Genomic DNA, 72089 nt, shown 5'->3' on the forward strand with positions numbered 1-72089 from the left:
GCAACAAACATCACGGTTACTCTTTTGTTCTTTTTTCAGAGGAGAATCTTGCACTCCAAGGAAAAGCCACACAATCCTCACTGTATGCATTTGGCAACGCATTTAATGCCATAGATGGAAATCGTAACAGCAAATGGGAAGATGCCTCCTGCACTCTCACACAGAAATCAATGAGCCCCTGGTGGCGACTTGATCTGCTCAAAACACGTAAAGTGTTTTCTATTAATATAGTAAATCAAGATTCTCTTCCAGAACGACTCAATGGAGCCGAGATCCGCATTGGCGATTCCCTTCGCAACAACGGGAACAACAACTCCAGGTAGCCCGTTTTAGCTATGCCCGTGCTGCATTTCAACACATTTTACAGCTACTGCAGTCTTATTGCTGACAAAAGTAATTCATGCACTTATTTTCTTAACCTCTAGATGCATAAGTGGGTCAAAAATGACCCGCATTCATTTCCTAATAAATTGCATGGGGACGTTTGATTTTTATAAACTATGACTGTCAGGAATATACATTTTTTGGACCACAAACAGTGCCACTCCTTATGAAGATTACTTTGCACAGACAGCATTAATTCAGCATTCAGACAGCGATTCACCTCCCTGTGATGCGTCACTGACAAGCAGCTTGTGCCATGTGTGCATGGCATACATTGGGGTAGAGATGTGATGTGATTTGTTAGTCTTCAAAGGACATCCGTGGAGTTCAGTGAGCCAGAACACCACAGACAAATAATTTGTCCTGACTGGGATTAACAAATTAAATTTCTGTTTCCTCTGATAGGTGTGCTGTGATCACAAGCATCGCTGGAGATGTTGTTGCTAAGTTCACATGCAATGGAACGGAAGGCCGCTATGTTAATATTGTCATTCCCGACAGAGAAGAGTTCCTGAGTCTGTGTGAGGTCGAAGTGTACGGCTCTAGGCTGGATTAAGAAAACAGAAAAACAAACACGAAGCTTGCACACTGCAGACGTTTAATTAGGTATTTATTGCATCTTGCGTAGATCAAAACAGTAGATTAATAAATAGAACATTGATTAGTCACTTATGGATCATACATTATAAAAGTATTTGGAAACTTAGAAGAAAAATGTATGCTAGATTAGAACTGTTACAGTAAAATAATTACTTTGATTCTATGTAAAACATGTTTGTTGTTTGTGTCTACTGACTGTTGATTCAAGTAAAACAATGTGATATTCTAGTACGTGACATTAGTGTGTAATTACAGTAGATTTGATTTTTCGACATCTCAATTCTCACTGCTGTTGCTTTTTGTTGGATGTTTTGTTTGTTTCATCATAAGCATTTCATATGCTGTAACAATCTCTGCTCCAAGAAAAGTCTGAATTTAATCACTGCAAAAATTACATTATTTTAAAATTCTTGTTGTACTGTCTAATTTTATCAGCTTTAGTCTTGAGCATGACCCCTTTTTTTATGCTGAAATTTCAATGCGGATCATCAAGAATGAGATTACCATACTGGGCTCAGGTTAACAACCACCACATCCGGTGCTGTTGGCCAACAGAGTTGCAGTGGAAACTTGGTAGTGTTGACCAAAGACAAAAGACAAAAGTAAGAAGAACGATGGAAGATGTTTTTGCAGAAAGTGAGTGAGAAGGAAAGGTAGCAGTGTGGGTGTGACAATAGAGACTTTATACAGGAAGATGGAAAGAGCTGGCTGATATGATGGATAGATGACATAACTGTAGAGGTATGGAGGTATGGAGATGGACAGTGGACTTTTTAAACAACTTTAACACAATCTGGAAACGTGAGAGGACGCCTGAGGAACAGGAAAGAAGTGTGCTGGTGCTGATTGTCAAGAGCACAGCGCTGTACATCACCGTCTTCGCTAGGGATAAGTTTCATGAGCCATGCCATGAAGATATGGGAAAGAGCTGTTGAAGCTCAGTTAAGACGAGAGGTGATGATCAGCAAGCAGTAGTATAGTTTTCTTCCAAGAAAGAGCACTATAGATGGGCTGTTTGTTTTGAGAGAGCTGATGGAGAAGTGAAGATCAGAAGAAGCTTTACTGTGTTTTTGTGGACGTAGGGTAAGAATATGATGATGTACTGCACGAGGAAGAGGAAGGATAGCGGGGCAATGGGCAATGGATGTTCAACCTGCCAGGCAGGAGGAAAAGAGGAAGACGTCAGAGGTGGTTCATAAATTTAGTGAAGTAGAAAACCTGTCACATGTGGCAGGGGAGTGTGGTGGAGAAGAAAATGACTGAAACAATAACATCATACAGTTGCTGCAGATTTGTTGGCTTATGTGTTTCAGTTGGGAAAATGGAGAAGTCACAGTATATGTCATGTTGAAACACCCGGGAAAGTGAAAATGTGCAGCTAGGCATTTTTACTTTTCACTAGAAGTTTGTGGCCTTTCTGGTACTTCTGCATATTTGTGCTTAAGCTGCATTATCAGCTGCTTAACATATTTAACTACTTTTATCTGATTTAAGTTCAGTCTGAACTTTGATCATTGACGGCTCTCTTCTATAATTTCTAATTCCCACTCTAGAACCACATCCACACATTTTCATTAAAAACACTGTTGCTGTTGCCAAAGCCTAGCACATGTACAACTCCAAATATACTGGGCCCAATACTGGAATCAATGATGTCAGTACACATGAGAGGGGCAACAAAATCTACCAGTAACTGGCACATGAAGTCCATAAATCCTGTAGATTTTCCTCATTGAAATTGCAAAACATGCTCTGGATCCTGTCATGGAAAATATGTGTGTTTAGATTTTTTTTTGTAAAATAACCTCAGGCACAGACCCCTCTATTGAGTGAACATTTTTGAGCATTATTTCATTGTTTCATTAGAAAATGGTTTCATTATGTTATTGGTGCCCTGGAACCTTTATCTATTTTCTGAAAGCTCGAGGCGATCCCAAACTTTTGAACAACAGTGTGTGACGCAAGTACAAGAACAAGGATGTTGCAAAATAATCAGTAACAAAAAAAAAAAAAAATCTGCATTACTGTGTTAGAAAGTTAGGTCATGACTGGAAGTGGAACACAGATGCCTGGGAACAAACCACTGGGTCGTGAATAGACAGAGTTGAAGAGGAATATGAGATAAATTTTAATGTTTGGTTTGGTGTGATTCAGCTGAGAGATGAGATGCATTGATAAAAACAAATAGAAATATAATTAATAGCAGCTTTTGTTTCAGGAAAAAGGCAACTGCTTTGTCCGGATCCTCAGGTAACACTTTTCTTTCTTTTATTTATGAAAAGCACAGTTAGAAATGACCATCTGTTACAGACAAAAAGAGGAACTCAATTGTAAGATCACTTTTCAGTATAAATCCCCACCTGATCTAACAAATAAATGGTGTCTGCTAGAGACTTTACTTCTAGTATTTCTTCAGAGTCTACAAATTGTGCATATTGCTTCTCACCATTTAAGGAAGAAACCTGGAAAAATATTGTTTTAAAGCCTTTGACTCTCACTGACCAGATTCCACAGGGAAAAAAGAGATAGACTTAGCTTATTTCTGAAGAAAGAGTCCTAATGGAATATACTTACAGTAATAACTAATAACTAGGAACTAGAAAGGACTAAATATTGTTTGTTCTCAACAGATATCATCTTTCTTAACCAGAATAATGAAAACAAGTGTTTTCCTTCTGCTGCTCCTCTTAAGAACGAGTTCGACTTCCACTTATCGTAAGTGTGACATGAGAGTAATGTCTTAAATGTTAAAAATGGCGTATCAACATCATACAAAGATGTCCTTTAGCAACAGTCCTTGCCTCAGTAGCTATGAAAATGCCTGCTGCCAAGAGATAATACTCCTGATTTAAAAATCCACAAATGCTTAAGTGGGGGGTTATCACACAAGTCAAAGATTTACATAATGCTAATTAACATGAGGCCATAATGACAAACAAAAAATCACCTATGAGATTGGAAAGTTGTGCAGATGATCTACTAATGTGTGAAAAATGCTGGTGCAGACAGTTTATTTCTATAATATAGCAAAGTACAAAGTACAGGTATTTTCTGTATGTTTTTAATCGCCAGTAAAAAAGACAGGCAATGGGAAAGGAATTTATGCATTCTGATACAGGAGTGAAAAATGAAATCAGAAATCCATGGAAACTATGAGAAATCAGACTACATGCAGATTTAATCCACAGAAGGGTTACGCTATTGCAAACGACTCAACTGAAAACTTTGCAAATCAACAAACTAACTGCATGCGTAGAGGAAAACAGAATATTATTCACTGACACATTCAGAGTGGTCTGCTTGTAGGAGTCTTGTAAAATAGTTATACTGACATGCTTGTTCAAAATACATTATAATATCAAATAATGTATCTTTATCATTTGACTGTCTGGACTGCTTAAAGTATTGGTGTTATTTTCTCCAAGACGACTAGTTTTGGACTTTCACAACTCTGGCAGCAAGTGCCTATAAGTAATTCATATACAGTATATTTTGGTTTTTAGAATTGTGTTCTGCATAAAAGTTTGCGGTTTATATTGTCCTGCTGTAAAAGCTAGACTGACCTTTCTGAAGGTCATACTACAAAACAAACCTGTCTTGCATAAGCTAACTCAGAAAGGAAATAATTATAATACTTTATTAATTCCAGTAGAAATTAGGTCACATAAATAAATACCTCATAACTCATGTGCAACAACTTAGATTAGATACTTGGGCAGTTTTGCTGTCTGTTTGAATGTCTTTCCTATTATTTTATCTTATTTCTGTGACTCCCTAATTCACAGAAAATGTGGCCTTGCGTGGTACAGCAGCCCAGTCGATCTCTGAGAACCACGTCCTCTCAGCTGCCCACAATGCAATTGATGGAAACCGTAACTCTGACTTCAGGGCGGGATCGTGCACGCTCACTAGTGCACAGAACCGTCCCTGGTGGAGAGTGGACCTGCTTCAGTCCTACATCATCACTTCTGTCACCATCACCAACAGAGGAGACTGCTGTCATGAAAGGCTCAACGGGCTAAAGATCCACATAGGCAACTCTTTGAACAACGAAGGTTTAGGAAACCCAAAGTTAGTACAAATAAAGAAAAAAATACCATCAATTTATACAGAGAGATTTTTTATCTTTTATTTAGCCTTTTTCTGTTTCTCTTGGTGTTAGCGATCTTGGCTTACCTCTGTCTTTCAAACTGGATCAGTGATAGCAGTAGAGGTTGTTCCTTTGTTTGTCAGTTTTGAGAAAAGGGTTTATATCTCTGGACATGTGGTTATAGTTAAATCAAATATTGATAGTCTGAAAGCTGACAGTCAACGGTTTTGAAGGCTCAACATCTGTTACTTCATTTGCCATCATTTTTGCTCTATAACTTCCGGCTGCTTGCTACAGATATACCACTACTTAAAAATACATCTGAGCAGTATAAAGTCTGATTTGCTCTAAAGTTTGGCCCACAATTTGTTGGATTGACACAATTTTTGTGTCAGTCAAACCAATTTTGGAATTGATTTAAAACAGCTAATTGATATGTCAATGAAGTTAAAGCTTCCAGATTTAATTCAAGGGAATAAGTGTATGTGAATTATAACGATTTTTAAACACACATTTTCAAAGTCTCATAAGTTAAAGCTTGGCATGCAGTTTTATGGCCAGGTTAGGCCTGTTCCCCGAGACTCCCTGAGGCTTTTTGTAGTAATTTTAAATATAAGACCGAAAACCATATTATCTGAAAATATACTGGAGGCAATCTGATGGTATAGGCAGTGTATGACTGAGAGTGTTTGAAGATGTTACTGCCATTTGAAGCAGCTGGATGAATCTTGAGGCATACAGGGTACAGAACTGCAGAACTCGTCAGATTCAGCTAAATACTGTAAAACTTACTGGACACTGTCCAAATGGACAGTGAAAAACTGAAGGCAGATAGACCCAGAAACAAGCAGCAACTGAAGGTAGCTGCAGTAAAGGCCTAGCAGAACATCTCAGGCAACTAAACAGCACTTGTTGATGTCCATGGGTTGTAGACGTCAAGCAGTTGTTCATTGTAAGGGGTTAAAAACAATCCTTACTTTTAAAATTATGTTAGTTTTAATTTATTTTTAATTTTTAGCCTGTGATAATATATGTATTAAGACAGATGTAATTCCTAAACAACGATGTAATTTTAATCTTAAATCCCTTGAACCAAAGCTGAAAGCTGCATATCATTTGATTTAAAAACCTACAAAATGTCCAACAACTTATGGAACCAACTGTATTACTGACAATCACATGTTCTAATATGTTACCCTGGTAAGCTACACACAAGGACACTAAAGCTATATATCCTATATTTCTCTCTCACACACTTTTTGTTAGGGTTGGTGAAATTTCTGAAGTTGGTGCTGGCATATCCTTCAGTGTGACTTTCACTGATCGAGCAGAGGGGCGCTATGTTATATTGACTCTGCCTGGTTCAAGAAAGATTCTCACACTCTGTGAAGTGGAAGTCTATGGATACCGTTCTCCAACTGGTAAGAATATGAGCTATTACATAAATGTGGACAGTATGCAGCCTTACAGCCAAATTCGTAGGAATCCCAGTGATGCTAGTCTTATTAGTTTAAGAAAGAAAAAATTGTCTTAGGTAATATTGTTGGAATAGATAACATACATTTTCACTGCTATGCAGATGACACCCAATTATATTTATCTAGAACCCAGATAACAAAATGAATTTGTTAAGTTATATCCAATAGACATACTGTGCTGAATGATCTGTAATATTGTTCTCGGCCGGAAGTTTATAAACATGTTGCCTAACCAGGTGCTTACTGTGGACTGTATTACTTTTGTCTCCAGTAACACTGAGGTATATTTAAGTCATTTTTGACCAGGATATGTTCATAAATGTGCATATTAAACAAATATGTAAGACTACGTTCTGTCATCTGCACAGTATTGGTAAAATTAGAAACATTTAGTCTCAGAAAGATGTTGAAAACCAGTCCATACTTTTTAGTATTCCAATTACTTATTATCAAATTGTTCTAAAAGATCCCTGAAGAGTCTTCAGTTGATCCAAAACACTAGTACTCAAGAAGGGACTCAAAAGAGAGATGATATTTTTCTATATTAACTTCTCATCATTGGTTTCCTGTTAAATTCAAGATTGAATTAAGAATCTTCTCACGAACGAAGTCTGGAATGATCAGACCCCATCACATCTTAGAGCACTTTCATCTCCAAGTGTGGGCTTATTTCAGTTTTGGAGTATTTGTAAGTTGGGTTACATTCTCCGAGAGGTTTATTTGGGGTTTTCTTGTACTTTTCAGTTTTCCCAGTTTAGTTTTCCACAGCCAGTTTTTCTTTTCTATTTTTGTTATCTGCTTCAGTACCTGTTCTTATCATCTTCCTTAATAAACCGTTATAGTTATAGTTATAAATTGTTATAGTTTTGTCTCTCTGTGGTCTGCGTTTGGGTCCTCACGAAATCACATCTTCCTTGACATTACAAAGGTAAAATAGAAAGAGCCCTGGGGTATGAAACCCAAATATCAAGCTGGTCTACACTCAGGCTGCTGGGGATTTGGGCTAGGAGATATGAGGAAATTAAAACATCACTATATGCTTAAATAACCTCAAAAACAAATCTTATTTTCAAAAATGTGATCACCTCAAATTACAGAAACAAAAGTCTAGATAGTGACTATAAAACGACTGACCAAGAACAGCCACAGGTATCACAGCTGGTTTATGTTTTCTTGGGTGTGGGGAGACGTTGACATGCGGAGTTTAAAACAGCCTTTTTGTAGTGGATGACTTTTCAGCTGGTGGAATAAATTCATGGTACTACAGCCTTTTGCGGCAAAAGTTTTTACAGCATGTTTTGCAAATTACTGCATTTTGCTCGACCTCTTTGTGAAACCCAAACGACAGGGAGTCTCATTCCCTCGCTTGTCTGAAACTCCCACTGCTGGCATATTTTTCCCTATCAGGTAGTATGAAAACATGCATGCTCAGCGTGTGACTTTGATATTATCTCTAACACAGTTAGTGCTTTGTCCTCTTTCTTAATCATAGTCTCTATATGCTGTTCTTTTTTGTGTTTTGGTGCTCACCACACCAAGAAGAGCAAATCACTGCACCTGCACTGCAGTCTAGTTCTGCTGGAGGTCCTGTTAAACAGAAGTTCTTCCTTTCACCATTACCAAGTGCTATTATAGGGGATCACCTGATCATTGGGAATTGATCTCAAATACTTAACCTTGGAACAGAAAAGAAATAATACATTGAAAAAGTCAATCAAATGGCATGCATTTCTTCAAGACTAACTGTAACTGTTAACAGCAAACACATGCAGATGTTGACAGTTATTTTTATCAGTTTATTCCTTTTGCAGGAGACAATCTTGCACTTGAAGGAAAAGCCACACAGTCATCGTTGTATGGATTTGGATTTGCATACAATGCCATCGATGGAAATCGTAACAGCAAGTGGGAAGAGGGCTCCTGCACTCACACAAACAACAACATCAGCCCCTGGTGGCGTCTTAATTTGCGCAAAACCCATAAAGTGTTTTCTGTTAAAATTGTCAACATTGACTCCAACCCCGAACGGCTCAACGGAGCTGAGATTCGCATTGGAGATTCCCTTGACAACCATGGCAACAACAACCCCAGGTAGTTTAAATACTGTTGACTTTTGAAGTCTGTTAAAATCTGTAAAAACACCTGGCAAGTTGCTCCCAGTACCGATGCCAGTTTCACAGACTTTGTGGAAACAACAGAAAAGCCGTTCAGTCTCACAAATGGCAGAAACTCCTTTTATAATATAATTTTAATTGCCATGATGAGAATGGTGGTGTAGACTTGTTTTACTATTTTAGCTCTACCCAAATGTAGAAACTACCCAAAACAAAACACAAAAACATGCATGTGTAGTCCTCCAACAAACCTGAACTGAAAAGTGTATATAGCTCTCAAAATCCCTGTGTGTTTTTTAATTTGAGACATTTTTTAAAATACAAAACTTGCTAACCTTTTTGTTTCATCTGCCAGGTGTGCAGTGATCACAAACATCGCAGGAGGTGCTGTTGCTAATTTCACATGCAATGGAATGGACGGCCGCTATGTGAACATTGTCATCCCGGCCCGAGAAGAGTTCCTTAGTCTGTGTGAAGTTGAAGTGTATGGATCTAAACTTGATTAGGTTCATAACATTCAACTTTTACACATGATCATATGAACCAAAACTCATCTGTCACTTGCTAATCACTCATCTATCTATCTATCTATCTATCTATAACTGAATTCCCACACATCTCATTTTAAGTTTTTCTGTGACTGCATGATGAGACTTTAGGATAGAGGACTGAAAATACTTTGTAAGATAAATACAGACAATATAAGAGCAAAATCAGATAAACATGTATACAACATGCACATTGTGATAGATGTCTGGAAATGTTTTCACTCCAGCTCCTAATTTTTTTTCCTACCATAAGCAATTGATGGATTGTCATTGTACCTGCTGAAGAAAGAAAAAGCTGTATGTAATGATTATTGAAATACAATAAAACCATTTAAAACCTTTCTTTTCATTTTATTATTTATTTGTCATTTAGACAATTTTCTACATTTTAAAAATAATAACTGCTGTTTTTATTTTCTAAGTATTACTAATGTGTGCTGTATTTAAAAGGTGTGGGGAGAAATTTAACATAATTTCATTTAGACGTTTAATACTAGAATGTCAAAGTGCTTCCATGTTTCTATGCTAGCTGACAAGTGCAATGGCGTGTCCAGCGGGGTGGCCTGGGGGGGCACAGGCCACCCCCCCCCCCAACCAGACTGGCCACCCCAGGTGCCACCCCAAAGGTAAAACAATAAAATTCAATCAAATATCAAATGTACGATTATGTTTTCACGGTGAAGCTCAGATATCCGAGTGTAAGTGAATGCAGCATCGGCTTCTGCGCTATGTGCATCACGTTAGCAAAGGTAGGAGAGCCAAGCGCGAAAGACGGCACTACAGTATGAGTTATACAACATTTTAATGTTTAATTTAAAAAAAAAGGGACTGGTGGTTTTATGCTATATTTATTTTTATTATTATTATATTTTAGAATTTTTATTTTTAAAGTTATAGTTATTGAGAGCATCGTTACAGTCCATTCATGTGGTGACACTGAACTGTGTAATACTTACCCAAGCACAGAGTGAGGTAACGACATGCAAATATTTTGATAGGCCTTCATGTTGACTCAACTGTTAAGTACAAAGTTCAGTAATCAACAAAATGCTGACTTTTTGAATTATACGGAAAACCAAAAAAACATAACCTGTAGAAAAAGGTGTAACTGTACAACATCACAATGACAACCGGAAATATTGTTACAGTGTACAACACAACTAATATCGGTCTTTTGATGATGTGTTTAAATTGTGGAAGACAAAAGAGATGTAAAAAGATAAAAGACTTAACGCAGTAATTTCCAGTCAAATAGCACTGTGAGACCTGAATGTGCATTAATGCTCTGTAACATGTTTGCAAGACTATCATTTGATATGACTGGAGGGTGTTGATGACTAATGTGACTTAAAATGACCGACTCCTCCTCCAGAGATTTGACTGCGAGTCGACTCCTTGATCTCAATGAAGAAGTTGTTTGTTCCACAGATGACCATTTTCTACAGTCATTGGTTCTGACCAAGAATAAATCATTTTCTGTTACTTCTGCCAGGATGCTTGTTTTCCTTTTTTTCCCAGCAGGTAATCTAGCAGATTTTTAGTGTCTTTCCTCACGGTCCCTCTTCTTTTTTTCAACTTCTCTTGTCTACATCTTTCACTTTCCTATCCCTCGGTCATGTCTCTTCCAATTGTAATAACTTAAAAGTAAAAAATAAATTAGTAATAAAGTTCAATCAAGTGGAGCAGTATGGCAAAACCGTAATGATCCACTCGGGAAAACGAAGTCAAATAGTAATATTAAACACGAAAGTGCATTATATAAACATTGTCAAAACATTTCAAGGTGTCCAAAGGTGATAAGTGGTGGGAGTAAACTCTGTAATGTAATGCGATTGGATAGTGTCCATGCTGAATATGGCATTTAAAGTAAATAGTAATGATAAGCTTTGCCTTGCCTGAGAGTTGACTCTGTTTTTGATTACGTGAACAAATTCAGGGTAAGAATTAACATTTTTATTTCAGTCATCTTACATTTTTCAACAATTCACTGTATTAAGGAACTCTTTGACAGATTTGCACTTGACTGTGCATGTATTCAGTTTTTGTACTCCAGTACCTGCACATTTGGAAAAACCTAAATTACCTAACCTAAATCTTTTTTTTATCTTCTTTGTATCAACCAGAATTATGAGCTTCAGTAGAGCATCTCTTTTGCTCCTCTTTGTGCAGATGTCCTCAGTCTTCACTTACCGTAAGTACGATGTACAAATACCAGCACATTAGGATCAATTATAAAAGATCACTAGATGCAGCAGTATTATTTTTAACTGTAAAACAAATGTGAATGTACATAAAAATGGCATGCTGATCCAATCATAGTAGAATTAAAAAAAAATAAAAGTGGACATCCTAACTGTATAAAAAAAGATCACCAAAGTTAATGACATGTATTGATTGTGCAAATTTCATGGCGTTCCATCCAATACGTGTTAAGTCAAATCTGTAAAAAACAAAAAAAACAAAAAAAAAACAAAAACAACAAAATATTAACCTTCTGAAGATGATGCACAAAAGCTAAGCAATAATCAAAATGAACTGATCGAGAAAGTCATGTGTGTTGTTACTACTTGGAACCCTAAAGGCTCAACTTTCATGTCAAGCTAATGATCGTAGGTTGAACACACAGGTTTTTGGATGATATCAATTCCTCCAAAGGAAAAACAAAGCTGATGAAAATATGTTTATATCTTTTACAGAAAATGTGGCTTTACGTGGAAAAGCCACGCAGTCACGTCTAATCGACCCGGGAGAGTGGGATGGATTTGCAGCAGCGAGTAATGCTATCGATGGAAACCGTAAATCTCGCTTTAATTATGGATCATGCAGTCACACTGCAACAGAGGCAAACCCCTGGTGGAGAGTAGACTTGCTGGAGTCCTATATAATCACCTCCATGATCATCACCAATCGAGAAGACTGTTGCGAAGAAAGGATCAATGGAGCAGAGATTCATATTGGCAACAATTTACAAGACAATGGTGCTGCAAACCCACAGTGAGTCACTGATAATTTCCAGTGTATTCAGTATTTATCTGAAACTTTTCTGTATAACAGAAAGACTTGAGACTACAGGCTTCTTCCTCTCTTTTAGGGTTGCTATAATTTCTTCAATTCCTGCAGGGAGCTCACACACCATAACTTTCAGTAATCGTGTGGAGGGACGTTATGTCACTGTGCTTTTACCAGGTTCAGACAGAATTCTTACACTCTGTGAAGTGGAGGTTTATGGGTATCATGCCCCAACTGGTAAGAAATTAAACAACACCCTTTTCTTTCTCACCATACTTTTTTGTAATTTTGACTTTACCACTAATCTATCTCAAATAAGATGTGACTGAAGTACAGACTTTCATCTTAAGAGTTTTATCAAAAGTATTACATTAAATGTTTATGAATTACAACCTTTTTTATAAAGAGTCCTCCATTTTTTCAGGAGTCATTAGCCCAGTCAGAAATCCAGCATCAGTCTGCACTCCACGAGTTCTCTGTGAAGTGGCATAAACAAATGTGAATAGTTTGAGAGAAGAGAGAAAAAAAAAATATGAGACTTAAGTCTTTCACAAATGTAATTTTTCTTCACCACCCAAAAAACATCTGTGTTACACACTCCATGAGTCCCCCAAAGTGCCAGCAGACCATACCACAAACAAGACAGATATTTAAATATCAGTAATTAATTTATACCATTAACGTAATGGTATGGGAACAACATGAAAAGAAGCAAACTGACATCAGGGACTAAAACAATAAACAGAAAGCCCCACTATTGCTAGAAAGAAAAGAAAAACTAAACCATAATTTGAAACAAAAATACAAAGCTCCGCGGTTGGCCGCTAAACAGAAGATAACTTGGACAAATCAAGTTGCATCGAACCACTACCAAGTTTCCATTAACCTACAAATAACGTTACCAAATACACCAGAATAGATCCAGCCAGGTCCAACAAACCACTTTCACTTAAAGCAGAAAAATGGCACTGATCAATCAACTACACATAATTAGATAATTTATATGCAGATACAGTGGCTTGCAAAAGTATTCGGCCCCCTTGAACTTTTCCACATTTTGTCACATTACAGCCACAAACATGAATCAGTTTTATTGGAATTCCACGTGAAAGACCAACACAAAGTGGTGCACACGTGAGAAGTGGAACGAAAATCATACATGATTCCAAACATTTTTTGCAAATAACTGAAAAGTGGGGTGTGTGTAATTATTCTGCACCCTGAGGCAATACTTTGTAGAACAACCTTTTGCTGCAATTACAGCTGCCAGTCTTTTAGGGTCTGTCTCTACCAGCTTTGCACATCTAGAGACTGAAATTCTTGCCCATTCTTCTTCAGCAGTTTTCAGATCTTGCCACAGATTCTCGATTGGATTTAGATCTGGACTTTGACTGGGCCATTCTAACACATGGATATGTTTTGTTTTAAAACCATTTCATTGTTGCCCCGGCTTTATGTTTAGGGTCGTTGTCCTGCTGGAAGGTGAACCTCCGCCCCAGTCTCAAGTCTTTTGCAGACTCCAAGAGGTTTTCTTCCAAGGTTGCCCTGTATTTGGCTCCATCCATCTTCCCATCAACTCTGACCAGCTTCCCTGTCCCTGCTGAAGAGAAGCACGCCCAGAACTTTGTGCAGTGCACGACTAATAGTTGTCCTATGGACAGATTTCCCCCACCTGAGCTGTAGATCTCTGCAGCTCGTCCAGAGTCACCATGGGCCTCTTGGCTGCATTTCTGATCAGCGCTCTCCTTGTTCGGCCTGTGAGTTTAGGTGGACGGCCTTGTCTTGGTAGGTTTACAGTTGTGCCATACTCCTTCCATTTCTGAATGATCACTTGAACAGTGCTCTGTGGGATGTTCAAGGCTTGGGAAATCTTTTTGTAGCCTAAGCCTGCTTTAAATGTCTCAATAACTTTATCCCTGACCTGTCTGGTGTGTTCTTTGGACTTCATGGTGTTGTTGCTCCCAATATTCTCTTAGACAACCTCTGAGGCCGTCACAGAGCAGCTGTATTTGTACTGACATTAGATTACACACAGGTGGACTCTATTTAGTCATTAGCACTCATCAGGCAATGTCTATGGGCAGCTGACTGCACCCCACTTTTCAGTTATTTGTAAAAAATGTTTGAAATCATGTATGATTTTCGTTCCACTTCTCACGTGTACACCACTTTGTGTTGGTCTTTCACGAGGAATTCCAATAAAATTGATTCATGTTTGTGGCTGTAATGTGACAAAATGTGGGAAAGTTCAAGGAGGCCGAATACTTTTGCAAGCCACTATAGTCACTGCTGAACTGCACTCTGGAAAACTGAGGAAGCGAGCAGCTCTCTTCCAGGAAGATGCCAAAAAGTGTAACCATTAAACTGTTGAGAAAAAATTTAAAAAAAAAAACAAGTACGGCACAGTTTTTAAAATTTCAGTTGGCTCCACAAACCCCCCCCCCCCCAAAAAAAACAAAAGTTGTGAGAGCTTGTTTAAAGGTCTCTGCGTTGATCATCTCATCCATTCAAGTAAACTGTCTTGATGTGTCTGTGATGAGAACATAAATCCCTCAACCATATTTTGCAGGAGAGAACCTTGCACTCCAAGGAAAAGCCACGCAGTCATCAGTGCAGACCTTAGGGCTTGCATATAACGCCATAGATGGAAATCGTAACAGCGACCCAGAAAAAGGATCCTGCACTCAGACAAGCTATGACAACATCCCCTGGTGGCGACTTGACCTGCGCAAAACACACAAAGTGTTTTCTGTTAAGATAGTCAACTCTGATTCTGACCCAGAACGACTCAACAGGGCTGAGATTCGCATTGGAGACTCTCTTGACAACAATGGCAACAGCAATCCCAGGTACTTTACAGAATAAAAACTGAAAGCATTATAATTTAGCATAATTTAAAGCATTATCAAATTGGACCTCAGTTGGGATTTTTGTCTTTTACCGTCCTGATGGCAGCAGCAGTACATTAATCAATACACTCTGTGACTCCAACCATTAAGCAAAAACATTAATAGATTAAACTTGCCAGCTTTCTCCTTCATGGTCAGCTCCTTGGTGCAGCTCTAAGTGAAATCTGAAGAACCCAGCGTTATTCAAAACCATTACATCAGAGACGTGGTGAAAGTATCCAGGTTAATCAAGTGATTTCTGCTTCCTTTGCCAGGTGTGCTGTGATCACAAGTATCCCTGCAGGCGGCATTCAAGAGTTCCAATGCAACGGGATGGATGGCCGCTACGTTAACGTTGTCATCCCAGGAAGAGAGGAATATCTGAGTCTGTGCGAAGTGGAGGTTTATGGTTCTGTCCTGGATTAGGTGGAAAAATTATTTCACTTACAGAATTTTAACAAATCAAAAGAAATCCATCACTCTATGACAACTGGGGTAGGCCATCATAGGCAGGGGACACAGTGCCAATTTATCAGAATAGAATCAGAAGGCTAATAAAGAGAGACCTGTATTCCAATCTGAGCATCACACACTGACTTTGTGTAAACAACAGCTAAAGAACAGTTAGCTAAAGGCAGTTACTCACGAGACATTCAGCCTCACCATTACAACCAAACAAGTGTTGTGAGCAGGTCAGTGGGCGAGTTTCTCCCAATGCTGTCAGGACATATTTGATGTGACTCTTGAATGTCTACAAAGGCAGTGCAGAGCGCAAAGAAAGCATGACGAATACAGCCAACAAAAAAATAAATGGAAAATACACCAGATTCAAATAAATCAAACAATCTTTTTAAAAATTCAAATAAACGCTTGATTTGTGCTTTTCACATCTACATTTAAGACAAAGCAATGGTGCTCACTCCAAATATTTTATTTTTTAAATACAGAAAATATAGACAAATAGAAAAAACATCAGAAACACAACGAGGCCAGAGAGTGGAATAAAGTGATTTTGTCAAAGTGTCTGGGAAAGTGTGACAATGGCACAGTTGCTTAAAACCGGGCACTTGCAAGCTCGCTTGTACACCATTAAAATCTTCAGACATTAATTCGCCACATTTATTCACATCACAGAAACGACTTTTTCCCAACCGTGAAGATAAGATTTTTTTTTTTGTTGAAAACTGTTATCTTATTCCTGATTCCAAAGTCAGGTAAATTATTCACCCCAAGACACATCTTTAATCTGTCAAGAAAACAAACAAAATCAGCTTTTTTTTTTTTTTATATAAACTAAAACAATCATTGATACATTTTTATAAATGACTGGAGGAAATATCTTATGAAGAAAAGTGGCAATAGAAAAAACACCTGAGTGGTGACGGTTGAGTTACTCCTGTTGGTGAAGGTGGTTCACTCCTCTCACAGGAATAGTTTTACATTTTTAAAAGAGCCACACTCACCACATGTCTGTATACCAAATATTAAGCTATAGCCAACAAGTTTGTGTCTCACCTTAGCACAAGGACTGGGAGGAAAAACAAGCAAACAAATGAAACTTGAACATGGAATTGTGATTTTGTAGGAAAACATTTTCATCAAACCACCTAAGAGCAGCACAGTGCGACAAACAGCTGTTTCTGCAGGTCGTGCACCACGGCGAGTTGTGGTGCTGCAGGGTGTAAAACACAAGTGTACGAAAGTGTACTGTGCCGGTTTTTACTGTCATTTTAATATTAATTACACATCAGTAAAGAAGCTCAGAGATTCATAGATTATACAGAGGGATACAAGTCTGAAAAGATTAAAAAACTCCTTTACCAGGAGTCATGGCACTTATGAATCTTAACAGGCATAAAACTGACTCCAAGGGTTTATTGAATCTGATTATTATTAAGACAAATAAACTAACCAAATCTCTGAAACAGGGAAAACTGCAGCATTACAGGCAAATCCATGTTTACCCAAATTAAAATATTTCAACTTTGATGAGAAATTTGCTTTGCAATGTAAAAATCCCACGAGAATGGTCTCTGAGGTTCGTTCCTGACACCACAGACAATCAGAAATGCAGGACAAGCTTCACTGTTTGTAGGCGGCTGAAGCTGAACGGTTAAACTCTGTACAGATGTATTTTGAGGGAATGAGCAAAATCTTAGTTCTTTATTGTAAATTGTGAAAATATTAATGTAACTTGAGCCATCAGCTGTTGATCAAGCCATCGACTTTTAGATGTGAAGATTCAGGTTTATTTAAACAAGTAATTCATGGCCTAGGTGGTTTTTAGAAAGCTGACCTTGAGGTCGAAGTCACTGGGATTCAAACTCGTCTGAGATTTTTAGCAGACAGACCTACAATATGAATTGAGTGTCATGTTCCCAAGATTCACCTCTGAGCTCGACTTTGAGACCAAGGTCACCAAACTTCATCCCTAAAAGGGATTCAGACTTTTCGTTTCAGATTTTTAATAAATGCACCTATGCCATCAATTTGAAAATCAATTGGACTTCCATCTGGAGTCATCCTGTTACAAGATTTTCAGAAAACTCTGACCTCTGACCTTGAGGACGAGGTCGCCCGCAGTTGTTAGTAGACGCACTTATGGTATCAATTTCAAAATCCTACGTCACCTCGTTTTCAAGTTATCACACTATGACCTGTTATGTTTTTTTCCTATAACTCTCTAAAGCAGCCAGTTAAGCTCTTTTCCCCATTTTCCAGTCCTTTTGCCAAAATAAGCCAAGCTGATCCGCTTCTGGCTATAGCTACATATTTATTAAACAGACATGACAGGGGCATTGTTATTCTCAAGTAATGGCATAAATCAAATGAGGCATGTTTTTAATGTGGTCCGACAAAGGAACCGGCGACTGCTACCATTACCATAAAATTTACTGCTACGAATAACTGATTGGCTGTCACATAAAAATGAATTTTTCATATGCTACAGTACCCTGAATATGCAGCTTTGATAATAAAACTTCCTTTGGCAACAAACAATAATTCAAGAAGCACAAAGAACATTTTAAAGGCCATCAGCAGTTTACAAAACAACGTAGTCAGTATTTACAAAAAATCAAAAAAATCAAAGAAATCGATGTTTTCGTTACCTTCTCGGACATAAAAATTATACAATAAACTAACTATTACTGAAGCAACAACAAAAGCTCTGCTCCCAATTAAGCTAAAATGTTTTTTGAGTGAATTCAGTTCACATAGACATCAATGTTATGTACATTTTAAAACACAAGAACATTATTTTCTTCCTAGACTCCCAAAAGTCTCAAAACACTGTTTGCTTGAAAATAAAATGTTTCAACACTTTTAAAGTTGCATAAAAACGGTGACACCAATAAATTATAAAAATAGTGTACTACTGAAAAATCGTTTCATACATCAACACTGTGCATAACAATAGAAGAAGTCAGCTTTTGCCAGGTTTGCAGAGGGTATTGCTTCACAGTATGTGGACATCACTGATTGGTCTTGCCAGACAAAAGTTTACTTCTGAAGTGAAAGTCAAAATCGGGTCTACACAGTAAGAAAAACACTATACAAATGTAAGTAGAGCATCCCTTAAAATAAGGAATATATGTAACAAGACCAATGCCAGGAAGCTAAATGGAGAGCTACAACCACCACCGCCTGGCTTTCATATAATGAACATCACTAGTGACAACAACGCAGCAATAGCTAGTCTGGAAAGAGACTTTGAGTTAAAAATACTGAGAGCTGTGACGCCACCAAGAGGTTTTAGACTCATGGCATACTTGTTTGTTATGTCCAACCTGTTTTTGAGCCACCGTTTGGTGAATCAGAGTAACAAAAGAAATATGGAACCGGGGTTTTTGGGAAGTAAAAAGCAGCAACGGCAGTGAGTGACCAAAAAATGCACGACAAAGAAGTGACGCAACAAACAGTTTGGTGTTGAGCCAGTGTGTCCAGCGATGTTATCTGAGATCTTTGGTGGCTTTGGGGACTTTGAGAACTTTGTAAATGTCATTGGAAAAGACTGTGGTAAAGTGGGGTCGAGAGTTCCTGGAAATATGGGTGCAGAGGGGGGTTTTACCAACATTTTGGGGGTCCTCAATATCCCAGATCTCTGGCATGCTGCACCCAGGTCTGATGGAGAGGAAGAATGAGAAAGATAAACAAGAATTAAATAAGATAAAAGGCAATGTTAAAGGTTTCAGGGATACCATTTTGCTGACCCACATCCACCCATCTACATTAAAGGGACGGCTGTGGAGCGTGTGAGCAGCTTCAAGTTCCTGGGTGTCCACATCTCCGACGATCTCATCTGGACAACTAACTGCTCCAAGCTGGACAAGAAGGCTCACCAGCGCCTCTTCTTCCTGAGGACTCGGAGGAAGAACCACCTGTCCTCAGACATCCTGGTGAACCTCTATCGCTGCACCATCGAGAGCATCCTGACCACCTGTATAACAGTCTGGTACGGGAACTGCTCTGCTTTGGGCCGGAAGGCGTTGCAGAGGGTTGTGAAAACTGCCCAGCGCATCACCGGAGCACCATAAATGACATCTACAGGAAGCGGTGTCTGAAAAGGGCTGGGAAAATCATCAAAGACTCCAGTCACCCAGCACACGGACTCTTCACCCTACTGCCCTCTGGGAGGTGCTACAGCCTCCGGACTAAGACCACCAGGTACCAGAACAGCTTCTTCCCCACAGCTGTCAGACTCCTGAACTCACATTAAACTCACGGACTGAACATACACACACCCACAACCACCTACACACACACACACACACACACAATGGACAAAAACAAACAAATGGACAACTGTACCCTCATACACACAATAATAACATGGACTGAACCAACACTCACAACCACTAGCACTTTATACAGCCTCTGTAGAAACTATCCACATATTTCACTTATCTTAACTGCACTACTGTATAATTCTGTATAAACAATCATTCTGTACAATACAATAATTATAGTTCTACAACTGTTTACAACTTGCATAGTTCATATTTCTGTATAGTTTCCATATTTATATCCTGTTCATAGCCTATACATACTTATAGTTATTACATATTCATAACATACCTTCATACCGTGTACATTGTAACATACCTATAACAGACCCATTTCTGTAATATATCTATATTATTGCTAATATAAATTTGAAATATATCTATATCATGGCTAAAGCACTTCTGGATGGATGCAAACTGCATTTCGTTGCCTTGTACTTGTGACATGTGCAATGACAAAGTTGAATTCGATTCCATTTTGTTTGTCTTTTTAATCCCTTTTTGAAAATATTCTTCAAATTTTTATTGTGTTGTGTTAACAGTGGTCAAAACAGATTTAACAGCAAACTTAATGGTTGCACTGTTTGCCTAAAAGGAGTAAAAGTTGTCCAGCAGGGCAGTGGTCCCCAAACTCTTTTGCGCCACGGACCGGTTTAATGTCAGACAATATTTTCACGGACTGGCCTTTAAGGTATCGCGGATAAATACAACAAAATAAAATGATACGACCAACACAAAAACTGTGGTATTTTGTAAATATAATAATAAACACAAATTGACTGTTTAATTGTGCAACTTCATTAGCAGCGTCCTCCTGAAATGCGCCAACAACATTGAGAGTAGCATCCTGCTCTCTGCCCCCTTAATACTCTCTGGTAGCTATGGCAACGCGTAAATATTTCTTTCAAAATAAGACACACAACTACAACACGGCAAAAGGCCGAGTAGACGATAAAAACCCTGAAAACCATAACTTTCAGACCTGAACCTCAACTCTCACAGACTGGTACGAGTCGGTGGCTCGGGGGTTGGGGACTGCTGCAGTAGGGGGTCGACTTAAACTTGTCTACTGTGCACACGACAGTGAAAGGAGCAGCGGTGCTGTTGCAGTACCTGGTTCGCCTGGTGCACCACGAATCCTCAAGGATGAAAAACTCTACTCCCAGCTTCATGAGGTTCCTCTTAACGGTTTCTCCAGACATGCGGCTGTACATGGAGTAGACCAGCTTGGTTCTCTCTCTGTGAGAATCAACAATGTTATAAAGTGTGATAAAGCAGTGGGATGAGAGCAAAAAGGTAATAAAGGACCTGTATTTTTACGGGAAGGTGTGGGGAAAAATTGACTCAACATTTTTGCTTCCAGAATTAAGTTAATGAAGTGAAAAGTAGCACAATCATCATTTGAAGAATGGTCCTTTTAAATGCCTGTTTGGTGCAGTGTTTGATTCATTTCTTTTATTGTCGAGATGAATGAAATTGTGAAATAAATCTTTTATAGCTAATTTAATGCTAGATTGGAGATTGAAGAAGAGCTGTAGATTCCTCTGACCTCAGCCCAGCGTCTTCGTAGTGAGGGTGGTTGACAATAGGCCGACCAGTGGAAAGCTTTACGCTGGCCATGGTGGGCATCGCTCCAGCAAACACAGCATCTGCAATCAAAGCAAAAACCAAATAAAAAGAAAACAAACCAAAAGGAGAGCATCAAACAGGAAAGTTTTCATTCATTAGATTATATACAGTACTTCATAATTTATAACAATAGAATATACTTCAAAATTTTATGCTGCAATCAGGGCGAGCTGCTTATTAATCTTAATACTTGTTTAATACTATTATTTGCTCGGTAGCGATGAAATCAGGCAAGGTCACTCACTAGGACGGGTGTTTTCCTGGATCCAGTCCAGCAGCTCCTCCTGGGGCAGGTTGCTGAACTCTCCGATGATCGCCCACTGGGCCTGCAGATTAGTCATTCCCTGTATGGCCATGATGGCCAATACAGCAAAAACCACAGTGTGCTGCTTAAACTTCTCCCCAATCCAGCCAAAGAGCTGAAGGGACAGAACATACTCATTATATTTAAGTAAAGAGGAGACTTTGTAGGTAAAACAATATTGAAAGCAGTTTTTTTGTTTTGCTTTTGTGCGTCACTGAGAGACAGACCTGTCTGGAGCAGATCAATGACGCCATGATGCACATGTGTGGCGTCAGGAAGAGCTTCAGGCGCATAATGAGGATGGCCAGGACAGCAAAAGCCACCAGCTGCAGACTGTGGTACACCAGCTACAGAGAAACAGGTTCACACACAGATCGAATCAAAACTGACACACAGAAAATTAAACAAATCCACAATCATCTACCAGAAACTCTTCTGTAGCAGAGTGTTTCACAAAATCTGTTTGACTTGACTGGCATTGCTATATAAATTCATATTTCATAGTATTTTACATTGCTGCCTTAATGACTACTTATCACAAAGTGCTTTTCACACTGATTAAAGGGCAGAGTGTATATTTGAAAATAGACCTGATATTTTCTTTACTGTCAGGTTCTGCTAAAATATTTGATCAAGTTGTCAAATGATTGAAATTTAAATATATTGTAAGTAATTTAAGAAGCAAAAATTGAGCCATTGTGGCTCAAGAGGGACAGCTGGTTGTCTAGCAACCGTAGTTGTGCTGCTGGACAAGATGCTGAACCCCAGACTGCTCAAACTCATTGAATGCACCACATGAAAGAGTGCAAGTGGCTTTCAGTAAGAAGCACTTTGACTCCTTAGAGTGGAAAAATTCTATATGTAGATACCAGTTCAAAAAGCTCAATGTTTCATCTGTGGATACAAGCCTACAGTGTGTCCACCTTTGAGGTGTAACAAATATATAGATGGTCTGTTTTTAAATGTATTGCTCAGACAAAAAAAAATAAAAATGAATCACTGTAATAAAACACAAAGTCCGTTACGTTTAGAGATATCAATCAGTTCACTTAGGAAGCAGAATCTATTGTGAACCCATTTTACATCCTGAGGCGCAAATCAAAGTAAAAACAGGAGCACTGGAGAGACAACAGCAAAGCCGCCACAGAAAGAGAACGGCTTTTCAGGTGGTAACTACAGGCCATTACTCTCTCTCAGTATCTGTTACTATCCTTCTTACAGTTGGGAGCATAAAAGAGAACCTGCAGCCCAATCAGGTTGCAAAGGTAGTGTGCTATGTCTGCCAACATAGTCTCCAGAGTGTGGAGGAGATGGCAGGAGATGGGCCGTTACACGAGGAGAGCTGGACAGGGCTTTGGAAGGGCATCAACCAAACAGTGGGACCGTATCAACTTTTTTGTGCTCTACATTATGACCTATATTAGGTTACGTGTGTGCATGTTTCTGACCAACGTTTGAAAAACAGACTTTATGAGGGTGGGGTGAGGTCGTGGGGTCTTTTTGTGAGACCTATGTTGATAAACCAGCATTTGCCTGATAAGACCAGAACTGGCAGGTATGCCAATGGCACAAATGACATTGGCATACCTGTCAAGGATGGCAAATGTTATGATGCCAGCAAAATCATCTTTGAACACAAAAATGTAACTATTTAAAAAAAGTATTAACAAAACCACTATGTTGCATTTGAATTTAAACTCAGTATTTAGTCTATAATAGTGTGTCTTAATGCTCGCCTTCCTGTTGCTCTCTGTTTTAAATGACAATTAGCCAACTGAGAACTCTGGATTCAACGCCACAGATGGAAAAGTCACAGATGACAGCTGTGCTGTTTACGGACATAAAGTGCAGACGCATTTCAGTAATGTTAGTGTCGCTCATTTGATGTAGGATTGGATTAAGCAATCAAATTTATTTGATCTAAATTTGTGCTGCACATACTGCAAACTAAAAAACAAACAGTGGAAGTTGTCATTAACTACAATCAGAAACAGCACTGCGATCTGCTCCTTAGCTGTGATCTCTTCAGTACATTTTAACCTGCATTTTCCTGCGCAGTGAGAAAGTGTTCCTCTCTGAGCATTTATAGACCATCAGAGCCATTATATAGGCAAGCTTTAGAAACTGAACATCTGAACATTTTACTGCCCAGAGAGAGATATTACAGAAAATGACATGAAGCAGCTGGGAGAAAGCAGACAAAAGGCAGTAGAGTGGGATTTCATAGCAGAAGGGAAAAATGCCTTTGATTTCCTGGTAATGAGAAAAGGGATCAAAATCACTCTGGGGCATAGAAACTGAGCAGACTTCACTGCACGGGAGAATATAATCATATAAAACAGGTTTAGGAAAAGGGAACATGTGGAGGTGTGGTCAAGATAATTGTTATATCTGCATATATTTAACAAAAAAAAAAATAAATGATGTAAGTATTTTTCTCACCTCTCCTTTTGCAGCTATTTCAGACCTGCAACACAGAACAGAAATATGTGAAGCCAGCTGCCCACTCAAAACAAAAATCAAGCCATTATTTTACTTTTAAAAGGTAAGACACTGCATTATTTTAGAGCATTTTATTTTCCCAGTTAAACACAGTTTCTGTTTGATCAACAGAATGCATCAAGTCCTTGAAATCACCCTAGAGAGGAAGCCTCACCCTGCAGCTTCGTCAGCGTCCTCAGGCTTGGCCAACGTCTTCTCCCCGTGCCTCAGGCACCGGACTATATCCTGGATGGTCTGAAAAAGACAAATACTTCGAAGGATATTTCTTCTCATGTTTAAATGCTCTGCATATCATGCTTTGTCAAACTGATTCATGTGTTCTTAGCTTAGCGTGGGCAGGGTATAATGAGATTAAATCATATAAATAGGACTTCCTCAAATATTTTTCCTCTGATGTTTCCCCTCTACAAATGTTAGCGTGACCAGAATCGGGGGGAAATCTTTTCATCCTTCCCTTCCTTAAAGGCTTAAATATAAAAATGTATATCAGTTCCTGACAAGTCCAAATAAAACAACTGTAGTTTACTGAAACTGAAACAACAACACCTGAATTTAAAAAAGCTTCTTAGTCTACACAAGAATGGAAGGAAAGCTACGTGAACTAACAAGAGCAGACACCAGCTTTGTCTTTCAGCTGCTGTGAAGCAGAAGCTCACGGCTCAATAAGTGATTTGATCTTTATGTCTGACTGCCTGCTGTTCTGAAAGGTGAGATCGTAGCTTTCATGCTGCAGACACTTTCTGACAGTCATGCTGCATAATTTCTTCTTCACAGAAGAGTTTGAGATTTAAAAAAAAAACAAAAGATTTCTTATACACATGACTGTTTGGGCTTTCTTGCTTTTTCTGCCAACATTTCCTCACCTCAAGCTTAAAAATATAAAGTATTCATGCTCATGAGCCAGTATGTGTGATCTTCTCTGGAGTTTTTTCAGTGAAAGAACCTTTTCTCTCATATGAACCATGGTGTGGTGACGATGTTCACTTGTACCTTTAGTGTCAGTCTGACACCATGATATTTATACAGCCATACACTGCATATTAATGCTGCTTTCATAAGATTTCTGCAAAATCATCCAGCCTTCCAGACATTCAACAGCTGAATGTGAGAATGTGGACTTAATGTGGAAGTCAAATGCTAGCTGTTTGAGCAATTTCGATGGTTCAATATGCAGGAATGTATTGTAAACTGTAGCATAGGCGATACAAGAACAAAAAGAGCAGTGACTAAGACAGATCTTGCTAATTTTCATCCATTTTCCCACAGACCAAGAGAAACCCATAACTGTTCTGAGCAAGGCTTCCCAATACACCTCACCTGATACCGTCTGCTGCTTTGAAAACAAATGTTTATCCTTTTCATAGGGATGGTTTTATGCCTACAAGAGGACTTACCCTGCCAGCAATGAGCGCAACCACCAGCACATTGATGGGCAGCAGCAACGTTTTAAGGTAACGCACAGGAGTCTGAGGCAGAGAAGAAGACAATTCAATTCAGTTTTATTTTTATAGAGCCAAATCACAACAACAGTCGCCTCAAGACCCTTTATATTGTTAGGTATATCCTACAATAATACTTTCAGAGACAGAGGACAACTATCACATCTGAGCATTGTAGTATATCTAAGCTGAAATAATTTCAAGGAGGAGGCTGGCAAGTGAGAGACTAATGCACAGCAAATTACTACTAAAATACAAACATGGCTATAAAAATAAATAACAGTTTGGGAAATTCTTAATTGAGCACTGCAATAATTAACTGCAAATGCTTAAAGGCCAAAATATTATGAATCATGATATGTTGCAATTCTATATATAATAAACAGATTAGAATAAAACTGCAAAGTGCTAATTAAAGAAAATGAATCTTAAAGCATTAAGAAAGTATATGACTGCACTGATTACAGCTGCTTCACTGCATTTTGCTTGAGCCAGCCTGTTCCAAAAGCATGCACCGTTTTCTCTGCAGTGCTGAGAGACCACACACAAAACCAGGCGACTGTCTAGCCCATAACTCAGCCCAAAATGAGCTGCCAGGTTTTGCTGTCAGATTTTGTTTCTTGTCAAATTCAGAGCACAGTTCTGGTTTCCTCCACACTCAGCCCTGCTGTAAGACAATCCAGCAGCTCTGATACAAAGGAGCAGGCCTTTAACAGCATTTCTGACATCTTCACAGCACTGACATTTTAAAAAGTGAGACCTGGCAAGATTTTCCTCAAAAAAACTGCCTGAGACTAGCATTTTATCAGGGAAGGCTTCAGCTCAGAATCACAGTGATCACTCGTCATCCTTTAGTGGCAGGGAGACAAATTTTTAGCCCTGACAAAGGAACAGAATTTACCTCCAACTCCATGAAGTCAAATTCAGCAGCACATGTATACATCAGAGTGTGAAAGTCCTTGTAGCTCGTGAACTTGGACTTGATTAATCCACTGATGTGAGCCTAGAAAACATACATTTTTGAATAAAACTTTAATCCACCCTGTGAAAAAATTATTCTTAAATTTTGCATATTTAATTCCGTTCTTAATAATTCAATTTGACATTTTCTGATAGTGAATATCAAACATGGCTCAAGTGCTCCATATGGCTAGTCCATTTACATTTATATTAACTGAGCTACTATATCAGCCCACTTATGAGGTCATTTTTGGTTCATCTACTTAATATCTACACAATGACCTAAAAATGTTCATTTCCATTATTAATGTTGAGTCAAGAAAAAGGGTTTGATTTTACAGACGGGGAGTTAGAGTTACTTACATCATCAGAGGCACCCAAGACTGTGGATAGCAGGAATTTAAGCAGAACTGTTGAGCCGACCCAAGCCAGGCCCTGCATGACCTGTACAGAAAAAAAAACACAGATCGACATTGGTGGATTGACATGTTCAAATACATACATAAGATTCAGACAGGCGATGTATGGTGGTGAAGAACAAAGCAGTCAAACCATGAGGCTGACTGGACAACTACATAAACAAAAGCATGCTTACTCTTTGAGATGTTAGCTTCAAATATTTTAGCACAGCAGGGATACCCGACTGTCTGAGAACACTCTATTCTGTTAGATCAACATTATGTGATCTCTCTCTCTCTCTCTCTACACACTTGTTTTTGGGATATTCATGCAACCATTTTCTCGTTTTATTTTTTCTTCTCAAAAGTGTGTGAATGTTGTAAGAACGACACAATTACTGTAAAGTGGAAACATGTAGTTGTGCAGTAAAGCATAGATAATAAAACTCTTTAGTACCCAGATGACAATGCCTTGTCTGAAGACTTGAGCAAATCGCTCCCTCATTGCAATGATTACCTAAAAAAATAAAACAACAAATCTTAAGTGAAAAGCAAGTGGAATAACTCCACTCCAAAGGAAAAAAATACAATGCAGTTACTGTTACACATGTATTACAACTGTGTACTCTTACAAATATGCTGAAATTTAAATCCACCTGCATCACTGATCAGAGTAAACAGGACTGACTTGAATCAATCAATGATTAAACATTCGTAATACAGGAGCCTCCAACTCACCCAGATTGACACTAGTGAAGAGGCGTAGAAGGATGTAAGGAGCATGGAGTTACCAAACATCAGGACAAAGCAGACGCCGAGTGTGATCTGCATAAAGAGGACAAAGAGAAAGCATCATTCCTCACATGAACGTGGTATTCAAACCACTGAGGGCCGTTTAGTGCAGCCCCGTCCTATTTGGTGCAGCATGATGTGCATGACCCGTGTGTGCAATTAAACAATGCTGAACATCCGAGCTTGGCAGGTAGTGCTGAAGTTTAGCCAGTATTTCTAATGCTGCCATAAAAACACTTAGTCCCATGTTTACCGCCAACAGCAAAAAACGTTTCTGTAGCAGGAAGATCGTCAGGGATACAGCGTATTAATAGTCTGCATGCCACTGTTGATGTTGGCGTTTGTATGTTTTTTTTAAAAAAAACCCAACACTTTTATTATGTAAACATGCATTAATGTATTAAAACATAAATATACTGCCATAACTAAAATACGATCCTATTCAATGACCTGTTTATAATGTTGACAGTGATGACAAACCAGCGGCTTCAGCAGCTACTGTAATTATTATGAAAAACTGTTGTAGATACTTATTAGAAAAATTATACCGATTATGAAGCCGCTGCAATGCTTTACAGATTTTAAAAAGACTTTGGCATTTTATATATAAAAAGGTTTATTTTTCTGCTTCTGTGGCTCCTGTGATGAGTCTAAACTCAGAGTATTGGAAACGTAAACGGTACTGCCAGATGAACCTCGGTGGTGACAGTCAAAATGTTACCAGTTATTCAGGCACTGAACAGATATTTTTCAGAAACATCATTATTATTATCGTCATATTGATGAATGTTTGCTCTAGAAAATGTCAAAGTGCTTTTCGACTGATCAAAATTGCTTTGATTGCTTAGTACCGTACATAGATTCAGGTTCTCATAACGCTAATCAACACTGAAAATTTAGAGCTTTTCCTTTTCTCTCTCTTACAGTACTCAGTCTCTGCCTTTGTGTTAGCTCAATGAAGAATGAGAGCGGTTCATTGCTCACGTGCTGAGCTGACTTCTTGCTTAAGAGCAAGACCCCAGATTGCAAAGCCATCCTGTGTATAAGGTTTTCCGCTCAGTGGCTTTTTGAGGGGGGAAAAAAAAAGTCAATTAAGCATCTGGGAAGATTTTTACTTTGCAAAGTCACTAAAATGGCAACAAAAACGTGGGATGAAGCATGATGGATGCTGTAGGAGAGAGAAATGTCTTACATATTTCCACATAAAAAAGCAGCTTAAAAACCTAGAAACCAAATGATATCCGAATAATCAAATGCTGAAGTGCTGCCATTCAGACAGGAAGTATTTCTGGTATTTTTATAACAGTAGCTCACATATTTTGAGGCTTTGTATGCAATTAGAAACATCCTATTGGCATATGAGTGAACACATGTGTACGCTCTGTAACTAATGACAGTTTTCAGGCTCATTAACACAAGCTGGAGGTCACAGAGGACATCGACTCCTGGTTGTGTCTATTCTTTTCTTGAACACACACACACACACAGTCATCACTCCCAAACTCTCTAAATTATGTAGAGCCATATGCCTTCCTCTGACACAAATCTCCAGCATCTTACCACAAAGGCCCTTCTCCTTATCAGTGGCGCACACAGGCCCTGGCTAACAGCTTGGCATGCTGAGAGGATTAAGGGTAAAGAATGTGGAAAAGAGGGACAACCGTCCAAAATACTACACCCACAAAGAAAAATATCTTTACACGTTTCCAAACAAATACAGATATCCTTTTGTCCTTGGTGGTGTGAAATAACTTGCCCACACATCCCTCGTCTTTTAGGCACTCATGTATGCACAGTGGTATCCTTAAAGCTTTTTCAAGGACAAAGTCTCTGCTGACTTTGTCCAACCAGCTCATGTGAATTTCTCCCGGCCGAGGAGCTGAGGGAGATAAGGAGAACTGAGCGAGAGCAGGTTACAGCTCAGAGGACAGGAGCAATGAAAACTTTCACTTATGCCCAACACCTGATTCAGAGAAAGTCTACCTTGTACATCTTGGTAAATTGCTTTAAACGAATACATTTCAACTTTATGCAAATACACTAGGGTCGAATACGTTAAGTTTTGCCATTAGAAACAAAATAACTGCAAAAGGAAAAGTTATCTACTGTACCATATGAGTGACGAGGATGGACTGCATCTTAGCAGCAGCGAGGTAGCCCAGAATGTACGAAGCAAACAGAGAAGCCACCTGGAAAACAAAGCGTAGTTTACCTTAACAATTCACTCCACAAAGCTCATTAATGCATCACATACAAAAAAGGCCAAAACAACAATAACATTCCCATGATTATCTTTACATTAAAAGTTGCTAATGTCAAAGCTGGATTTGAGCCTTTAGGGGAAATTTACATTCCTTCCTTCCAACAGTAATTTGTAGTATTGTATATTAATCAAGAAAGAACAGGGAAAATGGGGTGCAATAAAAAAAACAAACTGTAAAATCTGCACTTTACATGTAACAACTCATTTTTTAAAGCTTTTATGGCATTGCATTACATAATGTATCTTGTGAAGCACTCTAACATAATATTTTTGTTGTGCATTTCCAGAACTTAAACCCAAAGCCTGAATACATCACGGTAGTTGAAAGATTACAGTTAAAATAAAGTGACTCTTTAAATACACATAGCAGTTGTTATAAATGTAACCCGAATACCACTTGGATCCTTTACTGCATTCCTCTTCCCTTTATTTCCTGTTGTCTTGTCAGTGTATTTATCACATAAAAACCCTACTTTATATTTAGCATCCATCCATCCAGCTTTCATGCGGTCTGCTCCTATTTGGACATGCTCAAACACCTCACCTAGGAGGCATTTTAGTCATTTACTTGAACCGTCTGAAGTGGCTCCTTTCAACGTGGAAGAGTAGCAACTCTACTTTGAGCTCTAGGTAAATGACACTCTTCAGCTCCAACTTGTTTCGGCAATCTCATTCTTTCATTCAGTCCCCACAGCTAGAGGCCACAGGACGGTAGGGACGTAGGTCAACTGGAAAATCGACATCTTCGCTTTCCGTCTCGGCTCATTCGTCATCATGACAGACTGGAACAGGATCCACATTTCTGCACACACTGCACCACTCAATCTGGCAATCTCCTGCTTCAGTCTTCCCTCATTTATAAATAAGACCGCAAGATACTAGAACTTTGATTTAGACCAGCAACTCATTCCCCACCTGGAGTGGGCAAGCTACTCTTTTCTAGCTGAGAACGCCTTAGATTAGGAGGTGCTCATTCACATCCCCACTGCAAACCACTCCAGCACAAACTAAAGGGTGCTGCTGAATAAAGAACTACATCATCTGCTCAAAGCAGAGGTAAGACCACCAGCACCCACTGGGAACAAGTCTGAGTTACTGCTGATAATGTAAAACAAAACTAACTACAGTTATAGTGAGCGCTTTAACAAAAAACAAACAAGCGAACAAAAAGAAACAAAAAAAACCCTGATACTTCAAAGGACCCACCCCCACAGGACACCATGATGGGACGCTGTCCAGTACCTGTTCTTGTGATGGGAATTCACACTCAAATGTAATCAGTTGGAAGGTTTTCTAAATTGGCCAATACAATTACTGATCATAATCAAATTCTGTTTGACCATTGTAATTGCTCAAGGGGGTTACTGTAGGCCTTGTAGAAAATTAACTGTGTGACTGCAAATTTTAAAACAAAACAACCCCCCCCCAACAAAAAAAATAGTAAAACCCAACAACTGACATCAAACTCCCTCTGTACTGATGAGTAAGCAGTGCTTGTGGGTGTATTTGGCCTTGGATTGCATTATGCATGCAGTGGCTGAGGTGAATGGGTTCAATTAGCAGCTTATAAATGTGAAACAAAGAAATAATATCTGTGAAACAACACGTCCCGCGTTAAAGTCCCTGCACAAAAGCAGCAGAGCCCTGAGGGGGCAGCAGCAGCAGCAGCGTGGGCTAAACTGTTACTAAGCACATATGCTTGCTGCAGTGACCTGTTTGTTCTGAAGTTATTCGACTCTTCTGTCTGCCAGCCCACACACCTTAATTCACTACTTCTTTATACTAACCTAAATGTGTCAATCAGTTAGAAAAATTTCAATTTAAGAATGTTTTTTGAATTTTATATGATTTGAATCTCCTGAGTTTATCCCTTTTCTTTCAGTCTTTCTGATTTTTTTTATTTCTTTGCTATGTTGCCCAGCCTCTGTTCTCTCCAAGTCTCTATTTTCTCTTTAATCTCTGTGCTCCCTTTCCATTCCCCTCCACATTCTCTCGCAATGTTTATCTTGCCCTGTTTACCTGGGTGAGCAGCACAAACTGGGCAAACTGCCAAGGCAGCATAAAGCACAAATTGGAGATGCCCAGAGCGACCATAGCTGTCCGGCTCGGGTTCCGTGTCCTGGGGAGGGAAGAGACACAGATGGAGGGAAAAGGTGGTGAGAGCAAGGGTGTGGCAGAGATAAGATGAGATGTATTAAAATGCTTGAGAAAACACAGATGTACAAACATTCACTCTCACACTAATGGTAATACAGAAACCTGATTATGGACAAAGTTACGCTAAAAAGAAAATAAAACAGAAGTACTTCTCAATTTACTGTTAACTGTGACACTAAGAGAAGTCACAGTATCAAAACAGTTTTCACACAACTTGAGCTGCCAACCACCAGCTGGGTGTTAAAATGAAGAGAAAAAACAGATGCTTCCCCATCTTTCTTTATATTTTTGAAACCGTTCAAGTGCTTAGATATAATTAGGCATGCAGAGTATATACCCAACTAATGCACCATATAATATCTGAGCTGTGTAGGCATTATGAACTGATTACATGAACATGTGTTCAGACATCTACTTGGTGATCGTTTTATCTGGATATTATGCTTAGCTGCTTATTGTCATATAATCTGATCAGACAATCACGTGACGGCAGTGATGATTTGGGAAGTGGAGGTATTTCAGTGATGTTTGAGTATTGCTGAGACTGTTGATTTTCTGGAATTTGCATAACATCAGTCTTTACAGTTCACCCAGAATAATGAAAAATAAAAACAAAAAAACCCCATCCAGCAGCAGCTTAGCAGGCAGAGATTCATAGCTGATAAGAGGTCAGAGTAGACAGAACGGCTAACTGTGCTGAGCAGAAAAGCGGCTCAGAATTAGCCAACTATCCTTTAGGTAGTTGTGCTTCGATGGCACAAAACCATGCCTGGGTCAACAGAAATCTGAGGCTGCAGCGAGCACAAGATCAATCGAACTGGAAATTTTAAGGCTAAAAATAAAAAACTGCAGCTAGTCTAATGATTCTCCACTCTGCTAAAGCTTGAGACAGTACAGACAAAGGTCCAGGCTGCTGGTGGTGTGATAGCATTGGGAATGTTTTCTGGAACACTCTGGACTTTAATTCCAATCACAGTTTGAACGCCACAGAGCCGGAGTATTGTTACAGACCATGTACATCCATTCATAGCTACAACTTATCATCTTCAAACAGAGCAGTGAACTGTGTCAAAATTTACAGAAAATGTAAAATTTTTGTGATTTATATCGTTATTGGGACGATAGATGTCTTATATCGGGATATGAGATTTTGGTCATATCGCACAGCCCTAGTCAAAAAAGTCTCCAAGTATGGATTTCATAAACATGATACTGAGATCAGATTTTGTTGACCTCCCCAGTCACCAACTCTGAAACCAGTAAAGCCCTTTTGGGATGTGGTCATTCAGCAAACAGATATTTTGTGATTCAATTATGTCAACATGGAGCAGAATCACAAAAGATGTTTCCACCATCATTTGGAGTTCATTAAGCAAAACAAGGTCCCACACCAGTATTAACATGACAGTTATTCATGATGTGCTCGGGTGTGTTTGTGATGCCTTTGCACATTCTGAAACACTTTACCAAATTACAACAATATGAATTTAGCAGAGCAGTGGAGACGATGAGTGAGTTTACCGTAGGATGTATGTGAGAAGAAGCATCTGCAGGACCAGGAAAGGGTAGGCAAAACTCTCCCTCAGAGGCGGAGTCCACATCACTCGAGTGCTCTGATAAAATACACGTGGACAAGAAAAGAATCAAATTTGCTCAAACTCAAATTCACATAGCTCTGATTTTCTTTGAGAGAAAAAAAACAAAACAAAACAGAGATACATTTTACTCCTCTGCAGCTTATAAATAAATCTCAGTTAATCCTATATTGACACAGACTGTATAGTAACACACAGCTTGTGTAGAGATTACAGACACTTAATGTAAGACATCTGGTATCGGTCTATTGGTAGGATTTCTTAAATGCAAAAACACTGTGTGTGAGGAGGTTTGCATGTTCTTAATCTATGCTGTAGCAGGAGAACACATTTATTGATGAATTCTAGGTCACCTCACTAGAATAAAATAAAACAGGTGAAAGTTTAAGCCAGTGACTGCATTTAGCTGTAGTTAATCAACTTTAGGCTGATGTGTGACTGTTTCTTTGTGACTGTACTTCATGCTTTTCAGTCCTCAAATAAAGTGATTGCCTACAATCAAGTTTAAACAAATGAATTGCATCTAACTTTCTGAATGTCTACTTTTGACATTAATATGGCTCTATATACTCGCTATAGCATTAATCATGAATTGCATTGTGGCTCATAGCGCAGTAGATGTGCAGCTCCTTAACATGAGATACCATACCAAAAAAAAAAAAACAACCCCCCCGCCCCCCCACAAACTTCAATGAAGTAAAAATATTACAAATGAAAGACTCACAATTAAACAGAAAAAACTGAAATAAAATTAAAAGAAATAAAAATAACAACATATGAATACAGAATAAGGAGGTCTTGTATTCCAACAAATGATTTATTAATTTGATTCCTTACTCCATTTTAGTGTGAAAACAGGAACAGTAGACTAATAAGGTACAAACTGCACAGTTGCAGCTTTTATCTGTGCACAGATCCAGCGAGCAGTCTGCTTAGGTCCTGCTGTTGAGCTTGATTTAGACTTCTGCAGGAAATCTACATCGTAACCAGAAACTCCTTTTATCCCTATGCTGCAACCTTCCACACCACTCAAGTTGTTGTGGTGTGCGTCCACACGACGTGTAGTTACATTTATCGAGAGGTGAACGTCAGGTCATGCAGAAGGTTACAGCGTAAAGTTAAAATTAGTTTCAGATAATAGAGCAAGTGACGATTTAGATTTCCTGCATAAGCATAATTCACAGATTAGTGAGCCTGTCTCTAAAGGCTAATAAACACCCACACCTCTATTTTAATGCAGTCAACACTGACCTCGGAGCGCCTACCCAGCCAGACTGCCATTTTACTACTTCCTCCGAAAAAGTGGAAATTACAGATGCTGCTGTCACAAGCCGCCATAGCACTCGGGGAAAGGACAGAAATGTGTTCGAGTGTGCGCTTGACTGAAATTTGTTCTGGAGGAAACTTGAGAGAAGAAGATAGGCGGAGGGATTCAGCTTTGAGTGCGAGCCAAAAACAACTCTAAGCTCCTTTGAGGGCTGAAACGAGTCCCTATTAACCATCCTTCTCTTTTTCTGAGGGTTTTTTTTTTTCCCATTTTGAGTTTTACAGATTTCAGAAGCTTACACTTCCCAAAGCTCCAACATTTGAATATCCTGATAAAGATATTAAAGGAACTGCACTTACCTCACCGTGATTGAAGAAAAAACACAATGTGGTAATAACGCCACCCAGTCGACTGCCACTAATGAGGAAAAATGAAAATGAGGTGGGATTAAAAGAAGAGCAGAAAGCAGCAGACGGATTCAGAGAAGTTATCTTCTTTCCGATAGTTCAAATCTATAAATCTGACCAAGACGGCAGACAAATGGTCTACGCCTGACAGCTTATTGGGATGGACCATTTAAAAATCATCCTCTCCTCACTAGTGTCCATGTGCGCGAGTCAGGAGAGAGTGCTGGGCTGGAGAAGTTACCTGAGGTAGGAGCCGTACATGAAGAAGATGCTCATCATCATGCCGTTCAGCAGGAACACACAGGCCACATAGAAATACGCTGGGTCACCCATTCCTGGAGCGCGCAACAGAGACAGGCAGAAATGCAGTTTTTATCCAGGTTAAATGCTACCAATAGAGTTCTCTGACATATAATTCAGCTTTGATAACATGATAACTGATTATTTTTCCATTGACCAGCTAATTTGCTACATTTCACAAAGACTTATTAGAAAGTAGTAACTTGAGGACATCGTTTGGACATTGGAAATTGCTGATATAATGTTTTACAAATGTAAATGATCAAGAGCTGTACGTCAATATTCAACTACTGGTATATTTGCACGTCGCATAGGATTTGAAACAAACCCATCATCTCTGTCTGCAGTTACTTTCACTTCAGTTCACCTTACTGTTGCTAATTACCTATTTTGTCATGTAGAATAGCACTTCATGCTCCTTTAGCAAGATTTTCCTTGTGTTAAAAAGTGCAACTGAAAAATGTATGAATAATACTGCTAAGCTCTGCCATCCTACTATTCTCTCTCTGAGCAGGAGACCACCCACATGGAGGCTGAGCAGCATGTGAGAAACATTTGCTTTAACATTTTTTCTATTAGTAATGACTTTGTACATTTATCCATCCATCCTCTTCCATGTCACCGGGGGACTGCAGCCTATGCCAATTAAAGCAAATCCATTATGCACTTTTTTTGCATGTAGGACTGCCTTCTATCCTTCTCCATCGAACAGGTGATAATTATGCTTTAGTTAACATCACTGATGCAAACATAGAAACTTTGTTGCAAGATTTAACAACTTATTACAGTGAAATATTGATGGGAGACATACTTCCTGTGAGTTTGTGCACTGTGTGAAACATTATTGATTTTAAGGTTCTCTGACTGACTAGCACAGCCAATATGTTTGAACTTATGATTTTAACTTCACCTTTGATTTTGTCAGACCACTTTGCAGTCATCTCACACACCCTAACACCCCTTGAAAATGACTGCAATCACGAAAAGAATGTAAATCTCTGATTACAGGAGTAATCTGAAAACACACCCCCACACACCCCTATGTGTTTAATGATCTGAAAGTCACATTTGCAGGCATTTTGCATTTTGTGTGCAAACTGGGTCACTGCAGATTGAATAAGTTAGGTCATGCAAAAATAACCCATGAAACAGGTAGGATTTCTGTGCTCCGCTTCTGCAATGAAGACACCACAGACTAATCACTTCCTGCAGACTCTGTGTTGCAAAAATTTTCAGTTCTGCTACTTAAAAAATTATAGTAAAAAAATCCATATGTAATCGTATGTGTGAGATAAATATATGCTACTCAGGTCTTTTATATGTCCTCTCTGTGTCTGCATGGGTTCCTCCCGTAGTAAAGGATCATGAATATTAGGTTAAATGATAATTCTAACTTGACTGTAGGTATGAATCAGAGTATGAATGGTTGTCTGTCGGTCTCTAATTTAGCCCTGTGATAGACCCGGGACCTGTCCAGAGTTTATGCCACCTCATTCCCAGTGTTGGCTGGAATAGCCTCCAACACCTCCATGACCCCGAACTGGATAAGCAGTTAAGCAAACCGATGGGTGACAAAAATAACAGTTTTTATACAGCATCTGAAATGTCATATCTGAATGACACCAAAGTTGAAGCATAACAACAGGAAGTACATTAAACAACATGTCACGATCAGCCCTATCAAAAATAAATAAATAAATAAAAATGTGGGGTTAAAAAAAAAAACCCAAACAAAAACCATCAAACTGGAATAATACATTATTACTGCACATCCCACTGCAGGTTCCACAAGTCATTCTCTAAATTCTGATGGTGAGATTAAAGTTTGAAACTTTAGTGACAGCAAATAGGTTTTGTTCACTTCACTGCTCAGTTAAATGACGTCTCGCTGCTATATTCTTGGCACGATCTCCTCTCAATGATTCCAGCATAATAAGAAGGTACACAGAACAGACCTACACGGCAACAATGACTAAGAGATTGAAGATGCATTGACATCGCTAAGAGCTGCATCGCATCATCTCCGTGATGTGACGGTAAATCACTGGACAAACAGAAAACGGATCTAGCTCCAAAACTGCTTGTTCCGTTCTACTGTGTAATTTTAAACCACACAAAAATAACATACTGGCTGACAGTTACAGGAAATGCAATGCAGCTTGCATCAGGTTTATGTAAACACTGTGAAAACAGCCTGTGTACATCAGCCGTGGGGTGCCACATTCACTAATGAGACCGACAGAAACATGGAGACTGCAGCTTCACAAAGGAACGCTGACAGCAGCTTTTGCTTGTTTTCGCTTAGCAGACTTAATTTCCAGGAAATGTTACTGTGAGCCAACTTAAAAAAAAAAAAAAAAAAAAAAAAAAAAGATGTGGAAAAGGTTAAAAACATTTTTCCCCCTCAAGGCTAGAAGAAAAAAAAAATCAATGAGTATATTTCTCTTCTTTCGCATTAAATATTATTCAGTAAATGTTAGTTTTGCAGAGGATGCCTGGATGCCTTAAGCTTAACTACTACTTCTTCTTTTTTTTTTTTTTTTTTAAACCACGGGCCTAAAAATTATCTCTTAGCCGACTGCCGGACTGTTAAATGAGGTCAAGAATTACTTACCAAACTTCTCAAATCTGCGATATTTATACTTCTCTGCATCTTAAGTGACAGCTAAACAGTTTATTCAAGCAAAGGGGCTACAACTGTCACCAAGTAGGATGAAATACGGGAACGGATTAGATTTGACCCGTGTGTGTGTGTGTGTGTGTGTCTAAATGCACACAACTGAGCACGTTTCTAGTTAAGACTTACATGCCATGGCAACAGTGTTTACCTTCACAGCTGTCCACAGGAGTGAGTCCCTCTCCTCTGTTGATGGACCAGCACATTTTTGTGGGAATCCCAAAGTAACCCATTACACCTGTGTACATCCGGTACCAGCTGGCCAGGACCACCTGGGGAGAACAGACAGGATGTAAAAATCCTGTTTAAACATCAAATTTTAAATTACTTGTTTTATCCCTTTTATTTCTGAGGAGTAGACACTAGCATGATTTGGATTCTGGTCTATGAGTTTGCAAAAAGGGATCATAAATAAATAAAGACTAATGTGATACATATATACATATATATACATATATTATTTTATTTTTTTAAGTCATCTATCCATCAATCCATTCGCTTCCGCTTCTCCTTTTCAGGGTCGCGGGGGGCACTGGAGCCTATTCCAGCTGTCATAGGGCGAGAGGCAGGGTACACCCTGGACAGGTCGCCAGTCTGTAGCAGGGCCAACACACAGGGACAGACAACCATTCGCGCTCACATTCACTCACACATTCACACTTAATGGCAATTTGGATTATCCAATTAACCTATCCCCACAAGCTGCATGTCTTTGGACGGTGGGAGGAAGCCGGAGTACCCGGAGGGAACCCACACAAACATGGGGAGAACACGCAAACTCCACACAGAAAGACCCCGGCCTGATGTTGGAATTGAACTCAGGACCTTCTTGCTGTGCGGCAACAGTGCTAACCACCGCGCCACCATGCTGCCTTTAAAGTCATCTAACTGTAATAAAATAAATTAAAAAAAAAAAACCAACACACACACAAAAGAATCAATGTTAAGCTGTGCAATCTATAACAACCTAATTCAACTTTCAATTTGGCTTCTCAGAAAATTACAAAAAGACAATGGAGATAAAACGCTGCTGTTTCACAGTCTGTTCTGCAACAATGCTCTACGTTGGCTTTCCAGCACATCTCTTTCCTTTATTTTGTTCCATCAGAGTAGCCTGATTACTCACTCACTCATCTTCAGTGAGCATATTTCTTAACCATCATGTAAAGAAAGAATTAAACAAATCTGGTTTCTCCATCCAGCAAGATTCATTGTTAGGAAAGCGCATTAATCTGGCATGTATACCACTTCTAACTGCACTTATTGCTATTTGCTACATGGCAAAGGACTGCAGACTGCAGGGAGAAAAAAGTAGAGGGGATGCATGAAAGGAGAAAATGCATGGAGCAAAATTCAACATAAGCAATCATCTAAAAGACTAAAAAAGTTTAATCACCAAACATCTATTTGCTAAATTCATAAACTGTTGTTATGCAATTCTCCAATTACTTGCATTACCCGATTTGGCTCATTAAATGCATCCAGATTCTTGTACTGCCAACACTTCAAACAATATAATACTAACGAAGTGGTTTTTTTTTTTTTTTTTTTTATCCCAAAGCTTAAAAACATCTTCACGATAAAATTACCTCACCCTTCAAACCTTTTATTCCTTCTGTAAAAGAGTTTTGTTTGTACTAAGGGATTCACTGTATACATCCCACGAGAATGAAGATTTGATCTTCTTCTGAAAATATTTCAAAGTTATGAATAATTTTAGTCTGAGAGCAACAAATGAAATATGTGCACGGTAATTTGCCAAAAATCAATATTACCTCTGGATAGAGGTTGAATCTCTTCAGTGTGTTAATAACCAGCGGATGCTCTGTCAGCCGATCGTTCATGACCACGTGAAGGCCGTCCAGGAAAGAAGGAGCCTCAATAATTGTCTTGTAGTAGGAATAGTACAGACCCTGGTATCAAAAAGAACATTACATACAGAAGATTACAGAAAGAAAAAGGCAGCAGACGGATACTAAATATAACTCCAGCACTACAACTCAGAAGAAACTGGAATGAGTTACACAGGCTCAGCAGATGGCCATGGCTCACAGCCCATTTGGTAGCACGCAGCAGGGGGAAGGCAAGACAAGTATTCTGTTTTCATCTGACAAAGTTTTCACCTTGAGCGTCACTTAAACATCAGCAGCTTTTACACAGAGTGATGGTGATCTAAAAGGCAGCAGTGCTTATAGACACAAATGTTAATTTTGCTTGTGTGCAGCTCTTCATCGAGTGATCGACGTGGAAAGTGACAGATGAGTAACAACTGTAAAGTCCAACATGGTAAGTATTACTGATTTGATTTTCTCTGAATGGACAGTCATAGTGAAACTAGCTTAACTACAGTCATCAGTCAACAGTAAGTCTTCTTCTAAATATTTATTCTCTCCCCCTTTCACTTCAGCTGACGTCTGTGCAATGGTTATTGTTGACCAACTCTGGCTGGTGTGCTCAAGGGTCAAAGTTCACTTTAACCAACTTTTCATTGGAAATCAGTTTGCATGTCAAATAGAAGCACTGTTTTTGGGAAATTATTACAACATCATCATCTTAACTATGCAGGAAATGTTTTGTGATGAGCTTGCCTCGCATTTCTTTATTAACCAGGCTGATCTCATTTTGATGGCCTTTTTAAAAAAATGCAAACTGCTGTCATATTTTGTTTTACAGAAGGCAAACGTGACAGTGCTTATATGCTCATTGGGGCAGCAGCAAATATTTATTGCCAATAACAATCTACTCATTAAGTTTTAATGACTTCAGCAATGATGAGGTCTATAAAATGTGATGAAAATGTTAAAAAAAAGTGCATGTTGTGAAAGCCAAAGAGTTGTCTCTGCCTGATTCGTGTGACTAACTTCAACACATTTAAATTTTAAGCACAACTACTAACCCCCCCCCCCCAAAAAAAAAAAAACAACATTCCCTTACAAATGACGCATGCACTTCTTATGTTGGAAATCCTATTTTAATGCAATACCATCAAGGCAACATCTAATCTGTCTCAATGTCATTTGGCAGCATGACAAAATAAAATATATCATGACATAGTTAGAAAGAATTAGAGGCATAACGTCTCTGAGAAAGTTGTTGGCCCACATCCTACCACAGCTCAAACGTGAAGGTTTTTTTTAATGAAGATGGTGGAGAGCACTTTCTAACACGTGGGTGTAAAATCCACCACATATGTTCAGATGGGCTGGTATCGGTTATTAACACAAATCTATAATTCACATCCTCTCATAGCTGAACACAAATCATGGAGCCCTCATGCCTGATGGATGCACTGTCCTCTTGGAAGAGGAGACCACAAAATCATCATCCTGTTTCAGTTACTTCCTTTAGGGTTCACCCTATCCTTATCATCCTCCAACCAACCCTCTACATTCCCTCCTTTGATACATCCATGAATTATCTCTGTGCCATTCTTCCTTTCCTCCTTCCTGGCAGCTCCATATTTAACATCCTTTCTCCAGTATATCCACCATCCCTCCTCAGCACATGTCGAAATCTCAACCAAAACAAAGTTAACAAAGTTAAATATATAAAAATAATCACTCACAATGGCTCTTTATTGGTTTTCAGTGACCATGTAATCAAATCAGACAAGTCAGCTAAAAAAAAAAGAAAAAGAAAAAAGAAAAAAGAAAAAGAGAAAGCCACCACAATATCTATCTAAGTATAGCAGAACCACCAAGCCCTCTTAGTGTAGGTCTGATGAGGTCTGTTTTTGTTTGGACATCATTTACGTGTATCTTCAGCTACAAGGACAATAAACTGCTCTGCAACAGGTGTAGTGCATGGCTGAAATATAGCCAAATACATTAACATCACGGGATTGAATTTGGGGTTATTGAAAGACCCAAGATAGTTTTCCAATCTGCTCAAACAGCCCCCCCCTTTAAATGAGCAAACGCCAGGAACAACTGCTGCTATTTTGATGGTAAAGGGAATCCATGCTAAATATTAATTTGATTTAGACCTTGATCATCTTGTTTTGTAGCAAAGGATTTCACACTTTTTACTGTCTTATGCCAAAATAAAGGTAGACGATGGTAAACAACGGCCATAGAAAAACTGTGCCCTTCAAGATTCATGATGACAATATTTATCAAAGATTTGTGCATCCTGCTGTTGCCTTACAAAAAAGAAAAACAAATTACCATTTCTGTTCGAAAAGCCATTTCCTTCTCCAGGTTAGACAGGTGTGAAAAGTGCCTGTCATTCTCAAAGAGCTGTGTGAGATGATACCTAATTGCAGGGGGAGAAATATGTGTGAAGTAAGAGCAAGTAAACGCAACAGTAGTTGGTGAACGATAACTTGGTAAAGCCGATGAAAGCGCAGCTTACCAGTGCAGATATCCAGTCAGAGCAGCTGTGAACAGAAAGAATTAACTTTAACTACTGCAGAAAAAAAAAGCTACTTCATCACTGAGAAAGGAGGCTAGATTTGCAAAGCCACAACCCGCTGGTTAGACTACAGGAGAGATGCCTTTGAGTGATACGGGGGTTATAACTATTGTGCATTTAGAGAAGAACGCCAAGCTTGAAGTTTGCCAGAAAACCTGTTAACACGTGTGGAGCTGATGTGGCATATAGGCGGAAGAAATACGGGACACTTTCATTTGATTTTAACGGACAGCAACAGCAGGTAACTACCGCTAGAGAGGTAGCGTTAGGGTGAGCTAACGTTAGCCAAGTGATCGGCAGCGGAGATAACTTAATTTAGCGGAGCTGCTAATGCTGCTAGTGTTAGCACTCGTTAGCTTGTGGTTCTGCAAGAAGCTAACGAGCTAGTGGTTCTGAACTTACCGAGGAGAAGAGTGATTCCCAGCTTGGCGGCTGCAGACGGAGTTAGCCCCAGCTTGTGTCTGATGCCCGAAAGCCCGTTTGAATGCGTGCTGTTGAAAACCTTGCCCTCCCTGCCTGGTCGCCTAACGTTACTTTTGCCAGGTGGCGAAACAAGCGGGCTCCTGTCGCGGTCAGTCTGGGTCGCCGGACTCTTCCCGGTTTGCTTTTTGGTTTTAGCCACCATGATTTCCAAAAAGAGACGAGTTAAACCGAGCGGACAGCCGCTGTAGAACCCAAGGGGTGTGAGCTGCGCAGACGCTCGTATCTGGTCCTCGAATCTGCCCCTTTACTACCTGAGTGATGCTTTGACTGGTTCCTGCCTGAAATCTTGTGAAACTGTGCCCCCTGGTGGCTGTTGGGCACCACTGCAATGAGTTTGGGATCGTAACCATGGCAACACCAACCGCGAGCGCATTTTTCTTTTTGTAGTTTCACATGCGAAATAAATAAAATAAAAATAAATAAATAGTAATACATCTAAAATGTGCAACTGCCCGATGCGACAGACAGCAGGAGCTAATCCAGGGGCCTCTCTTGTTGAAAGGTCAATTAAAAAAAACCCTAAAAAGACTGCAAATCTGAAATGACCCCAAATAGACACAAAAAAGGCATAACCACCAAATCTCAATGTAAAACAGTCACACGCTGCAAAAAGATTACAAAAATGTCAAACATGAACCAGGCATAAACAGAAAAAAACGAGTTATATCTCTGCATACCTCTGCAAAGTATCATTTATGATATGTAACATATAAGGAATTCTTATTTTTATTATATTTTTTTGAGCAAGAAAGATTGCTTTTACTTTTTAAAAAAATTTATTTTTATTGCTTTCCAAAAAGCTCCAGCAGCATATAACGGGCCTCCATCACCTTATCAGGCACTTTCAGACTGTCCAAATTGCTTCCTCTGGTTTAGATCCAGTGCTCTTTAGAAATATGCCAAGTTTCTTTCAGAAAGGGATGTGTTCTTTACAAGTGCCACTTTAGCTGCCTTGGCAGCGATGTTTCCACTGCAGACAAATAAAGCTGAAGCAGCAGAAAGAAGATTTCTATTAACGTGAGATACTGAGCTGTAAGCTGACATGATTCACTACCAGAGCAGTAGAGGAGCAGAGCAGCGTCTAAATGAAATCCTGTCAGATATGCAGCCAAAGGTACAGCATCACACACACATAAAAATGATTGATAAATTCAACTCCTCTGATTGATTTTATGATATCGCCAGCTGTTTTCTTCTGAGTGTATGACAGCATTCTGGTATTAGTTAAATAGGACTCTCTGTTTCTTCTGAACAAATGAAGGAGTTAGGCTTTGTAGACTGATAACTGGCACTATAATGGTTACAAGCAAAATGAAAATCCGCTGAGTTACAAGACCTGTTATACTGATACTCATTCCATCAAAAACAGGAGATGATGAAAAGTTGTGTGAACTTTTGTTGTTTCATTTATCAGTGCTGATGATGACACAACAATAAAAGATACAGACTAGCAACTGGGTTACAAGGGATTAAAGTTCCACTCTTCCACATAGAGATGGGAATTGAAAACCAGTTCTTGTAGAGAGTCTGTTCCCACTTGTCCAGTTCCTTGGAATTGTTGGTCTGTGCCAGTTGATCCCACTTATCGGTTCTTGCACTCCTACACACAGCTGATTTTGGTTGGTATGTTGGAGGAGGAAAACAGTGACACAGGATATGGACATTACTTTTATTTTTATTGCACAAAGGATGAGAGCATGATAGTAAAGTGGAGCGTGCATCCCGGACAGATACAGCTGCATTATGCTGCTACCTGCACAGTCGGCATGCTAACACTAAACCAGCCAAGAACTCTGAGTGACGTTAAAGCTGAATGAATGCTGACCCCAGCCCAGTATCCAGACCCTGAACTTCAACAGGTAATAAACTGATGAGTAGTCAGGCTGCAGCCTTTGTTTCTACCTATTTGTGTTTCTTAATTAGAATCACCATGGCGATCAGTTTGCTTGTTTGTGCTGTTGATGTTGTGTTGTACTAATAGTAAGATCATATGTGTCCTCATTAGCATAGCGATTTGTGTTGGTGTATAGGACTATAGTCTATATGTTTATATTGTTAAATGGCAATTATGAGATAAAACAGGTCATTTTACAGAGTAACATGAAAGCAATGTAACGAGTCGTATAATGAATTAGTTTTTCATCACACCTGCGAGCATCTCTTAGTCATCTACTGATCTACTGAAGAGAACATAAAAACCATGGAACACGAAGGCAGTAACACTACATGAATAAAAATGTATACGATTCAAAGTTACAGCTCGGTTTCCAAGACAAACAGAGAGATAACTAGCTTAGCTATGCAGTGGCTGTGATGCCAGGCTGAAATTTATTTTTAAAAGTTTCCATATCACATGATACTTTTGATTCATCAGTCAATTGAGTTCATTTTGAAATGTTTTTCATGTGTTTGTAAGCAATGAAGAACAAGGAGTTAACAAATGGACAATGTAGGTTCAAACCTGGACTCCTCCAGACTAATGAAAAGTGAATGAAAAACAAAATATGGCGAGATACACAAATAAACACAGCATTCAAAAGAATTTGAAACTATTGCAGGAAATGAACTAAAAACTGTACATAAAACCTTAAAAATATGCAAAATACATTCGCAACCTGTATCAATATGAGGGTTGGTCCCAATCAATTTATTTACATTCATTTATTTTATCTTAGAAAAAAAAATCAATACTGGTAATGAATGTGAGCTTTCAATGTAATCATGAACTCATGAACATGACTGAGTCAGAGACTGAAAAACAACAAAGTTCAAGCAACTGAGTATGTCTGTTTTGAGTTAAAGCCGTGCATGGGTAATGAAAAAAGTCATCACTAACTCAAAGTTTAAAATATAAAAAAATAAGAAGAATTAGCATATAAAGGAAACTGGACAGAAAGTATTATTGACCACAAAAAGGTCATGTCAGAAAATTGCTAGCACCATCAGGAATAACCAGCAGATGTCACTAAATGACAACAATACATGTGTACCATTAACCCACATTTCATCTTCACATCGTTATCATCATCATCACAACCAGCATTTTCATCAGAGCATTAATAAAAAAAAAAAGAAAGAAAGATAAAAGTAAGGCAGGTAATTACTCCAAGAAGAAAAACAGACACTTTGATGCTGATGTGTTTGAGTTGAGATGTATTTCACTGATGAAGGCAGAGACAATAACATCAGCAAAGATGATTTCATCTCATCTGTTTTTCTTCGGGAAGGACTGACAAGGAGAAAGAAGGAGAAATGGGAGTGACATCATTACATTTCTCTCAATCGATTCCCGCTCAGGGTGGGTTATGGTGTGGTGGGCTTGTATGTGGGTGCAGGGAGATATAATCATAAGAGATGATGAACACATAAGGCAGTGTGTTTGTTTCCAGTGTCTGGGCACAGCTCTTTGAGATGTGATGAGTTTCAGAGGCATATTGCATTTTTTAATAATGGGAAAACAGGAAGTTTAAACCCATTTAAGTCCTCAAGTTGTGTATTCTTCATCAGCAAGGTGTGAGATGGATTTCAAATTATTCTGCAGCAATTTTAGAAAGGCAGGATCTGTTTAGTAGGTTGTTCAAGTGCAAACTAACGATTACAGATAGGCTGAGGTGGCTGGCATATTGGCAGGTGCGCAGGCAGGATTACCAGTTGGTTGAAATGCAGAGACGGAGGCAGGCAGAAAACAGGATCGAACACGAGTCACACAACTGGAGCGTAAGAACAACAGAGCAGAACTAGAATAAAATGACACTATGAGAATGAAAAAGCCAAGATTTCAGGTATAAATACTTGAGGCTGGTGTTGGAACTGGAATTCGGTGAGATGGGTGCAAGTTACAGGTATATTACATGTGAGCTTGAGTAAGTGGACTCATTTCACCACTTTAAATCCTCCCATACGGGACTGTTTGTTCACTTTCCTTACAACAGTTGGTTCTCACAAACTGTAATTCTCCCGACTGATTTAATGTCACAACTTTGTTCAAACAGGCTTTCTCACTGCCTACACACATTTGACATGGTGCTTATTGTTACACCACCCTCTGCAGTTATTTTTGGAGTGCCATCCGTATGTGCCTTCCCTGTTTTGCTTGTCCAAAGCCTCGCCTGAAAACCACCGGCACATTTGGACATCGCATTGGAATGAAAATCCTTCCCTGCATGCCACATCTCTCATCATCAACCCCAATTTCCAACCCACCAGAAGCCCTGTGCCCCTACTCGCTACCATAGCTGTATTTTCTTAAACTCCCTTCTGATTAGAGGCGGACAGGCCAAGACAAAATACAATAACTGATGCTGAGCGGTAGCCAGGGCTGTCAGAAATGCAGAGGTTTTGCTGTACGGGACGACGGTGAAGGAGAAACTATTGAAAACTGTTAGCTCAGCTTGTGATTACACTGAGGGAATTTGTTTTTACACCATATACAGCATGACAGAGGCACCGAAGGGGTGAGAGTGTGAGTGGGTATACTGTCAGGACTTTTTGGCTGAGTAAGTGTTGTGGCGTGAGGTTTGACCTCCTGCTAATTAAAGACAGCTAACCTACACAAAAGACAGTTTTTTACTAAGACAGTTAGTAATTAAATGTAGTCATTTCTAATTACATTTTGCAGGCTATGGGCTAATTTAGGGTTTCCAGTTGAATTTAGCTAAAGAAAAGTTAGATTCATTTGTAGATTCCTGAGCATTCACTATACCGGTGACCCAATATTTACAGTTTTTTTTTACAAATCTGAAAACATAAGAGAATGTGTAGAACAAAGACAAGCCACCCCCCTCCCACCCAAACATTTACATGACTACTATGTCCACTTCTTGTCCACTGTGTCTCATCCTAAAATTCTTTCTCTTGCAGTCAAATCATTTCAACATGTGCAAACAGTCCTTGTATTTTTAATGAGGTTTTGCAGATATGTGACTTGTAACCACATGGCAGTAGCTTGTTGGCTATTTTTGGCCATGTGCCTTTTGAAACATGCCACTGTAAGGAAAAACTTTTACTTTGAAGGTGAATCTTCTCCATCACCAGCTTGTGTCATACTTTCTCTCTCAAGTTATAGTATTAAGAGTTATCAAGTGTCTAAGTGTGACAAAACTACAGGCAATTGTAGCAATCTGCTAGCTACCAAAGCAATCACCTGGCAGGTTTTTGATGGAGCATCTCTTTTTGCAACCAATTTCGTTCATTGATACCTGGTAACCCTTTAACTGGCATTGTAGTGGTATCATATCCAATGTCATGGCCAAATTCTGTGTGAAAATGATGTAAAATAAGAAATGTCACTAATAAAACGATTTCACAGCAACCACGAGCTCTTATTAATCCTGACAAAGAGCATCTTGCTAGCTTTTGAATTTAAACAAACAATATGTTACAATTTTTAAAAGTTTTCTTTTTAATTTGGTGATACAAACCAAAGAAAAAACAATAAGGCCTACCTCAAGAATTTTATCCATTTTCCACACTGAAAATAGAGGCAGTGGAGCCCCTTTACTGCCCAAAGTAAGTCACTGAGATAAATTAACCTTTATATATAAAGCATGTATAAAACATTTAATTAAAACTGAGGCTCTTTTCCCATTTATTTTGACAAAGACTTTAAAAAAAAAACTGCCTGAGGCTTTAGAAAAAATGGACTAATGAATGAAAAGACATTGAATGGTTTCAACTTCCTAGCTGTTTTGCTGGTATATGGATGACAATAGCAGTGATCTGTGCTGTACTTTGAGTTGAAACCTGTTCAGGGGACATGTGGGTCATTTAGATGACTCAATGAAAACACGGTCTGCTGATAAAAAGTCAGAAATGAGCATCATCTTTAACAACAACAGCTGGACAGAGAGTTTTTATCTCACTTTAAGCCTGAAAGCTTGTGTGATTAGAGTACTAAATACACAAGTAACTTGAATGGATGAATCAAATCACATTTAAATAAAAAATATATATATTTTACTCTTTTACTTGCAAAAAAAGCAAAAGTGATCAAATAAGACAGATTATATTACTGCATAAAATTGTTGAGGGTGATAGAAAATAAGATGACAATAAAGGAGAGAGAGGAAAGGCTAAAGCAAGGCTAATGACAAGACTATTTTGTGTTAACAATGTTGACTGTATAGATTTACTTACTTACATCTGCTCTATTTATGAAAACTAATTTGAGTTTCAGGTCCTGACAATGGGGACATTTTCTAGTCTTTCTGGTAGCATCGCTTTAGGCTTGGCAATGGCAGTGTGTTGTTCTCTCTGCCTGTCTGAGAGGCAGACGACCTGCTTGATTGAACAGGTGTTATACTTGTCTTCATAAGTGTAATTTAAGCAAATCACATGCGTGCATGAACCGGGGAGGGACTGAAGAGAACGGCGGAATTAATTTACGAGCCAAATGGCCCCCCGTGCTGTTGTGACATGTTTATAACAGAGCAGAAACACATGGTGTCAATGATCACTCGCTGTGTGAGTATCAGTTATCTGGACATTAAGGCCCATTAGTATTCTCTGGAAACCAATTCAATTAGTGCTCTCCAGGGGCCACAGGGCCACAACACCACATCAGTCAGACAGTGTGTGTGTGTGTGTGTGTGTGTGTGTGTGCGTGTGTGTGCGTGTGTGTGTGTGTGATAATTTAAATTAAACAAAAACAAAACTTAACAGTGAGAATATTCTGCTAAATTCTTACTTTAATATCCATCGAGTGGTTTGGATAAATATATAAGAAGTATAAGAAGTGTCTCCAAATGAAGTATAATATAACATTTGGAGACACTGTTTGTATTCACACTTACTATGGAGTAATCCTAAGAGAAGAATTCACAATAGGAGTATTTGCTTGAAAACCAGTTCTAATTAATGAGATAAATAAGGATAACTGACAGTAAATCTGATGGTAATCAGTCAAAAATGCCTTTTATTATCATTTATTTTAATAGCTAATTTGTTGGATTACAGACTTGAATCATAGTATAACATTTTGTATTCGGGATCATTTGAGTTACCACTTCACAATTATAACCCTGCTCGTTGACACTTGACAGGTTTGAATCGATTCCTCTCACTAATGCTAAAACCCAGCCCAGCAGGGCAAAGATGCTGAAGGACAAAACATCAAGGTAAGCGCGCTAGCTGTTAATACTGTATTTTGTTTAAAAGTCAAGTAAGTTAACAAAAAATTTGAATTTATGGGCTATGGGCCTCTTGACATTCATTTAGGGTTTATTACAACAAGTATTACGACACTTTATTACTCACAATTTCTTGAAGCAAGTTTGTAGGAACAGGTCTATTTGTGCTGGGTATTTACATTTACTGTTAATGTTTAAATTACAAAAACACTTTCTAGTGTCAAGTAACCACAGGAAAGGCATTTGAACTGAAGCACACTACAAATTCGAGAAAGGTAAAATATGAATGAAGAAGGCACCTGTCTAATTTTGTAGCTGATGGCAACCATGTGATAATATCTTAATTTTATTCTCATGTTCTAATGTTTTCCCTTTAACCCCAGCAGGTGCAGATATAGAACTTTTTCTCTACCCCTCAGGTTGTTGTCATGGCAACACCTGTTTTAGGAGGACACAACGATGGCCTTGGCCTCATCTTAATCCTAGTAACACAGCTGCCTGGATTACCAGGGCACCTTGACCTCGAGCGTTTGAATCCCTCGCTTCCCAGGACAAAGCTGTCAGCCAGTTCACCTGCTGCTCCCTGATGGAGAGATAAACTGACGGTGAGATGTCAGACTTAACATCAGGGCTGGTGCTTCTATTCTCCTTCTATGCTGTCTTGACTGAAAAACTGAATAAAGTGTATGGAGGCTTTAGTTACATTTATATATTCACATTATATGTCTTTTCTGTTAAATATTTGCAAATTCACATTTTCCATAATGAAGATAAGGAGGAGACGGGGATTTTACATCAAGTTGAGCTGTAAAATTATGAATTATTAATGTGAATTACTCCATTTAAAAAACTCTGAGCAGGTTGGAGGCAGAATGTAAATACCACATGTCCCCCATTAGTGTTGTTGAGACTTGAAACTGAAAATTAAGTCACCAAAGCAAGATAGCAGCAAAGACTGGAACCGTTTGCATCCATTTCATGCCTTATGGACATACTTTATACACAGATGGTTGTTGATATGACGTTGAGTTGTGAAGCCTCAAACTGAAAGTATTCATGGTTACCAGCTCCATGTTTTAAAACAAGGGGCTCAGCTGACCAAAAAAAATATAGCATGTGACTTCTGGCTCACAGAAAAGGAACTTGTCAGTCATATTCTGAGCCAACCCTTTCTAATTATAAAGCCATAATTTAAAAAGTAAATAGTATGTAATGAACAAGACCTGACACTTTAAGCTGAGAACTCTTAGTATTTACTGAGATTGAAAATCAAGGGAGCAGACAGTTTTTTTTCTCCCCATTAACTTCTATGTAACCGGACATTTTTAAGGCCAGCAGCGTGGCCCCCTCCTGGCCAATAGAGAGAATACAGGTCTAAGATGCTTCAAGTCTGAATTCACTTTTCAGACTGAGAAATGACCACCATCTTTTCTGCACAGTCTGTATTTTCAGAGGATTTTGAGAAGATTGTTTTCTTGTTTGCTTCTTTGTTTCTTACTTAACATAAGACCCATGACTTATCCAAGCATCAAAAAATGACACCTAACTCTAGGGACGAACCAGTGTTGTGTCTACACACAAGAGACAACTTAAAAAAGAACCAATTTTTCAGTCTTATATTCAGGCACTTATTCAGCAAAGGCCTGGCAACAGACCTGAGAGATGCTTCTAGCCCTTCCATTTAGCTACTGTGGAAGTGCGGCTGACAAGAAGCCATTCTTAAGGAAGGGAAATTACTTGAAAAGGCAGAGGTATACCAAATTGTTCTGCATCAGCCAAAATTATTGGACTGAAAATCAGTGGCAACAAGTCTTAAGAAGTGATGAATCCAAATTGTCCTCGATATGTAATGAAGAAGTGCAATGGTGAGTGTGTATGTGACACCTACAAATGTATGGTCACAATTGTAATCTGGTTTAAGAACTAATTGATGCAAAATGCCTTATTTTATTTTATTGGAGTTATGGAGATGTATACAACAGGTTGGTAGTCTGAGTTAACTGTAATGCACATATAAAGACATTAAACCATTCTTTGTCTTAGTTTGAAGAATGTGAATGTTGTAAGAAAGTCTATTTTCACAGACTGAGAGAAAACTGAACTTTTCCACCTGTTGTAATGGGAGCTGCTATTCCACCTGTAGTGCAATTAGATGGCAGGCCTTAGTGCATGTGCTTCATTATGTAGCTCTGGGGAACACCTCTTTTATTCTAAAGTTACTGGAAATTTTACAATTGAGTAACATGCTTTTGACATAACCTTACTTACTATGTTTCTATATGCAAATAGTCTAGTCTATACCGATTTCTGGGCAGAATATATTTGTGTAATGTTTGCACATTTGATGTATTGGTGAACATGTTAAGGCATTAAGAGAGTTTACAATGTTAATAATAAGCAGGTTAATAGCAGCATTGATGCTACTGCACAAAAATATTTTTGAAGCAGGACAGCAGTTAGTCACAGATTCATTGTAAATAAGGAGGCTGATTTTGTAGACTTATACATGAAAAAAAGCTAAGTGGGTTTAAAATGAGAACTGGATAAGATGTGATGCTTTTTATCACAAGAGAAACAAAACTTTTGGGGGAAAGAGGAATGTATGTGTAAATGAACAGTAAAGAATGATGTGAAATTCTGATGAGGAAGAGACTCCGTTGAAGGCCTGTAACATCTACAGCTATCTGTAAAACAAACGGGAGGCTTTTCATGGTTCGTGTCTGCATTTCAGCCAGTTGTGTTGGAGATTTTGTCAAAACTGAAACAGGAATTATAAATACAGAAAAATACTATCAGATTTTGACCCACCATGTGGTAATACTTCCATTTCCACAACTCAAAGAAGCATCAGATTGATAACAGTTTCATTTGTCAGCATGCCACAACACAACTCTATGTCATGGACTGGCCTCCCCAGAACCTGGAACTTTATAGAACAATACTGAAGCCGTGTAGGGGCCATCTTAACAGAAAATGAAGAAAAATACAGCTAACAGAGAAAAGCCTTGAAATCTGAGTTCAGGTTGTGATGAAGATTAAATATACGGACTTTCAAGCAGGTTAGAATTGTACAAATTCTGCTTCCGTCTTATCTTATGTGGTTTGATATGTGTTTCAGGTTTGTCATGTTGCTGCACCTCTTAGCAAAATATACTGTGCAAAGGTTTTTTAAAATTTACTGTATGCTTTGCATTTTTCCTGCTAACTATTTACACAATCAATACAATGAATATATGAATGCGAACAATACTTGTGTGTTGTTCATGCAAACATACCAAAGCAGACATAAATCAGCAAATACATTTTAGAAATTATGTTAAAATCTCTACAGAATAACAAATCAAATTTCCAAATCTGGAAACAGCAATCAATACAAAGCAAAGTTAAAGACGCTGAGAGAGAGAGAGAGACCAAGCAAGAGGCCAAGCAGCGGGTTGAGAGAGAGGACGTGATTGGCTTAAGTCAGTGCAGAAAGATTGTTTCCTTTGGCCCTGTGCTGTGATTTCCTGCTCTGTGATCATCTCTTCCATATGATTAGGCCAATGTGCAGAGCATGCAGTCATATGACGGGCTTTGCTGCACACTGGCTGTGCAGACAAATGAAGCAAAGCGGCGACACAGTCAGCAGGCCAACACACAGAGGATTATCTGTAGCAATGAGGAATACACATGGGTGAATTGCTTTAGCTACCAAGTTGGAACTGTTAATATTGGCTCAGAAATATGCGTTTGCACCTTGTTTGATGGTCAGAGTTATGAATAGCGCCTCTACATGATATTTTGAAAGTTTGATCAGTCGTGTATCAAACCAGGTCCTTTAAATTTGTATTTTAAATAAAGTCTGTACATGGATGCCTAAAACCAATCCTCACAAACATGGATGTTGAAATTCACATACACAAATATATGCACACACATACACACACATATGAAAGTAGACCTAAGGAGCCCTGAGTAGGGTCGATGTAATATAATTAGCCCAAATCAGTGACCTCTTTTCAGACCCTACACAATGCCAGAGGGGCCCTGCTCTCCCTCCACGTCAGCCTCCCAACACACAGACACAAATTCATCTTGCCACAATCAACACAAGCCTCCAGAGTCACCCAGCTGGGACCTTCGGGATAATGGACCAGTTAGCCGTGAGGGACAGTGTGCCAAACACAGAAGGGGGAAAAAAAGAAAGCCACACCAAAATGTAACACTGAGAAAACATCATGTCCAGAGATCCAGAAGAAATAAAGTCTATTTATCTTACTGTAAAACTAGCCACATATCACAGCCACAAACACTTTCAAATAAAGCAGCATTATCATATATATGTATGTAGATGTAAACATATATGTAGTATAAGGTATATTGTACGTAGTATATTTTATTGGCTACATTTTTTAATGTAAAATCTTTAAATGGAGCAAAAAAATCATGTGCAATATTGTTCTGTTATGTTTACATTTCAAAACAATAATAATAAAAACTGAAGAAAGCCACAATAAAAATAGGATATAAAAATAAAATCAAACTCTGCCTAATAAGAGAAGCAGTAGCACAATGTGTTTTGCAGCAGCTGGACAAGTACTGTAAGATACATAACTTGGTTTTCAGAGTATTCATGTGATTACAGAAGATAAAACACAAATGCAACAGAGGGTGAAAAAAAATGAAACATCCAAATTCCTGAAGCTCTTTCACCAGATGTGGTTAGTGTCTATGTTTATTTCTCTTTCTCTGTCCTCCCTCCTTGTTCAGTCCTCCTTCCTTCCCATTACCGCAGCGATTTTTGACTAAGCCTCTTACTGCTACACATGTACCTGATCAAGTATTGAGGAAGCAATCTGGAAAGCCAATTGCTTTAATTGAGGTGAAGAGTTGCTGACCATTAGGAAAGAGGGGGGAGTAGACCCAGCACACAATGTGCAAACGCATGTGTGTGAGTCCACTGCTGCGACTTACACACTCGTAAAATTTCTTCTGTCACTTGTCAACACTCTGACGGTTTAATCTTTCCTGCCTGTACGAGTATTAAAAGATTATGAGTGTTCTGCATGGCTTCATGCACACTGCATAAGGGCTGGTTCTCCATGGGCCCCTTAGTGAGATCTCAGAGGGGGTGAGATGGAGGCCGATGGGGACAGAGGCACAGAGAAGATGAAGAGATGATGGTTTCTAAAGACACTAAAAGCCAAAGCAATGATTTTTTTCTATTAGCTTGTTAGCAGGGATTTACTAGTGAGACCTTAAGGGAATACTATTTTAATAATCACTGGCCTGTATTGACCTTTTGTTAAGCTGCAATCAACCTTTCAGTTTACTTGCTACTAACTTTTGAAGTAACTGGTTCTTCATCAGTTCTTTGATGGTCTGACGAAGGACCAATAATCTGTATTAAAAATCAGTGTTGAAAAAATATTTATATTGTACAGGAATGGAAGTTGTGTATAGTTAGGTCTACATACAAAAATCACTTGGTTTGGTTCAGGTGGGAAATACCACACACACTAATGTAGGAAATGCCACTTCTACCATGTTAAAGTCCAATGTTTTGCTGAACCATCCACCACAGTCTCCTCCTGCTGTAGACGTGATGGCAGTAATAACATTGTAACTACAAAGGCTGCAAAAGAGCCTCTTAATATAAATACCTGAACTACACATTGTCCTTCCCAATAGCAACCCAAGACAAAAAAGAGCAAATCTTGGTAACTCATGATTGTTTATGTAATAACTTCACAGATAAATATTATCTGTATCTTTGAACCAACTTTACTTAAAAAAAGCCACCCAAATTGCTAAATCACCTCACTGCGGCCATAAGAAACTGGTCAGATATTTTCAAAAGTAAGTAAGCCAAAGCAAAGTTAGTGCATATTTTCAGTTAGTGTGAGATATGCAGGACATAAATAAAAAGATCTTTACTGGGTTGTATAGACAAACACTCCCACAGTGCCTCCCTACCAATCTGCAGTCTATATTCTTGTACAGCAAGTTAGATCAGGTAAATATAGTGCATGTGTCTTACAGGCAGAGCCAATGTAACTGTAAGTTTTCATTAACACAAGGTCCAGGTAGAGAGACGAGGTGTAATAGGCTCTTTCAGCACCTCAGCTGGCTGGCGTGCTGCGGTGATCTTTCAGCGGGGGGGCTCCCTGCTAACACCTCTCTGCTCGCTGCGGTTCTTCAATTAGCAGTTTATTATTGCGGGGGCCCTCGATTTCAGCCTCCCAGGCGCTGATAGCTACATGCCAATACTGCTACTGACAGTGTGTGGCTTATAGGTGTGAGAGAAACTGGGTGCCAAAGTGCAGAGTGACACCTATCAACACTGATCTTTGGAGTTTTTAAAAAATCTATGATGTGAGGTGATCAAAATGTCCTGTTCTACAATGCAAAAGCATAGATGGGTTGTAACAAACTCAGTATGGTTGGCGAAAATGACTGCCTGATCATTAAGTCATATTGAACATGACTTTTAAAGAATAATAAAATATTTAAATTTTTCTTTTTGTTTACATTTTTTTTAACTTTGTATTTAATTTTATGCAAGAGTAAGACGACCAATAGTAGTCTAATATATCTTATGAAGGGTACTTTAAGAAGCTTAGCTTAGCATATATATATAAAAAATAAAAATCAGGTGAACCACATTACCTAGTACTTTCTCCAGTTAATATATAGAACTCATCAAACATCTAGTCATGAAAAGTTGAAAATTAAAATTGTTCCAATTATGGAAACATAACACTGCTGATGCCTGACTGCCCTTGTTGGACTTTTTAGTAGGGAGAGTCTAACATTTTACTAAATATTAGATCTAAAACAATAAATTTAAGTAAACATTCTCAATAGAGAATGACTAACGAGTAAGAAAAATGTGCCCAAGATCAAACTCGTTGTTGGATGTTGTGTGGCTGTCTGTTAGCAACCATTTGGTACCCAAATTAGTTTTCATTTAAGTTTGACTGTCTTAAAAAAGTGCATTTGCATTCTGAGTTTTTCATTGTCATTTCAACTGTGCTTGTTGTGTGTGTAAGAGTCCATTAAACCGAACTCGGACACACTAAACAAACAAACAAACAAAATATATATTTATGACTTCAGGTTTGCTAAGATGATGCTCTTGGCTTTAGCTGCAAACAAAAACATGTCTTTGGACTCATGGCATTTGACACGATCCATCAAAATTTATGACATGAAATCCTTCCTTGAGATGAATTAGATGCAGTATTGGGGTAACAGGTTGCAAGGTAAGTTGTTATGGTACTCACATTTTTGTTGTAAGGCGTAAACAAAGACATTAGTTCTACAATTTAATTGGATATTTATGTATTTTTAAAAATAAGCAATCCTTTTTTCTGTTGAAATGTTAACCTTATCTCACTGTTCCTTTTGTTGCCACCAAACAAAACAAAATGAAAAATCATTAGCACATCCATTCCAGTGATTAGCTACAGCCATTGTTGTTTGGCTGTATTTGGATTGTTTGGAATTCGTGAAAGGATATTGCAAGGTCAAGGACAGCTGCAAACTTAGCAGCTGTTGGTGGCTCACTAAGGAGGAAAAATGAAGTCAGTGATATAGCTCTGAAAAAGAGCTTTGTGTTCAGCTGATGTCACTCTGAAGGAAATTAACAAGCTTGCTGCTGGTTAGGTGAAGGATGCTATCAAAATCAACCCGTTCTGAAATGAGCTCAAGTCAGTTCATTCAGAGGTAAATGTAAAAAGACTCTCTGGAGAATATAACCAACATTTGCAAAGGGATGTTAATGTCAAAGTACGAAATTTCCTTTCACAGTAGGTATCAGTGTACATAAAGTAATGGATTACTTTTTCATGGCAGCAATGAAAAAACTTTTACACGTTAACAAGTTAGTTCTACCCCACAAAGTGACTTGTCCTGGTGGAACATAGGAGGAAGACACCCTTCAATGAGCTGAAACATTAACTTTTTTTTCATCCTGCTTAAAACAGATTATTATGGATTTCAAAATCTTATTTGGTTTTCATATGTAACTATTTTTGGTGATATCAAATTTAATAGCAGGAAATTAATTAGGCATATAATGCTTTTCTTTCTCTCTCTTTCACCACATTTTTCCACAAGTAACCTGTATAGCAGCGTAATAAAACTGAAAATTCTGTTTTTGGTATGCCACCCCAATATTTTTAGTGGGCCTATGTGGCCACAACTATGGAAAAATTCTGGAGCCGCCCCGGTCTGCACAGAGGACAAACTTACTGTTACAGTTTGTCCTCTGTGTATGATCCCAACTATCTTTTTAATAGATTTTTTATAGACTTCATGATACATTTATAAAAATATGCTAATTGTAACCTGTTGCCAGGTATTGTTTTTCCATAGGTTGGCTGTTCTGGACAAATATCTATGAATTTTCACAAATGATCCAATGACTGTATTCACACAATTCATACAAGTGGAAAGATTAGATTATTTACAGCATCATTATCTGTACATGGAAAAATTTACCATGTGTCATTATAATCACCGAGTCATCACCTGTATGAAGACAAAGACAAATATATTCTTTAACTCTTTGAAGCATTTGTTTTTCTCCAAAACATACGGTTAAGTTTAGGGTACGAGTTACCTTCTATCATTAATGATGACTCAGACATCAGGATAACCTTTAAGAAATAAGAAAAGTAATGGCTTTAGTCTGATCTCTAAATAGTTTTCACGGTCACAGTTGGATAGACATCCAGCTGAAGTCCTGTTCACTGCAGGCGTCTCGCATCTCTCTGCTGCTCTGAGTGTTTTGCTGGGTGGGAGTGGGTTAACACACACTACTGGCAAATTGTGAGCTTCTCTCTCTTGTTTTCTGCATGCTCAGAGACTATGCGTGCACAAACACGCACACACAGAGCTGCAGCTCCCTCGCTCCCTTCTCCTGCCAATGCGCTGCTGGTTAGATATTGTTAGCATTCCATTTGCCATTTACATTTTCTCTGCTTGACATAATTGAGGAATGGATGCTCTTATGAAAATTAAACTCGCAGTCCTCCTGGGTTACTGTAACCCTGTTAAAATGTAATGAGATTCTTTATGCGTCGTCTTGTGATTTTTTTATTAAATAGAATATCAGTATGACTAATTCCCTGCGCCCAAATGTGGACTGGGACACCGCATTATTGATAGGCCAGTGCATAAGTGGTCTCTCTTGGCCTGCCTCTAATGGCCTAATAATGCATTATACCAGTATCAGTGGGCCTGCGGCTTGCAGTGCTTATTGTCGTTATTGAAAACACCTGGGCGGACCATTCATCAAGGTTAAATCACCAGGGCCCATCCGTTCATTAGGCTGTCAGTAAACATCTTTATTTAGTTTCAGCTGCCGATACTGACAGAAAAAGAGGCTCAAGGAGCCCTGACGAGCAGCTGCGGCCCCACAGCATCCAGGAAGACACAAGAACATGAAGCCGGTTGTGTCAAGGCTTCCAACCCGCGGTTTGTCCACAAGCACCGGACCGAAGCTCCCCTGTCAATTGTTGGGATGATAGAGTGGAACGGATCAGGGTGGCCGTTCCTGGAATAGAGGCAATTTTACGATAGCTGTGCATTCACTGTGCATATTTATCTTCTCTGATGATTGTTTTGAGTGTAAGCAGAGGGAGAGGCTGAGAAACTGTCGGCCAATCTCAGAGAATTTGGAGGCTTTTTTTCCCCTCGTGACAGATAGATGAAGGGCCTAATGAAGAGAGATTCCCCTGTTGGAGGAGCCAGTGGAGAAATGATTAACCTCATTGACTCCCAGCTGTAGTTAAAGAGCAACTTGACAAATCATCACTGCACTGACTGTATTAATATACTAATATGGATATTAAATAGCATCAATTCAAAACGCAGACACCTGACAAAGGACATTAAAATACTCTAAGCCTGAAAAGTTTGTTGCATGTATACTCTTTTAAATTTTTATAATTGATTGATCAGTATTGCTTTATTTTACTTATTTAAAAAATATATATATATATATATATACATATATATAAAAATATGTTTTCCCTCTGGATTCTAATCACATCCATTTAAAGTTTGTGCACTGAAAAAATTAAATTGTTTTAAATCTTTTGAGATCAACTTCTTCTACCTTTGGTAACATTAACAATCATACAACCATGAAGGAAAAAACAAATAACAAAACCCAAACTTTTGGCCTCCCACTGAGCAATAAAACATCATTAGGCTGTACTGAGACATTTGTTTAGCCCTGGTTCCAACATGTATAAATAATTTATCGTCTTTTCATTATTAATCTCTTTACAGCCACCGCACCCTTGTAGCAGAATTGGACAATTTAATGAATAAATTAGGACGGTTTGAGAGAATTAGTGACGTCTACTGCTGTGAGCTGTAACACAAATGGGACCTAAAATGGTTGACCATGACATTAACCATTAATTCAGAGAAAATTGCAGCAAATTAAGCAGATGGGATAAGGTTTAAGGCCTTAATTTTAATAAATAATTTAGGAAAAAACAGAGCATATAGACTCTGCTTTATTGGTTTGGATTCTAATCTGGAAAATGGGCTAAAAATCAAACCCTGCCATCACTGGCTTTTAGTTGCTTTGAAACAAATGATGTGGGGGGGGCTTTTGAAGATTACAAAAGCACGGTGGTAAAGAATTTGCTGACTTGTGGCCCAGAGAAACAAATGATGTGTTGCTTCATCAGTTTATCACTGACACTGACTGTCTGGAAAATGCACATATTTACCAGAATCATCAGCGGAGCTCTTAATAAATGTCATTTCTTTTCCCTTTCTTTAAATAATCACTCTTCTCTTTAGCAGATGACAGTAAACTGTCCTGCCCTACAAGAAACTCAGGCTTTTAAGATATTTACCGAACATATTACTGCTATACAATAAATATCTGTCAGGAAAATTTTAAATATTTTCAATATGTATTGCCATTCTGCCAAGATTGAATCTGTTCCGTAATTAGCTGTGCAGTTTCCCACTTCAGGGCTTTTAGTTTCCTGTCTCACTGAAAGCTGAGTCTAAAAAATGTAATATGTAAATATGTGATTGCCACCACAAGCTCAGTCTAAATAAAAATACACATATTTCTTACCCCAGTTTATGCAATTCTCTGCACAAAGCATCCACCTATGTAGTTTCCAGCTCTTCTTTATCATGCATGGACACAGTAACAGATGTACAGAGTTTGACCCTGTAGTGTGTAGTTTAAACAGAGTATTGTCGCAGCATTTTCGAAGACTTCATGAAAATGTATATTCTTCCTGAAGATTCCCTCTTTTTCTGAAAATATACCCTTTAATTAAAGAAATCAGCTCATCACTTTTATATATACACATATACATTTTAGAATATTCATAACCCATTTTGACACAGGTGGTGCAATTTTGCTGTGTAGGTTTGCATTGCATTAAAAGTACAAATTATTATTTTAATAAATTGTGAAGCTTTGGAAATTTCCTGCTAGGTGTCCAGAACTAAAGCATGATTTTGCATCTGGAATTTGCACATGTTGTGACACGTGCATCAGTCTGATTTGAATGAAGTCGTCATTTAGCTGTAATGTGTTGTGTAATCTCTACTTGATGCAAACTCAGGGGTGACGTGGCTTACACACTGCACAGAGGTCAAGAAGTGAGTGTGTATGCAGATGGTGTAGCCGTCGGCCCCGGCTGCAGACGGTGAGGCTCCACACACACATACAGAGACATACACACTGCTCCAGCACACTTGGAAGAAACTGCTTGTATGAAATGGTCAGTTGCTGGTGTTGATAAATTGATGGGGCAGGCAGCTCAGGACACACAGCTGGAATTCACGGGACACCAAACCTAACAGAGATCCATATATCTCTCAGAGGCGGAGGCGCGTTAAAGAGCTGCACGTATCTGTCACTGAGCTCGCCGGGCCCTGAGACCTCAGACCAAACACAAACAAACTGCAACAGCTGGATCCTGCGCACTTTGATGCAACAATGTTGTGTACATAAGAGACTCTCACACACTGCTCAGACTCATAACCTGGATTCAAGTTATCGTGCATAACAACTGCTTATTTGAAGGAGATCACACAGCTGGCTATGGGAGAATGATTTTTATTGTGGCTATTGAATTTAACAAGCTCAGTAACATTCAGGAGGAGAACTGGCTGTCAGTTATTGTCAGTGAGAGTTTATTTTTTACTTAAACCTGCTGTAATTTATTTTTAACCCCTGAAAGTGTTTCTTTTAAATTGGAAATACATCTAACATAACTTGGGTTTGTAACAATGGCCAACTGTTACTTACTGTTGTTGGTTTACATTTTTTTTTTTTGTTCAGAAGGATTTTGGCTTGATAACGGTGCAATGGGAAATGAATAGAGGTTGCCCATAAATTTGGCAACATCAGGTTAAAAAAAAAGAGCCAATCTGAAACGTCCTTTGAAGTTGATACATACAGAATGTGTGAGCATCATACTTAAAGCCATGTTTCTTCAATATTCACATTCTGCTTAGCCTGATTGTGTTTTTAACCTAAGGACAATGACGGTCTCTTTAGTAATTAAATGCTCTATTATACTCACCGGTGAACTGCTATGCGTGTTAGTGGTGAGCGTGTTGCACGTGTATGTAGCATTTATTTTATTTTATTATGTTTATTTGTCTTTAAAATTGACCTCATGAGAGCGGTGAAAGAATTGGGTCCATTGCAATAACGTACATGTGATTAAATGTTACTAAAAATACCAATTACAGCAGAAACAAAGGGGAGAAAACCAGATACAAAAAGTCTGAATTCCCAAACTTTATTACATATTACATACATATGATATTATATTTGGTCATTCATAAGTGATCAGACAGTGTAGCACACAAAGAAAACAAGAAGAAAAAAAAGTAAGCTAAAGGTCATGTGTTAGAAAACTAGTGAGGAAACACGAGAACAAAGCTGCACAAAAGAACACTAGGAATGCCAGACAACAGCTTAACTGCTGCAAGCACTGAGAAGACGGAGAAGCTGAACACAAATGATGCTAATCAGGGCGAGGCAGGTAATCACAAAAGACGGGAAATGAACCAAAGACTGGAAGCAAAACAGAAATAAATTTCACAATGAAGCTGGACTTCACAGGAACTGAAGCTCAAAACCCGGACACAGAGCTCACCATTGAGTATTTATTTAGATTTTTTTGGGATGATACGGGATTTGTTCTGTCAGAGAACACCTGAAAAAAATAAATATTTAAATTGTTAAAGTCTATGTCTTATAAGCTCATGAAACCAATTTATAAAATCTATTTCATCACTGAATTTCTATACATTTAATCTGGTAATGAAAATGGATGTTTGAGGAGATTGGAATGAATTTGATATACATTTTTTTAACAAACAGCAAACAAATTAAAAAAAAAAAAAAAAACAGTTGTGCACTCCTTCCTCGTTGTTCTCTGAGCGGTGCTGGAAGGTGCTGCGTGTGCTTGTGATTCCCTAATGGACCTCTGGGGGGCGATAACAGCTTGAAAAGCGCTCAGCCCTTCAAGAAAAACAACCGCAGAGGGGGAAAATATAAGCTTTCAAAAAACTGAAAAAAAGTCAGAGATGGAAAAGTATTTTCACCTTCATCTGATTTTAAAAACATAATTTTGTCATAGTCGTTTACTTTTACTATTTTTTTTTTTTATTTTTTTACTATTTATCCACATTAAAGCAACAGATGCTGTTTAGAAATATATATAGGACAAAGTGACCATAAGTCAATGTGTAAGGCCTACAAGAAAGAAATATATATAAAAAAGAAAAGAAATAAAGCTTCACTTTCTTTAGTATTCAGGTTCCACTGATCCTTTTATCTCTTTTTTCCTGAAATTATAAGAATGGCATATCTCTATCGTGTCTTTACAACAGCAAAATTAATAAATGCTTTCTGCCTTTTCTCCTCTTTCAGAACAGTGCCAACACATTTTTCCAAGGATCTGCAGGCAGACAGGAACAATTAAAAGCTGTTAAGTGACCTTGTTTGGCAGCGGCAGCGACAGCACACAGCTCTCCTGGCAGAGCAGAGTGAGGGGAGAGTGAAGCCTTCTCGACAGCGTTCGTCATCCCAGTCGGCCCTCGAGAACTTCTGAATGAGTAAAATGATTTGATTACGTTGAGGCTAATGACGAAGGGCATACTTAAATCCATCTCCACGGTTTTCTTTGCTTCTGTCCCTGATTCAGTGCCCTGTCAGCAGCTTGTTAGACAGGTTTTTCACTACACTACAGCTGCTCGCTGGCCTCTTCTGACAAATACTGGGAAAGAACTGGGAAAGAGGGAGTGAATGAGAGGCATGAAGGTAACGTAAGAAAGGGGAAAAGAGGATTAAAAATGATACAGAAGCTAAACGAATGTTTAACCCGTGTTTGATCCACTGAAATTGGCACTCAAGCAAATACTTCACTGACACCACGGCTCTGATCTGGACTTTTAAGTCACCGAAAAACTGAATTCATAAAAATAAGAAAAATAGAACAATTTGATTCTCATCTGCGTGAGAAATATAATTTTTAAACAAAAACATTCCCCCCCAAAATGTACAAATATTAAAAAAGGTAAAAGACAAAGAAAATCCCCAAAGACAATATAATTTACAATGTACACACAACAAAAATAAAAGGTAAAAAAAAAAAATGAACAATTATTTCTAACATTAATTTGGGGGAGAGTGTCTGGTTTTAAGCTTAAGCAGTGCCATAGTTTGTACTAAATTTGTACTAAATTTAATAACACAGACTTTGATTGTCAGGCTATCAGAAGGGACAAGTAATACCACACACACACACACACAAACACAGAAACACACACACAAACACAGAAACACACACACACCTACTGCCAGTTTAGAATTAAACAAGTCTTTTGGTCTGTGGAAGGAGGAAATATCATTAAAATGGTGGTAAAACACAACACTTGTGTCTTCATCTAAGCTGCAGCAGCAATGGTAAAAAATTGAGAGGTGCATGATCGGCAGAAACAGCGTCAAGCAACAGCAGATGTGACCTTAGCAGGTATAATGGGGCCCCATTGTTTACGTAAAGGCTGCAATAACTGCTCAGAAACAGACCAAGGCTTTGCTCCAACCAAGATCACAATCCAATCTAGACTTTGCTGAATGTCCCTTAAAAAGTCAAATCCACAGCCACCCCACACTGCAGCCCACACAACCCACTGGTGCCAGACATCACTGCCAAAAGGTCCCGCATGTCTCCACGCCCCAGCAGGTCAGCAACGTTCAGTAACTCAAGATCGACCTAGACAATATTTGGGAAGGTGTCTTTAACTTTGTGAATAATTGAAAAAAAAAAAGTAGTGTTGTTAACATGTCTCCATAACACAAAGTCATTTTGGAAATACCCTTAATCATTAAAAGATGCTAAAGATTAAAAGACGTCATCTATCTTTCAGCATGTCCATACACAAACTATGATGCTACTGTCAGCAGCTGGCTAAGCTAGCTTAACACAAAGACTGAAAACAAGAAGGGACAGCTCACCAGTATCGAGCCCAAGGTAAGAAAATCCACCTAGCAGCACCTCAAACACTCAACGATTAATATTTTATAGCTTTTTTATTAAGCGATACAAGAACAAAGTATAACAAAATGTATCAAAATGACCATTCCCTGGCTGATGGACTCTTAGTTCCCCAGAATCACTGACTTATTATTGAAAAACTGGTCCCAATTTGAATATCAATAAGATCAGTCAATAATGATTTGGTATGTGCTACTAAACCCACGCATGTATGTGTTTAACACAGACAAATACATGAAAGAGACGTTAACATATGGATGTTAATTAGCGTCCCTGGTGAACGTTATCAATTGAGACCATATGGAGGCATGGGATCCTTTCTGCTGTAATTGACAAAAGTTTAATAACAGGACCAAACCTCTACAATCAGCAGTGTGTAGAGCTGCACATTGATTGACATGTCGAAGCAGTTGAACAAAGCTGGTGACTGCCAGACAGTGACCCTTGCTTCCTGCCCGTCAGCACAACAAAGATACGCATTTACAGACAGCTGCCGCTCATGACACAACGTTAGGCTGACCTGAAACAAATTACTGTAAAGAAAAGGAAATCACTTTAGGGACAAGAGTGGACATGAGGAAAATTATAGCCTGCTGTTCTGATATTAGCTGTTCTATTGTTGCAGGTAAAGCTGGGCCTGCTGGGAGCTTTTGTATTTACTACTTAGTGCAATGTTTGGTACAATTTGTGTGTGTTTTGTTGCGTGTCTGTTTCCCCAGAGTCATTAGAGCCAATCATTATCTGGTTACTGTCCTGTCTACTATTGTTTATGTAACTGGACCAGACGGATCTATTGAGCTCTCATTAAATATCAGGTATTGGTCAGTCAGTAAACTGACAAGATGAAAAAGAAAAAGGAAAACAACCTGCAAAGGCTAAAAAAATTTACTTTTTTCTAAGACAAAAGTTAATATAACCCCAAAATAACTGATATATTTCTTTTATTTCTTTTATTATAATATGTCCAGTTTTCATTTTTGTTAACACAATAATCTGCCATGAAATCCATTATTATGGCACCTGTAGAAGTCTGAGTAGCATTATATTTATGTAGGCTTTGGTTATATGGATATAAGGAGTGTATTTGACGGCTATTGTCTGATGACAGTTTTGTTTGTCTTCCTTTTTTCCAGATTTCACACACAACACATATTGATGCATATCGGCTCATTTTAATTTTTAGGAAATCATTTCCAACACAACTTAGTTACACACAAGATGTCTTTTGGCACAGCAGCCAAGAAAATGGTGTTCAAGGGGTAAAGGTACCTATAAATAATGGTTAACTTTAAAAATAAACAAACCTTGACAATGAAAGATAAAACCAATAAAGGTGACTAAAACCAGTGCAGTGGTTAGCACTGTTGGCTCACAGGAAGAGAGTCCTGGACACAAATCCACCAGCTGACAGGGGCCCTCCAGTCTGGGGTTTGCATGTTCTCCGTGCCCCAAGCCTGCTCCTTGCCTCATGCCAGCTGGAATAGGCTAAAGCCTCCGTTAAACCCTGAATTCAGTACAATGAAACGGATGGATAAATGGCATCTCAATATGGCGAATATAAATTTAAAAAAGCATCAAAATTGGACAAAAGTAACAAAAACAGACAGGCGATTCTTTAAAATGGTCTCATTGGTCTATCCAACTAGCGAGACAGACTTCTTATAAGGTGGGGTCACCAAAATAAGTTTAAACAACACAAACATAACTGAGAGTTTTTTTCACATTTAGAATTATTGATGTGAAGAGCTGCATTTTTATCTCAGATCAGGACCTTTTTCTGTAAATTTCTAAGTAGTTTGTAGTGCTTAAAACTGCAAAACACAAAAGCTGAATAGTATAAAAAAATGAAAGAAAAAAACAGATCCTGGCTCACAAAACTGCCCATTAAACTGCCGCACCTTGCTAGTGTGTTTCATTAGCTAACTATTCAAAGGCTATTTTTCATGCAGACACGAGGAAAACTGTAGTTTTGCGGACGTGAAAATGTCAGTTCTCAAAAATCCGAATCAATCAACCTCCGTATCTCCCTGCTAATGTGCCTGCTTCCCTGCATCACAACCTGTTAGTCTCTCAGTGCTATCGTCACTTCCTCGACTGCCACCGCCCCATGACCTGCCATGGTGAAAAAGACAAAGAGGGAGTGCATGGACTGAGATGGAGAAGAGGAGGAAGAGGATGAGGGGAAAAAAGAAACGTTTCACCGCTTTCAGAGAGACTCCACTGGTGAGGACCCTCCTCTCCTAATCACATTACCCGAGAAAACTTTTACTTATGGCTAATGGAATTCGCTTAAAATTGAACCGCTGGGCTGAAAGTAGATTTGCATTGATCCAGATATGTATAGAGCCAAAGTCAGTCTATCTATTCTTTGAAGGAATTAAAGGCCGCTAAGCCTATAGAGCCAGACTGTATAATCCTATGTTAAAAGATCAATACTGGCTGGAACCCACATGAGCTTTTTTCATCGTGTGTGTTTTTGTGTGTCTGCCTGAATATACAACCATGTGTTTTTTATCCACAGTGTATATTTTAACTGTAAATCATTCAGCTTGTGGTCTGTTTGCTCCTTTGCTTTGTGCGCTTCATCATGAACGAAGGCTTTTTTTGGACAGATTAAAGGGGCGTTGTGATGGGGTTTGCAGTCTGACTGTTAACACCATACAAATAAACCTGACTGCCCACCGTTTATTTAGTCTGACGCCCTCATCTAGTATGCCCCCTGCCACGTTTAACCAGCAGAAAGAGCAAACTGTCTCTGCGGCTGGGGTACAGAAAAGCCCTGGCTGGACTCTAAATATACTGTTGCATCATCCACCCCTGCTGCTTATTTCTGAGCAAACAAGACCCTGATCTGGAGCCTTCTGTGCTCAAGTCTTAGACTCCACGGTAGCTAAAATTTACACTTGGGTATACAACACATTTGTAAAATCACTATTTGGTGTGTCTTTTGGTAAAGAAGACAAGCAAAAGAAATGCCTAAAGATGCTTTTTTTTTCACTTACGTTGAAAAATGTAGGTATTGTAACAACCCTTATTATGGCATAGCGTAAGAGCATGGTTGCCAGTTTATTGATCTTTGTATTATCATCATAAAATCAATGTTCTTGACACACAGGTGCATGTTTAATAACCTTTAAAGGCTAACAAAAGGCTAGCTAGTGCACTGCTAAAATGCTGTGGAAGTGTATGTCAACACAAATGTACAGTAACTATTTTTTCACTGTGCAACCAAAGAAGGCTCATCCCAAATGGAATGTCGCCCGACAGGTTCAGGAGGAAAGCATTCCTGTTGTATCTGTGAAAAACATCACTTTAAATGCCAGGGTTAACATTTAGAGCAGATATGTTTAAAGGAAACATTTCTGACCACTGAGTGCATTGCTTCTTTGTTCATTGCATTCCAACAATTTCCAAACATGTCAGTCAGACTAACCTTAATATAGTGAATTCGGGCAACAGAATGACGAAGTATGTTAGACAAACAACTTTGTGACATAGTGATATGATGATGTTTCCATTTTCCTTCCAAGGAGTCAGACATTCTTGTTATTCTCAATAGCTCTGCAAGCTTTCAAAAATGAAGATCTTTCAAAGTTTTTATTTTTTTATTTTTTGGACATTGGCTACTTTTCACAAATTTTCAGTCCAGTCTTTGTACGTGACCATTTTTAGAGGATTTTTTTTGGTTAAGTCACTTAACTTGACCTATGAATCATCAAGCATAAAGAATGCCTCTGGTTCTGGGTCTACACATAACAGAAAGAACCAACTTTAAATTGCAACTTTCAGCACTTTGTAAGTAACAGCTTGTCACAAAAACATGTAATTTGTTTCCATTCTTTTTAGCTGAATCTACCAAAAAGGTCAAAGATAACACAATTTAACAGGCATAAAATAGAATTTCTTTGCCATCAAGGCATGGTGATCACAAAGAGGTATTAGCTAAAAATCTGAGGAACCTGAACAAATGGAGAGAAAGTTTCAGGCATTAAAAAAAAACCACAAAAAAAAAACACCTAAAATAGATCAACAGATCTGGAAAGGCTTATATGATTTACTCATGAAAGTGGCCACTTTCTCATTACTTTCATATATTGTTTTAGGAAGTATCCAAAACATACAAGTTTCATTTATATATTTTTTCAAGGGATCTTATATCTGTTTGTATGCTTTTCATACAAGTTTCACACAAGACAGATACAAACTTTATAAGATTTATATATATATATATATATATATCTTTTCCATATGGGGTAATTCAGTTCATTTGTTTGCCAAAGCCTCATCTGAAATGTTCTCAGTGAAAGGGTAGCCAAGTAGCCAGGAACGAAGACGTACAATAGTAAGTGTGCAGCTATCTGTAAAACATTGTTGAGGCGTATTCATGGTGTGGAGCTGGTGTGGAGCACCACAACCAGTGGTGTTGGGGATCTTGTCAAAATTAAAGGAATTATCAGATTTTGATCCACCATGCAAACCAGAAAGTGTCTAAGCTTGGAGAACTACTCCTTAAGATTACTTAAATTACAAGAAAACTGATAACTGTACATTTTTCCATTTTCTTAGGAAATATAAGGGGTCACTCAAGACCTTTGTGCTGCAATGTAATTTATTTAAAATAAAGGCGAGGAGCATGTTTCCATGTTCAGATTGGCTTTTATCTCTGAAAAAAATCACAGTAATATTGTGTAAATTATTCACACTATTATCATTATTGTAAAATTTCAGTTTTACGGTTTCTACCTCTGCGTGTGCTTAACATGACATCAAACAGGGAGATTAGCTAAGTGGTCAAACCTAATGAAATCACAAGGTTTTAACTGGGTGACACTGATTAACTGGGGAAAATAATTCCTCCTGGCAGTCCATCAATCTCATCCATATTCACTCCCCCCCTCCAACATCTCGACAGTTTCCCCTGCAAACCCCGAGAATGTGCTAAATGACCTCAAACACTGACAGCATCGCTGCACACACAGTTGATAGTGACCTCATTGATGAGCCAGCTGCTGCCAATACTGTAGCACACACTCACACACAGATGCTCATCAGTCAGAGGGTCACTGTGACCCCCATCATCATCACGCTGGCAGGAATGGGCAACAGCAGCAGCGCGGCAATGGCATTGGCCATCCATGGTGAATCTGATGACTAAGAAATCCAAATATGGGATTAGCCCTCCTGACTATCCTGCTCCTAAGTGCCACTCCACACAAATGGGGCCCTAAGAAGATAATAACTGTACAATTGCTTTTATAGGGAGGGAGTTATTCAATTACAAGCCCCTGGAGTGAAATGTTGCTATAACTGTACCTTGGCCGGACATGGTTTGGAGAGCAGCTATTTTAATAATTTGTAATAAGAAGTTTCTAAAAGAATGAATGAAAAAAAAATTATTTTCATTTATTTTTTAACAAAGGTACTTCATGTTAATAACTACAGTTAAAGTTGTGCATACAGATTCAAAGTTTTAAACGGTGCTCCTTCTTTAATAGAAACAGTGCAAATGTTTAAGGTTGTGTTACTTAACAGTTAGTTAACTATTTGAATGGAAATGAAAGTGGCACATTTAGAGGCACACAGTGTAGACTACACTATGATATTTGTGTGTTCTGCGCTGCTGGATGTGGTTATTTTTGTCTACTTGAGGTATGAACAGATCACCTAGACATGGGCATTTCCTGTTTATTAGTTCTGTTTTGTTTTGGGGGGGGGGCACAGGGTAGACCAAAAACAAAGCAGAGGAGATGCACAGCTAATCAGAATGTACTACATTCAGTTTAGAAAACCTGTCTTAATACAGATATATTACATGAAAGGTTGAACTGTGCAAGAGGGTGAAATTAATATCGCATTGAAGCCATTATACTAACGGGTTCTTTTCACCTGTACAGTGTTCCCTCATTTATCGCAGGAGTTACGTTCTAAGAATA

General features: G+C 38.6%; 4 protein-coding genes across 5 annotated transcripts in view; 3 read left to right on the forward strand and 1 right to left on the reverse strand.

The window, feature by feature from the left end:
* Positions 1-1212, forward strand: part of LOC120732823 — a 5257-nt gene extending 4045 nt beyond the window's left edge. The window contains exons 5-6 of the mRNA XM_040030671.1: positions 40-319; positions 790-1212. Coding sequence (XP_039886605.1) covers positions 40-319; positions 790-940 — 431 coding nt within the window. The 3' untranslated portion in view covers positions 941-1212. The remainder of the gene's footprint in view (positions 1-39; positions 320-789) is intronic.
* Positions 1213-2982: 1770 nt separating this feature from the next.
* Positions 2983-9556, forward strand: LOC120732824 (fucolectin-1-like). The gene is made up of 6 exons (XM_040030672.1): positions 2983-3234; positions 3615-3699; positions 4770-5055; positions 6341-6495; positions 8364-8643; positions 9022-9556. The coding sequence occupies exons 2-6, from the start codon at positions 3639-3641 to the stop codon at positions 9170-9172; spliced, it is 933 nt and encodes a 310-aa protein (XP_039886606.1). The 5' UTR covers positions 2983-3234; positions 3615-3638; the 3' UTR covers positions 9173-9556.
* A 1501-nt stretch (positions 9557-11057) lies between these two features.
* Positions 11058-15910, forward strand: LOC120732820 (fucolectin-4-like). Its single transcript, XM_040030668.1, has 6 exons — positions 11058-11151; positions 11338-11405; positions 11911-12208; positions 12306-12460; positions 14793-15072; positions 15387-15910. The coding sequence occupies exons 2-6, from the start codon at positions 11342-11344 to the stop codon at positions 15535-15537; spliced, it is 948 nt and encodes a 315-aa protein (XP_039886602.1). The 5' UTR covers positions 11058-11151; positions 11338-11341; the 3' UTR covers positions 15538-15910.
* Positions 15911-16398: 488 nt separating this feature from the next.
* Positions 16399-43623, reverse strand: dpy19l1l (dpy-19-like 1, like (H. sapiens)). 2 transcript variants are annotated; one of them, XM_040030664.1, is made up of 22 exons: positions 43401-43623; positions 42939-42963; positions 42752-42839; positions 40361-40498; positions 38737-38857; positions 35850-35943; positions 35561-35618; positions 33861-33952; positions 32202-32301; positions 30031-30108; positions 27866-27952; positions 27585-27644; positions 27093-27173; positions 26671-26772; positions 25725-25796; positions 24485-24564; positions 24271-24295; positions 22056-22175; positions 21769-21943; positions 21445-21544; positions 21009-21134; positions 16399-19233 (listed from the first exon to the last, which is right to left on the reverse strand). In XM_040030664.1, the coding sequence occupies exons 1-22, from the start codon at positions 43621-43623 to the stop codon at positions 19062-19064; spliced, it is 2217 nt and encodes a 738-aa protein (XP_039886598.1). In that variant the 3' UTR covers positions 16399-19061. The 2 variants fall into 2 exon arrangements, with proteins under 2 accessions (XP_039886598.1, XP_039886599.1); XM_040030665.1 differs by lacking the exons at positions 42752-42839; positions 42939-42963 and having other exon boundaries at positions 43401-43514.
* Between the last annotated feature and the right edge of the window lie 28466 nt (positions 43624-72089).

Source organism: Simochromis diagramma, unplaced genomic scaffold (assembly GCF_900408965.1).
Source record: "Simochromis diagramma unplaced genomic scaffold, fSimDia1.1 OVJJ01000361.1, whole genome shotgun sequence".
NCBI classification, from domain to species: domain Eukaryota; kingdom Metazoa; phylum Chordata; class Actinopteri; order Cichliformes; family Cichlidae; genus Simochromis; species Simochromis diagramma.

Excerpts from the sequence above, each read along its gene's own strand:
- LOC120732824 (XM_040030672.1), top strand. The coding sequence starts at position 3,639 with ATGAAAACAAGTGTTTTCCTTCTGCTGCTCCTCTTAAGAACGAGTTCG. Across the intron at positions 3,700-4,769 it reads GAGTTCGACTTCCACTTATC|AAAATGTGGCCTTGCGTGGT; the intron begins GTAAGTGTGACA and ends CCTAATTCACAG. Across the intron at positions 8,644-9,021 it reads CATGGCAACAACAACCCCAG|GTGTGCAGTGATCACAAACA; the intron begins GTAGTTTAAATA and ends TTCATCTGCCAG.
- LOC120732820 (XM_040030668.1), top strand. The coding sequence starts at position 11,342 with ATGAGCTTCAGTAGAGCATCTCTTTTGCTCCTCTTTGTGCAGATGTCC. Across the intron at positions 12,209-12,305 it reads AATGGTGCTGCAAACCCACA|GGTTGCTATAATTTCTTCAA; the intron begins GTGAGTCACTGA and ends CCTCTCTTTTAG. Across the intron at positions 15,073-15,386 it reads AATGGCAACAGCAATCCCAG|GTGTGCTGTGATCACAAGTA; the intron begins GTACTTTACAGA and ends TTCCTTTGCCAG.
- dpy19l1l (XM_040030664.1), bottom strand. The coding sequence starts at position 43,623 with ATGGTGGCTAAAACCAAAAAGCAAACCGGGAAGAGTCCGGCGACCCAG. Across the intron at positions 38,858-40,360 it reads GATTCAACCTCTATCCAGAG|GTGGTCCTGGCCAGCTGGTA; the intron begins GTAATATTGATT and ends TGTTCTCCCCAG. Across the intron at positions 24,565-25,724 it reads TTGCGCTCATTGCTGGCAGG|ACCATCCAGGATATAGTCCG; the intron begins GTAAGTCCTCTT and ends TGTCTTTTTCAG.